General features: G+C 42.8%; 1 protein-coding gene across 2 annotated transcripts; it reads left to right on the plus strand.

The window, feature by feature from the left end:
* Nucleotides 1-1735: 1735 nt before the first annotated feature.
* On the plus strand, nt 1736-37911 carry LOC115119908 (EH domain-containing protein 2-like). Of its 2 annotated transcripts, XM_065015391.1 has the most exons (9): nt 1736-1932; nt 8750-8872; nt 9123-9344; nt 12792-12968; nt 24835-24968; nt 26054-26277; nt 33031-33219; nt 33445-33606; nt 35504-37911. In XM_065015391.1, exons 3-9 carry the CDS (start codon nt 9124-9126, stop codon nt 36053-36055), a joined length of 1659 nt encoding a protein of 552 aa, XP_064871463.1. In that variant the 5' UTR covers nt 1736-1932; nt 8750-8872; nt 9123; the 3' UTR covers nt 36056-37911. The 2 variants fall into 2 exon arrangements, with proteins under 2 accessions (XP_064871463.1, XP_064871464.1); XM_065015392.1 differs by lacking the exon at nt 9123-9344 and having other exon boundaries at nt 1738-1932.
* The last annotated feature ends 12667 nt before the right edge of the window (nt 37912-50578 follow it).

Here is a 50578-nt window from a genome sequence, read left to right on the forward strand (position 1 = left end):
ATGACAGACGAGCTAGATCTACTGTCCCTATTAAAATATGACAGACCAGCTAGATCTACTGTCTATATTATATTATGTCAGACCAGCTAGATCTACTGTCTCTATTATAATATGACAGACCAGTTAGATGTACTGTCTCTATTATAATATGACAGACCAGCTAGATCTACTTTCTCTAAGAGAGAGAGAGAGAGCGTGAGTGATTGTGAGTGAGAGAGAGAGAGATAGAGAGAGAGAGAGAGCGTGTGAGAGAGAGAGGGAGAGAGAGAGAGAGAGAGAGAGAGAGAGAGAGAGAGAGAGAGAGAGAGAGAGAGAGAGTGATTGTGAGTGAGAGAGGGAGAGAGAGAGAGAGGGAGAGAGAGAGAGAGAGAGAGACTGGGGAGAGAGCGAGAGCGAGAGAGAGAGAGTGATTGTGAGTGAGAGAGGGAGAGAGAGAGAGAGAGAGATGGGGGAGAGAGCGAGGGAGAGAGCGAGAGTGATTGTGAGTGAGAGAGGGAGAGAGAGAGGGAGAGAGATGGAGAGAGATAGGAGTGATTGTGAGTGAGAGAGAGAGAGAAGACCCCTTCAACTAATGCACTCAACTAGGGTCATACTGTTCCTACTGTTATAGTGAACTCAAACCGACGTTTCCCTTTCTTTAAACTATCACACTCTGTCTTTCTAAACTTTCCCACTGCGCCCTCTCTGACTTCAGATCCACTGTGCTACCAGAAACACTTTTGTATAGATTCTATTTGGCTCTGACACTAATTTAGAATGTTAACTTTAGATTCTATTTGGCTCTGACACTACTTTAGAATGTTAATGTTAGATTCTATTTGGCTCTGACACTACATTAGAATGTTAACTTTAGATTCTATTTGCCTCTGACACTACATTAGAATGTTAACTTTAGATTCTATTTGGCTCTGACACTACTTTAGAGTGTTAACTTTAGATTCTATTTGGCTCTGACACTACTTTAGAGTGTTAACTTTAGATTCTATTTGGCTGTGACACTACTTTAGAATGTTAAGTTTAGATTCTGTTTGGCTGTGACACTACTTTAGAATGTTAATGTTAGATTCTATTTGGCTCTGACACTACTTTAGAATGTTAACTTCAGATTCTATTTGGCTCTGACACTACTTTAGAATGTTAACTTCAGATTCTATTTGGCTCTGACACTACATTAGAATGTTAACTTTAGATTCTATTTGGCTCTGACACTACTTTAGAATGTCTATGTCATATTATAACAGACCAGCTAGATCTACTGTCTCTATTATATTATGACAGACCAGCGAGATCTACTGCCTCTATGTCTCTATTATATTATGACAAACCAGCTCGATCTACTGTCTCGATTATACTATGACAGACCAGCTAGATCTACTGTCTCCATTATATTATGACAGACCAGCTAGATCTACTTTCTCTAAGAGAGAGAGAGAGAGAGAGCGAGAGTGATTGTGAGTGAGAGAAGGAGAGAGAGAGAGGGAGAGAGAAAGAGAGAGAGTGTGAGAGAGAGAGAGAGAGAGAGAGAGAGCGTGTGAGAGAGAGAGGGAGAGAGAGATAGAGAGAGAGAGCGAGAGTGATTGTGAGTGAGAGAGAGAGGGAGAGAGAGAGAGAGAGAGAGAGATAGAGGGAGAGAGAGAGAGAGAGAGAGAGAGAGAGAGACGGGGGAGAGGGAGAGGGAGAGGGAGAGAGAGAGAGAGAGAGACGGGGGAGAGGGAGAAGGAGAGAGAGAGAGAGAGAGTGAATGTGAGTGAGAGAGAGAGAGGACCCCTTCAACTGAAACATATTAAACTCTGGAGACGTACTATCCCTCAGACTGACAGGCTTCTGGCTGCTTCTGGTTGCCACACCCACACATGAGCTGCAGCAACTCTATAAAGTCAGACTATTCTGCAACTTACTTAAGGGAAGAGACTCTACTCCCATCTTCACCAGGTATGGGTTTCTTTTCTTTTGCTAGAACTTAATGTAATGGTCTATTTCTGTCTGACTTTAAACTGTGTGTTTCCAAGTTCTTATCAAACAGCCTTTGTGAGCACTGGCTGGATATGTTTTGTTTTGAGTGTTTGATCAGTGAAATTGAATGGGTTTGGTGAGGGTCCGCTCTAATGCACTCAACTAGGGTCATACTGTTCCTACTGTTATAGTGAACTCAAACCGACGTTTCCCTTTCTTTAAACTATCACACTCTGTCTTTCTAAACTTTCCCACTGCGCCATCTCTGACTTCAGATCCACTGTGCTACCAGAAACACTTTTGTATAGATTCTATTTGGCTCTGACACTAATTTAGAATGTTAACTTTAGATTCTATTTGGCTCTGACACTACTTTAGAATGTTAATGTTAGATTCTATTTGCCTCTGACACTACATTAGAATGTTAACTTTAGATTCTATTTGGCTCTGACACTACTTTAGAATGTTAACTTTAGATTCTATTTGGCTCTGACACTACTTTAGAATGTTAACTTTAGATTCTATTTGGCTCTGACACTACTTTAGAATGTTAACTTTAGATTCTATTTGGCTCTGACACTACTTTAGAATGTTAACTTCAGATTCTATTTGGCTGTGACACTACTTTAGAATGTTAACTTTAGATTCTATTTGGCTCTGACACTACTTTAGAGTGTTAACTTTAGATTCTATTTGGCTCTGACACTACATTAGAATGTTAACTTTAGATTCTATTTGGCTCTGACACTACTTTAGAATGTTAACTTCAGATTCTATTTGGCTGTGACACTACTTTAGAATGTTAACTTTAGATTCTATTTGGCTCTGACACTACTTTAGAGTGTTAACTTTAGATTCTATTTGGCTCTGACACTACATTAGAATGTTAACTTTAGATTCTATTTGGCTCTGACACTACTTTAGAATGTTAACTTTAGATTCTATTTGGCTCTGACACTACATTAGAATGTTAACTTTAGATTCTATTTGGCTCTGACACTACATTAGAATGTTAACTTCAGATTCTATTTGGCTCTGACACTACTTTAGAATGTTAACTTTAGATTCTATTTGGCTCTGACACTACTTTAGAGTGTTAACTTTAGATTCTATTTGGCATACAATGTAGAATGGTATTGTGTGACTGGTACTGTATATATGTATATAGTGAGTGTGTATACATAGTTTAGTGAGGGTTTATATAGTGTGTAGTTTGACGTCCCTCCCACTCCGCTGGGATCTCCTGTTTGGTAGTCTGATTGCTGCAGCAGGCTAGTGGACAGAGCTGGAAGGTCTTTCAGCTGATGTGGCGCACCTGGGCTGAATTTGCCTGGAGGCTATGAAGGGTGGCCACATCAGCCAACACACTCTCTCTTACCTGACTGGCAGGCTGGCTTCCTCCACCTATTGGTTGTTGGTCTAACACTCTCTCCACTCAAACACTACTATAGACATCCACAGATTGTTACATTTTGGTATTATTTAGTATTCATTTTGACATTTAAGTCATGTGTGGTACCTTTGTGAAAAACTCGGAGACAAAGCAATAACAATATATATAGTCTGAGTGTGGGTATATACATATATTGTCTGAGTGTGTATTATGTGTGTATATATATATATATATATTGTCTGAGTGTGTATTATGTGTGTATATATATATATATAGTCTGAGTGTGGTTATATACATATATTGTCTGAGTGTGTATTATGTGTGTATATATATATATATAGTCTGAGTGTGGGTATATACATATATTGTCTGAGTGTGTATTATGTGTGTATATATATATATATAGTCTGAGTGTGTATATAGTGTATATATGTATATAGTCTGAGTGTGTATATAGTTTGTGTATATATAGTCTAAGTGTGTGTATATATAGTCTGAGTGTGTATATTGTGTGTGTGTGTGTGTATATATATATATATACAGTGGGGCAAAAAAGTATTTAGTCAGCCACCAACTTAAAAAGATGAGAGAGGCCTGTAATTTTCATCATAGGTACACTTCAACTATGACAGACAAAATGAGAAGAAAAAAATCCAGAAAATCACAATGTAGGATTTTTAATGAATTTATTTGCAAATCATGGTGGAAAATAAGTATTTGGTCAATAACAAAAGTTTATCTCAATACTTTGTTATATACCCTTTGTTGGCAATGACAGAGGTCAGACATTTTCTGTAAGTCTTCACAAGGTTTTCACACACTGTTGCTGGTATTTTGGCCCATTCCTCCATGCAGATCTCCTCTAGAGCAGTGATGTTTTGGGGCTGTTGCTGGGCAACACGGACTTTCAACTCCCTCCAAAGATTTTCTATGGGGTTGAGATCTGGAGACAAGCTAGGCCACTCCAGGACCTTGAATTGCTTCTTACGAAGCCACTCCTTCGTTGCCCGGGCGTTGTGTTTGGGATCATTGTCATGCTGAAAGACCCAGCCATGTTTCATCTTCAATGCCCTTGCTAATGGAAGGAGGTTTTCACTCAAAATCTCACGATACATGGTCCCATTCATTCTTTCCTTTACACGGATCAGTCGTCCTGGTCCCTTTGCAGAAAAACAGCCCCAAAGCATGATGTTTCCACCCCCATGCTTCACAGTAGGTATGGTGTTCTTTGGATGCAACTCAGCAATCTTTGTCCTCCAAACACGTAGAGTTTTTACCAAAAAGTTATATTTTGGTTTCATCTGACCATATGGCATTCTCCCAATCTTCTTCTGGATCATCCAAATGCTCTCTAGCAAACTTCAGACGGGCCTGGACATGTACTGGCTTAAAACTTGTTAAGGATAGGGGGCAGTATTTCCCCTTTGGATGAATTGCGTGCCCATAGTGAACTGCATCAAAATCTGTCCTAAATTGCTAATATATGCATATTATTATTATTGGATAGAAAACATTCTGAAGCTTCTAAACCCGTTTGAATTATGTCTGAGTATAACAGAACTCACAGGGCAGGCAATCTTCCAAACTAGTTTTGGAATCCTGAAAGTTGGGGCAACTTTGACGTCATCGCCCCCTCCCTTCCCAACAAGTTATGGATCTGGAAACACTTCCTATGTCTTCCACTAGATGTCCTCATTCAGTAGAAAGTGCAATGGAGCATTTGCTGTGAACTTTGACCTAATGGGAAGGAAATTACTACAGTGTCACAAAAGATTAATGTGCTTGAAAGGGCGTATGCGTTTGGAGTGCTTTGTGTGTTCCAATCAGCCCGAGATGAACTAGGATTGCCCGGTTGGAATGCCATTTGTTTTGTACGTTTATAACATCCTGAAGATTGATTCTGCACTTACTTTGACCAGTTTCGTCGACCTGTAATATGTAATTTGGAAGTTTTGATGCAAAATTATCCTGGACCAGAAGTCATTTTTTGGGCATTTGAGCTGAAAGTGGTAGCAGATGCTGCTACATGGACACTAGAATTGAACATTATGAAACAAAACGATTTATTGTTGAAGTAGGACTCCTTGCACTACATTCTGATCGAAGACCATCAAAGGTAAGGGAATATTTACGTTGTCATTTTGTATTTCTGTTGACTCCAACATAGCAGAGAAATATTGTTACATCTGAGCGCCGTCTCAGATTATTGCATGGTAGGCTTTTTCCGTAACGTAAAAAAAAGTGACACAGCGGTTGCATTAACCTCATAGTCCGCCCAAACCCGTATGCGGTAGCGTAACTACAGCCTCAAGCTCATTACCATAACGCAACGTTAGCGATTTCTAAAAATCGCAAATTAAATGAAATAAATATGCCTGTTCTCAAGCTTATCCTTTTCTTAACAATCCTGTCGTCTCAGATTTTCAAAATATGCTTTAGAACCAGAGAAAATCACTAATTTGTGTAAGAGTGGTGATAGCTAGCTTAGCATTAGCGTTAGCATTTAGCACGCAACATATTCACAAAAACCAGCCAAGGAATCAAATAAAATAATTTACCTTTGAAGAACTTCAGATGTTTCAATGAGGATACTCTCAGTTACATAGCAGATGTCCAGTTTTTCCTGAAAGATTCTTGTGTAGGACACATCGTTCCTTTTTGTTACTATGCATTTGGCTACCGAAACTAACCGAAAATTCAGTCACCTACATGTCGAACTTTTTTCCGAATTAACTCCATAATATCGACTGAAACATGGAAAACGTTGTTTGAATCAATCCTGAAGGTGGTTTGTCATATTTCTCTCCATTGAAAGCACCGTCCTTGTAGCCTGGTTTGTTCTGAGATTTGAATGGAAAAATAATGGGACTTGATTTTTGCGCACCGAATGCCACGCAGACACCAAGAGGGACACTTGGCAATTGTAGTCTCTTATGGTCAATCTTCCAATGATATGCCTACAAATACGTCACAATGCTGCAGAGACCTTGGGGAAACAAGAGAAAGAGTCCGTTCATTCCTGTCGCATTCACAGCCATATAAGGCGATCATGGAAAACGTAGCCTCAGAAATCCTGTGCATTTCCTGGTCGGTCATACATCTTGGTTTTGCCCGAAGCATTTGTTCTAAGGGACTCACAGTGAAAATCTTTGCATTTCTGGAAACGTAAGACTGTCTTCTTTCCAAAACTATCAATTCCAAGCATATTCGAGCATCTTTTCGTGACAAAATATTGCGCTTAAAACGGGCACGTCTTTTTATCCAAAAATGAAATACTGCCCCTAGAGTACTAACAGGTTAAGAACCAGTGTATCTTTTTAATTATATGTAGAACATGTATCTTTAGTCAAAGTTTATGATAAGCTTTCTATAATTCCTCCAGACATTTTGGAGAATTTTCTGAACATGGCGTCAATGTAAACCGAGATTTATGGATATAAAATGCATGTTATCGAACAAAACATAAATGTACTGTGTAACATGTCATATGACTGTCATCTGATGAAGATTTTCAAGAGGTTAGTGAAATATATATTTTTTAATCCTGCTTTTTGTCATTTTATCTTTTGTGGTACAAAATGGCTGCCTTTTGTCTTTGTTTTGGTGGTGGCCGTAAAACATTTTAAAAATCTGACACGCTGGCTAGATGAACAAGGTGTTTATCTTTCATTTGAGGTATTGGACTTGTTAATGTGTGGAGGTTAAATATTTCTAAGAATATTTTTTGCATTCCCTGCGCCACCGTTTCAGCTGAACGGGGGACGGTGGAGTTCCCTGAAGGGAACGCCTCGCCGCAACAGGTTGCAGGGGGACACATCTGGCACTGCAGGATTTGAGTCCCTGTCGGCGTAGTGTGTTACTGATGGTAGGCTTTGTTACTTTGGTCCCAGCTCTCTGCAGGTCATTCACTAGGTCCCCCCGTGTGGTTCTGGGATTTTTGCTCACCGCTCTTGTGATCATTTTGACCCCACGGGGTGAGATCTTGCGTGGAGCCCCAGATCCAGGGAGATTATCAGTGGTCTTGTATGTCTTCCATTTCCTAATAATTGCTCCCACAGTTGATTTCTTCAAACCAAGCTGCTTACCTATTGCAGATTCAGTCTTCCCAGCCTGGTGCAGGTCTACAATTTTGTTTCTGGTGTCCTTTGACAGCTCTTTGGTCATGGCCATAGTGGAGTTTGGAGTGTGACTGTTTGAGGTTGTGGACAGGTGTCTTTTATACTGATACAGGTAACGAGTGGAGGACAGAGGAGCCTCTTAAAGAAGAAGTTACAGGTCTGTGAGAGCCAGAAATCTTGCTTGTTTGTAGGTGACCAAATACTTATTTTCCACCATAATTTGCAAATAAATTCATTAAAAATCCTAAAATGTTTTTTTTCTCATTGTCTGTCAGAGTTGAAGTGTACCTATGATGAACATTACAGGCCTCTCTCATCTTTTTAAGTGGGAGAACTTGCAAAATTGGTGGCTGACTAAATACTTTTTTGCCCCACTGTATATATATATATATATATATATATATATACACACTATATACACACTCAGACACGGGTCTCGTGTCCATCTCCCCTAGACTGCAGGGCCAAAGGGGTTCGTAACAGTGTGTATATAGATCATTTTAATGACAGATTTCTAATGTCTAGAGGGGTAATATTCACAACGTAGCAGACAGAATTCTAATGTCTAGAGGGGTAATATTCACAACGTAGCAGACAGAATTCTAATGTCTAGAGGGGTAATATTCACAACGTAGCAGACAGAATTCTAATGACTAGAGGGGTAATATTCACAACGTAGCAGACAGAATTCTAATGACTAGAGGGGTAATATTCACAACGTAGCAGACAGAATTCTAATGACCAGAGGGGTAATATTCACAACGTAGCAGACATAATTCTAATGTCTAGAGGGGTAATATTCACAACGTAGCAGACAGAATTCTAATGTCTAGAGGGGTAATATTCACAACGTAGCAGACAGAATTCTAATGACTAGAGGGGTAATATTCACAACGTAGCAGACAGAATTCTAATGACTAGAGGGGTAATATTCACAACGTAGCAGACAGAATTCTAATGACTAGAGGGGTAATATTCACAACGTAGCAGACAGAATTCTAATGTCTAGAGGGGTAATATTCACAACGTAGCAGACAGAATTCTAATGTCTAGAGGGGTAATATTCACAACGTAGCAGACAGATTTCTAATGTCTAGAGATGAAATCCTTCTGACCTGTTCTTGAGTATCATAGCCTTTGTATTCTAGGCCCCTATACAGCTCTACCTGTGTGTTCTGTATGTTTAATGTGTTCTGAACATACTCTTCTTTAGGTTGTTTAACAGTTGTCTCCTCTCACTGGAGAATGGCACTGGAACATGTTTCATTCATTCATTATTTTTCAGGTCGTTCAGGAGTCCGAGTGGTGTGTATAGGAGAGGAAAGGCCCAGACCAGAGCTCTAACATACTACAGAAGTCACAGCCCTACAGTAACATACAGGACCATCTCCTGAGAGGAGGCCCAGAGGTAAAGAGCAACATTCACAAAAACACAGGAAACACCTGAAGATAGGTTCACCCTCAGAAAACACAGATGTACACCGACAGACGCTACATGCACACTTCCACACACACACTTCCACACACACACTTCCACACACAGACAGATAACTCAAGGAACTCCCAAGCTCACTCATTCATCTAGTCAGATAATTTCCTCTTGAAGGACAACAATCAATCAATCAACTGACAAATCAATCAACCTATCATCCAATCAGGATGTCTCGTTGGGGCCGTAAAGACGTGAAGAAGACTCCTGAGGTGATCAGGACGGTGACAGAGGGGTTAAAGTCTCTGTACCATCAGAAGCTCCTCCCCCTGGAGCAGCACTACGGTTTCCATGACTTCCACTCCCCCTCTCTGGAGGACGCAGACTTTGACAACAAACCCATGGTGCTGGTGGTGGGGCAGTACTCCACTGGCAAGACTAGCTTCATCAAGTAAGAGTTTAAACAGACAGCTTGGTGCAATCAACATGTAAATACTTCTTACAAAAAACAAGTAGTGATGAAGTCAATCTCTTCTCTACTTTGAGCCAGGAGAGATTGACATGCATATTAGCACTCGGTATACAATTACAGCTATGCTGCCCTGTTCTCGCCAATTTAATTTTTCCTAAGTCCCTCTTTGTGGCACCTAACTACACGACTGGACAGGAGTCCAGGTGCAACAAAACTAGAAACCTGTAGGACCTGCCTTGTTGATTGTCACTGATCTAATCTTCATTGCTCGTGTTTCTTTGCTCAAGCAAGTCTCTTCTAATTGGTGTCCTTTGTTAGTGGTTTCTTTGCAGCAATTTGACCATGAAGGCCTGATTCATGCAGTCTCCTCTGTCTGTAGCTTGTGAGGTGTGGAAACACGGTTGCTTTTGTGCATTTTGTTTTGTTGCTTTTTGTGTTGTTGTTCTGTCTGCATGCTACGTGTTGCTTGTTCTATGTTGTTCTGTCTGCGTGCTATGTGTTGCTTGTTCTATGTTGTTCTGTCTGCGTGCTATGTGTTGCTTGTTCTATGTTGTTCTGTCTGCGTGCTATGTGTTGCTTGTTCTATGTTGTTCTGTCTGTGTGCTATGTGTTGCTTGTTCTATGTTGTTCTGTCTGCGTGCTATGTGTTGCTTGTTCTATGTTGTTCTGTCTGCGTGCTACGTGTTGCTTGATCTATGTTGTTCTGTCTGCGTGCTATGTGTTGCTTGTTCTATGTTGTTCTGCATGTGCCCACTGCTCATTGTTTGTCTGTATGGTTATTGTCATAGTTTTTAATAACTTGCCCAGGGACTGGGGTCGAAAATTAGCCGGCTGGCTAAAACCGGCACTTTTACTGAAACGTTGATTAATGTGCACTGTCCCTGTAAAAATAAATTCAAACTCAATTCCTCATAAACCCACAGGGATTTAACAGATTCATGTCATTTTCTTAATGTGTGCTTATTAGTAACTGGAATAAGTTGTTTCATAAGTGTCAAGTGCAGCGTCTGGTTGCTCCTCATTACACACCACAGACCAGCAGCGTCTGGTTGCTCCTCATTACACACCACAGACCAGCAGCGTCTGGTTGCTCCTCATTACACACCACAGACCAGCAGCGTTTGGTTGCTCCTCATTACACACCACAGACCAGCAGCGTCTGGTTGCTCCTCATTACACACCACAGACCAGCAGCGTCTGGTTACACCTCATTACACACCACAGACCAGCAGCGTCTGGTTGCTCCTCATTACACACCACAGACCAGCAGCGTCTGGTTGCTCCTCATTACACACCACAGACCAGCAGCGTCTGGTTGCTCCTCATTACACACCACAGACCAGCAGCGTCTGGTTGCTCCTCATTACACACCACAGACCAGCAGCGTCTGGTTGCTCCTCATTACACACCACAGACCAGCAGCGTCTGGTTGCTCCTCATTACACACCACAGACCAACAGCGTCTGGTTGCTCCTCATTACACACCACAGACCAGCAGCGTCTGGTTGCTCCTCATTACACACCACAGACCAGCAGCGTCTGGTTGCTCCTCATTACACACCACAGACCAGCAGCGTCTGGTTGCTCCTCATTACACACCACAGACCAGCAGCGTCTGGTTGCTCCTCATTACACACCACAGACCAGCAGCGTCTGGTTGCTCCTCATTACACACCACAGACCAGCAGCGTCTGGTTGCTCCTCATTACACACCACAGACCAGCAGCGTTTGGTTGCTCCTCATTACACACCACAGACCAGCAGCGTCTGGTTGCTCCTCATTACACACCACAGACCAGCAGCGTCTGGTTGCTCCTCATTACACACCACAGACCAGCAGCGTCTGGTTGCTCCTCATTACACACCACAGACCAGCAGCGTCTGGTTGCTCCTCATTACACACCACAGACCAGCAGCGTCTGGTTGCTCCTCATTACACACCACAGACCAGCAGCGTCTGGTTGCTCCTCATTACACACCACAGACCAGCAGCGTCTGGTTGCTCCTCATTACACACCACAGACCAGCAGCGTTTGGTTGCTCCTCATTACACACCACAGACCAGCAGCGTCTGGTTGCTCCTCATTACACACCACAGACCAGCAGCGTTTGGTTGCTCCTCATTACACACCACAGACCAGCAGCGTCTGGTTGCTCCTCATTACACACCACAGACCAGCAGCGTCTGGTTGCTCCTCATTACACACCACAGACCAGCAGCGTCTGTTTGCTCCTCATTACACACCACAGACCAGCAGCGTCTGTTTGCTCCTCATTACACAACACAGACCAGCAGCGTCTGGTTGCTCCTCATTACACACCACAGACCAGCAGCGTCTGTTTGCTCCTCATTACACACCACAGACCAGCAGCGTCTGGTTGCTCCTCATTACACACCACAGACCAGCAGCGTCTGGTTGCTCCTCATTACACACCACAGACCAGCAGCGTTTGGTTGCTCCTCATTACACACCACAGACCAGCAGCGTCTGGTTGCTCCTCATTACACACCACAGACCAGCAGCGTCTGGTTGCTCCTCATTACACACCACAGACCAGCAGCGTCTGGTTGCTCCTCATTACACACCACAGACCAGCAGCGTCTGGTTGCTCCTCATTACACACCACAGACCAGCAGCGTCTGGTTGCTCCTCATTACACACCACAGACCAGCAGCGTCTGGTTGCTCCTCATTACTCACCACAGACCAGCAGCGTCTGGTTGCTCCTCATTACACACCACAGACCAGCAGCGTCTGGTTGCTCCTCATTACACACCACAGACCAGCAGCGTCTGGTTGCTCCTCATTACACACCACAGACCAGCAGCGTCTAGTTGCTCCTCATTACACACCACAGACCAGCAGCGTCTGTTTGCTCCTCATTACACACCACAGACCAGCAGCGTCTGGTTGCTCCTCATTACACACCACAGACCAGCAGCGTCTGGTTGCTCCTCATTACACACCACAGACCAGCAGCGTCTGGTTGCTCCTCATTACACACCACAGAGCAGCAAATATGATTTATCATCAACATAGGAATCACGACAAAACTCCTATGGCTTTGGATAAAGCAGATTTCTCAAGCAGTTTCATCAAGTAGCCATTCAGATATACAGTAGCTGTCAAGTTCGTTACAGGGACAGATATTCTTCCTGAATGTTTAAAAATTTTTTTTTTATCTGTCTTATACTGCAAAACAAACATGGCTTTGATGTAATGTTTTGATAAGCACCTGCTCCAATGTGTGCGTCTGGCTAACGTGGTGGCGTTTGTTTGTCTGTGTGCGTCTGGCTAACGTGGTGGCGTTTGTTTGTCTGTGTGAGTCTGGCTCAGATAAAAACACTGATTAAGGCTACACGCTGAAACGCATTGGTTTTAACAACACAGTTTAATGTGAATATGTTCCTCTCTCTCTGCGTCAGGTATGTGTTGGAGCAGGATATCCCAGGAAGCAGGATAGGACCAGAGCCCACCACTGACTGTTTCACAGCCATCATGCACGGCGAGGTGGAGGGAGTTATCCCAGGCAACGCTCTCATCGTCGACCCCAACAAACCCTTCCGCAATCTCAACCCCTTTGGAAACACCTTCCTGAACAGGTGAGTACAGGATGAAATCCATAATGAAGGTTTTTAAATATTCTAGAATGGTCCTTCTTTTGGAAGGGGGAGATGAGGATGAAAAACGTGAGAAACTAAGCCAATGAGATCCACCCCCTGCCCTCACCACCTCCTCCAATGAAAGAAGAGCCAGGAAGGGAGAGAACAGAAAATCTGTTTTTTGCTCTGTGGAATTTCAAGTGTCCGTCCCAAATTTCAGAGTGGGGAGGGACTTGAGAAAGGGAGCGATATCTGGCGTTACGGGGCTGAATCCCCCTGAGGTACTATCCTCTGCTCTAGTGTGTTTATCCTGTAGTCTGTGATGCCCTCTTTCAGAGGGAGACCTTCTGTTGAGGCAAGCTGTGGAAGCTATGTTTGTTATACTGAAGCCATATCAACTGTAGGACTCAAACACTAGAATTACTGAAGCCATGTCAACTATAGGAGTCGAACACTAGAATTACTGAAGCCATGTCAACTGTAGGAGTCGAACACTAGAATTACTGAAGCCATATAAACTATAGGAGTCGAACACTAGAATTACTGAAGCCATATCAACTATAGGAGTCGAACACTAGAATTACTGAAGCCATATCAACTATAGGAGTCGAACACTAGAATTACTGAAGCCATATCAACTATAGGAGTCGAACACTAGAATTACTGAAGCCATGTCAACTGTAGGAGTCGAACACTAGAATTACTGAAGCCATATCAACTATAGGAGTCGAACACTAGAATTACTGAAGCCATATCAATCAATCAAATGTATTTATGAAGCACTTTATACATCAGCCGATGTCACAAAGTGCTATACAGAAACTCAGCCTAAACCCCAAACAGCAAGCAATGCAGACGTAGAATCACGGTGGCTAGGAAAAACTCCCTAGAAAGGCAGGAACCTAGGAAGAACCTAGAGAGGAACCAGGCTCTGAGGGGTGGTCAGTCCTCTTCTGGCTGTGCCAGGTGGAGATTATAACAGCACATGGCCAAGATGTTCAAATGTTCATAGATGACCAGCAGGGTAAAATAATAGTAATCACAGTGGTTGTAGAGGGTGCAACAGGTCAGCACTCAGGAGTAAATGTCAGTTGGCTTTTCATAGGCTTAACCATGTTTCGTCAAAATGTACAGCTGTGTATCGTCCGCATAGCAGTGAAAGTTAACATTGTTTCCGAATTACATCACCAAGAGGTAAAATATACAGTGAAAATAATAGAGGTCCATCAACGGAACCTTGAAGAACACCAACATTTACTGTTGATTTTTCAGAGGACAAACCATCCACAGAGACAAACTGATATCTTCCCGATACAAGATCTAAACCAGGCCAGAACTTGTCCGTGTAGACCAATTTGTGTTTCCAATCTCTCCAATAGAATGTGGTGATCGACGGTATAAAAAGCAGCATGAGGACAGATGCAGAGCCTTGATCTGACACCATTAACTTCTTGACGCTATCCATCCCTTTAGCGGGATAATTGTCATCAATAACCGCTGAATTGCAGAGCGCCACATTCAAATAATATTACTAAAAATCACAGCTTAGCATTTTGTTAATCCACCAGATTTTGAAAATATCCTTTACAGCGAAATCAATCCAAGCATTTGTGTAAGTTTATCGATCACTAGACCAAACATTATGAACACCTAGCATCAAAGTAGCTTGGTCACGAAAATCAGAAAGCAGTAAAATGAATCGCTTACCTTTGATCTTTGGATGTTTTCACTCACGAGACTCCCAGTTACACAAATGTTCCTTTTGTTCCATAAAGATTATTTTTATACCCAAAATACCTCAGTTTGTTTGGCGCGTTATGTTCAGAAATCCAAAGGCTCGAGTGGTCACGACAACGCAGATGAAAATTCCAAATACTATCCGTAATGTCCACAGAAACATATAACATTTTTTTTTTTTTACCAATCCTCAGGTTGTTTTTAAAATATATATTATAGATTATATCAACCGGCACTGTCTTTTTCAGTAGGAGAGGGAGAGACGATGGCTGCCCAAGCTCTGTTGCGCAAACAAAACTCGCTCATTTTTCAAAATAAAATGGGAGATTTTGAAACTGTCTAAAGACTGACACCTTGAGGAAGCCGTAGGACAAGGAATCTGGCTGATATCTCTTTAAATGGAGCGAAGGCAGGCTATGGAACATGGAGCTTTCAAAATAGAAGCCACTTCCTGGTTTGATTTTCCTCAGGTTTTTGCCTGCAATATCAGTTCTGTTATACTCACAGACAATATTGACAGTTTTGGAAACTTTAGAGTGTTTCCTATCCTAATCTGTGAATTATATGCATATTCTAGCATCTGTGCATGAGAAATAGGCCGTTTACTTTGGGAACGTTATTTTTCCAAACATAAAAATAGTGCCCCCTAGCTGAAAGAGGTTAATAGGTTGTTTACCACCTTCACAAGAGCAGTCTCAGTGCTATGATGGGGTCTAAAACCAGACTGAAGCCATTTGTATACATTGTGTTTCTTCAGGAAGGCAGTGAGTTGCTGCGCAACAGATTTTTCAAATGTTTTTGAGAGGAATGGGAGATTCGATATAGGCCGATTATTTTTTTTATTCTGGGTTTGACTTTTTCAAGAGAGGCTTTATTACTATACACATCCGGTGGACAGGGAGCCGTTTATTATGTTCAATAAAAGAAGGCCAAGCACGGGAAGTGCTTGGAATAGGGTATTTTTTGGAATAGGGTCCAGTTTGAAGCTTGACGGTTTAGAGGCCATGACTATTTTCATCAATGTGTCAAGAGATATAGTATTAAACAACGTGAGTGTCTCCCTTGACCCTAGGTCCTGGCATTGTTGTGCAGACTCAGGCCAACTGAGCTTTGGAGGAATACGCAGATTTAAAGAGGAGTCCGTAATTTGATTTCTGATGATCAAGATCTTTTCCTCAAAGAAGTTCATGAATTTATCACTGCTGAAGTGCAAGCCATCCTCTCTTGGGGAATGCTGCTTTTCAGTTAGCTTTGCGACGGTATCAAAAATGTATTCAGGATTGTTCTTATTCTCCTCAATTTAGTTGGAAAAATAGGATGATTGAGGAACAGTGAGGGCTCTTCGATGCTACATGGTACTGTCTTTCCAAACTAATAGGGAAGACTTCCAGTTTGGTGTAGCGCCATTTCCGTTCCAACTTCAGGACTCGAGTATTTTCTGTACACCAGGGAGCTAGTTTCTTATGATAAATGTTTTTTGTTTTAGGGGTGCGACTGCATCTAGGCTATTACGCAAGGTTACATTTAGTTCCTCAGTTAGGTGGTTAACCGATTTTTGTACTCTTGATGTCCTTGGGTAGGTGGAGGGAGTCTGGAAGGGCATCTAGGAATCTTTGGGTTGTCTGATAATTTTTGCACAGCTTTTGATGCTTCTTGGTTGGGGTCTGAGCAGATTATTTGTTGGAATTGCAAACGTAATAAAATGGTGGTCCGATAATCTAGGATTATGAGTAAAACATTAAGATCCACAACATTTATTCCATGGGACAAAACTAGCAGTGAGTAGGTCTGGAGACATGTTGGACAACACCCACTGGGTCGATGATGGCTCCGAAAGCCTTTTGGAGTGGGCCTGTGGACTTTTCCATGTGAATATTAAAGTCACCAAAAATTTGAATATTATCTGCCATGACTACAAGATCCAATCGGAATTACGTGAGGAACGCTGCATATGGCCCAGCAGGCCGGTAAACAGTAGCTATAAAAAGTAATACTCACCGGAGTGGAAAGCAGTGGATGGCCTCGTCCACTGATCGTCGCCCGCTGTGGAAGTGGATGAGTGCTATGGTCCCATGGTTTCTCTCGACTCACCTGGCTCCAGGATAGATTTAGACTCTTCAAACATACCCACGTCGCTATATGCGATCCCTGACTCTGCTTCTGGTGGGCAAGCTGTTTTAGTTGGTTCCCCGCATCCAGTGCAGGTGGGAGGGATTGTCAATGAATCAAAACGAAACAAAACGGCCTAAACCCAGCCGTCAGAAAACACAGAAAATCTAACTTTTTTTAATGTATCAATCACTCTCTAGTCATCTGGGACCCACGAGCTAAGCCCAAGGGACTACTAGGGGGGCACTACTTGAACATTCGTAGTGTCATTCCAAAAAGTGATCAAATTCAACATCTACATAGACTCCAACCTTGACTTCCTCTGTCTCAAAGAGACATGGCTCCATAAAAACTCTCCAAATGCTGCTGTGATTGTGATTGGCTACAATGTCTTCAGGAGAGACAGGATTGGAGGATGAGGAGGGGGTGTGATGATTTACATTAAAGAACATATCCGATGTAAACAAATTGAGTGGTCATGTGATAATGAACTAGAATGTATTGGCCTGAACGTTACACTGTCGACCCAAATGTCTTTTATCCTCATTAGAATGGGTAAAAAGTGTGTTTTTTGATCAGTTTAATAAAATGCTTAGGGAATGTGATTTTGGGAAAGAGGTCATCTTTTTTTTTTACCCCTTTTTCTCCCCAATTTTGTGGTATCCAATTGTTTTAGTAGCTACTATCTTGTCTCATCGCTACAACTCCCGTACGGGCTCGGGAGAGACGATGGTTGAAAGTCATGCGTACTCCGATACACAACCAAGCTGCACTGCTTCTGCACCTGGCAACCTTGGTTAGCGTGCACTGTGCCCGGCCCGCCACAGGAGTCGCTGGTGCGCGATTTCCATGTTGAAGATTAAAACATAATTTGGTGTATTTTACCCCATATTCCATCTAGTTTGCTTTATTTTTATAATATTACAGTTGATCTTTCTTGAATAAGTTCCTCCATTTCTTTTTGTTTTCCCTCTAACTAACTTATTCTGTGCCTCTCTTTGGAAATTGTTCCCAAGGATGAACCAGACTTGTGGACTTTTGATTTTCCCATTTTCCCACTTTTGATTTCCCCATGATGCCAAGCAAAGAGCCACTGAGTTTGAGGGTAGGCCTTGAAATACATCCTCAGGTACACCTTTAATTGACTCAAATGGTTTCAATTAGCCTTTCCGAAGCTTCTGAAGCCATGACATCATTTTCTGGAATTTTCCAAGCTGTTTAAAGGTACAGTCAACTTAGTGTATGTAAACTGGAATTTTGATACAGTGAAATAATCTGTCTGTAAACAATTGTTGGAAAAAGTACTTGTCATGCACAAAGTAGATGTCCTAACCAACTTGCCAAAACTATAGTTTGTTAATTAACAAGAAATTTGTGGAGTGGTTGAAAAACGTGTTTGAATGACTCCAAGCTAGTGTATGTAAACTTCTGACTTCAACTGTATATCTCACTAGATCAGGATTTTAAAGTCTCCATATATCCACTGGTTCAAATATATTTGTGATTTTCTAAAGAGCATGGGAGTGATTGTGTGTAGTGTGATTTCCTTTATGGTCCATTGAGGTATTTAAAACGGTATTATAATCTCCCACCATAATAATAGAGTCCAGTGTTGCTTGTAGGGTTGATACATTAAGAAGCCATGATCATAATTATTTGGACTGTATAGATTAAGGAGACAAATCTGTTTATGGTCCAATAACATATTTAAAATAATCTTCTGGATCTGTATGGATAATTTGCACATTTGGATCAAAATTACTGTTAATTAACCTGTTGCCTCTACTTGGGACGCTTGCGTCCCAACTAGAGCTCTGGAAATGCAAATGCGCTACGCTAAATGCTAATAGTATTAGTTAAAACTCAAAAGTTCATTAAAATACACATGCAGGGTATCAAATTAAAGCTACACTCGTTGTGAATCCAGGCAACAAGTCCGATTTTTAAAATGCTTTTCGGCGACAGCATGAGAAGCTATTATCTGATAGCATGCACCAATACACTACAACAGAAAAGCACAGCAGGGGACGTAAACAAAATAATTAGCATTTTGGCGTTACACAAACCGCACAATAAAATAGAAAACAGTCATTACCTTTCACCATCTTCTTTGTTGGCACTCCTAGATGTCCCATAAACACTATTGGGTCTTTATTTCGATTAAATCGGGCCATATAAAGCCAAGATATCGTTATATGTAGACTGTGTGATAAACGAAAAAAACAGCGATTTCACAACGTAACGTCATTTTTAAAATTCAAAAAGTAGACGATAAACTTTCACAAAACACTTCGAAATACGTTTGTAATGCTACTTTAGGTATTAGTAAACGTTAATAAGCGATAAAAATCATCCGTAGGCGATGTAAATATCATTAGCTGTCGTCTTGGAAAAAATTTCAGGAGAGAGCTCTTCCGGAATGATCTGGGCGGAGACCGGAGGTAAGCGGTGCCCCTCTTTCGGTTCAACCAAGAATCAAAGATGATTAAATTCACAAGATACTCGACAACATGGGGATGCTGTGGGAGTTGAATGCTCGGTCTTATCTAATTCGGCTCACTGTTAACAATTGCTGGAAGTGGCGCAAGGATATTTATTTCCATTTTCTGTGATCAGGTTTTCCTGCGCTTTCCGATGTAACGCACGTTATGTAATAGCCACAGTCGTGATTTAACCAGTTTTAAAAACGTCCGAGGGTTTCCTATCCACACATTCTAACCATATGAACGTACTATATTCCTGGCATGAGTAGCAGGGCGCTGAAATGTTGCGCGATTTTTAACAAAATGTTCAAAAAAGTAGAGGGTCGACTGAAGAGGTTAATATCGTTACCATTTTGAATTTCTTTGCACATGGGAGAAATATATTTTGATCCCCCCCCATTCCTTTTTTCCACACAACTTCATCTAAAATTGTTGAATGAGTTTCCTGTAAACAATAGATATTATATTCCTTCTCTTTTAGCTCGGTAAATACTGATCGTCTTTTCTTATTATCTGCTAAGCCAACTGGCTTTACTTATTTCACCACTTACCATAATGAGACACAACTTTCAATTCTATTTATCAAAATATTTGTTTGTAAACTCACCATTTAAAAAGTACCATAGTGATTGTGTCCATATAGCTGTACCATTATATTGGCATTGCTACGAACTCATTTCCAAGATGGCGCCGACAGAAAGGGCTGCCTATATTCTAGTCCTTAGGAAACTTTTCAGTACTTTGTTTTTACATTGTTAGCCCAGAAAATCTTGTGGCATTACAAACAGCCGGGAAGAACTATTAGATATCAGACCGACATCAACTTACCAGGAATACGACTTCCCCGAATCGGATACTTTGTCCGAACCACCCAGTGCATTTGAACTGAATCCAGAGGCCGACCCAAAACAACGCCGCCAGAGAAGAGGAAGACGGAGCGGTCTTCTGGTCAGACTTCGGAGGAGTACACACCACCCACCACTTCTGAGTATATTACTTGCGAATATCCAGTCTCTAGATAACAAGGTCAACGAAATCAGGGCTTTCCAGAGAGACATCAGGGATTGTAACATACTCAGTTTCATGGAAACATTGTTCTTTTGGGATATGCTGTCGGAATCGATACAGGCACCTGGATTCTTTGTGTGTTGCGCCGACAGGAATAAACATCACTTCAGGAAGATGGGCGGGGGTGTATTCTTCATGATTAATGACTCATGGTGTAATTGTAACAACAAACAGGAACTCAAGTCCTTTTGTTCCTTATCTCCCAAGGGAACTACCATCCGGTTATTGTCACAGCCGTGCATATCCCTCCTCAAGCCAATACCACGATGGCCCTCAAGGAACTTTACTGGACTTTATGCAAACTGGAAACCAAATATCCTGAGGCTGCATTTATTGTAGCTGGGGATTTTAACAAAGCACATTTGAGAACAAGACTACCTAAATTCTATCAGCATATTGACTGTAGCACTCGCCCTGGAAAAACACTGGATCACTGCTACTCTTTGGTGTTTGTCCCATTTTGTGAATTCTTGTTTGTTGAGTGGACCCCAGACCTCACAACCATGAAGGGCAATGGGTTCTATAACTGATTCAAGTATTTGTTGCTAGATCCTAATTGTATGTCAAATTTGATATTCCATTTGATGGCGTAGAAGGCCCTTCTTACCTGGTCTCTCGGATCATTCACAGCTTTGTGAAAGTTACCTGTGGAGCTGATGTTTAGGCTGAGGTATGTGTCGTTTTTTTGTGTGCTCTAGGGCAACGGCATCTAGATGGAATTTGTATTTGTGCAACTGGACCTTTTTTGGAACACCAGTATTTTTGTCTTACTGAGATTTACTGTCAGGGCCCAGGTCTGACAGAATATGTGCAGAAGATATATGTGATGCTGTAGGCCCTCCTTGGTTGGGGACAGAAGCCCCAGATCATCAGTAAACAATAGACATTTGACCTAAGATTCTATTTGGGTGAGGCCGGGTGCTGCAGACTGTTCTAGTGTCCTTGTCAATTTGTTTGTATAGCAGACTCTCATGCCAAATTGAGTCAAGCTTTTTTGAAAACAACAAATCATGAGAAGGCTTTGCCTTTGTTTTGGTTAGTTTGTCAATTAGGGTGAATAAGTAAGGGAGCCTGTCGTTAGGTAATTTGGTGAAACCAATTTGACATTTGCGCAGCACATTGTTTTCACTGAGGAAATGTACGAGTCTGCTGTTAATGATAATGTAGAGGATTTCCCCAAGGTTGTTGTTGACGCATATCCCACGGTAGTTATTGGGGTCGAATTTGTCTCCACTTTGTGGATTAGGGTGATCAGTCCTTGGTTTCAAACATTGGGGAAGATGACAGAGCTAAGGATGATGTTAGAGTTTAAGTATAGCCAATTGGAATTTGTGGTCTGTATATTTTATCATTTCATTTAGGGTAACATCAACACCACAGGCCTTTTTGGGTAGGAGGGTTATATTTTGTCCTGTAGTTCATTCAATTTAGTTGGAGAATTTAGTGGGTTCTGGTAGTCTTTAATAATTGATTCTAACATTTGTAATTGGTTCTGTATGTTTTTGCTATTTATTATTTGTTATAAAGACAAGCAGATTGGATAAGTGGTTTATCCATACATCTCCATTTTGGATAGATAACTCTTCGTATTGTTTGTTTAGTGTGTTCCAATTTTCCCAGAAGTGGTTAGATTCTCTATGGATTCTTCACTTACACTGAGCTGATTTCTGATGTGCCGTTCCTTCTTTTTCTGTAGTGTATTTCTGTATTGTTTTTGTGATTCACCATAGTGAAGGTGTAGGCTCAGGTGTAGGCTCAGGTGTAGGCTCAGGTGTAGGCTCAGGTGTAGGCTCAGGTGTAGGCTCAGGTTTTCTGGGTCTTTATGTTTTTGGTTGGATAGGTTTCTCAATTTCTTTCTGCTTGACATTTTTAGATTTGATAGGGAAGCTGAAAGGTAAAATATACTATTTAGGCCTTCTACTGGTAAGTTTACACCATCATTATTACAGTGAAACGTTTTATTTAATTTCTCGTTGCCTGATTGTTTTTCGGTAGGTTTCGACACTACTTTCCTTCCATCTATAGTATTTCTTAATAATATTCAGTTCCTTTTGTCTTTGATGCCTCATGACTGAGCATTGCTCTGTTCAGGTAGACTGTGATTTTACTGTGATCTGATAGGGGTGTCAGTGTGCTGACTGTGAACGCTCTGAAAGACTCTGGGTTGAGGTCAGTGATAAAGTAATCTACAGTACTACTGCCAAGAGATGAGCTATAGGTGTACCTACCATAGGAGTCCCCTCTAAGCCTACCATTGACTATGTACAGACCCAGGATGCGACAGAGCTGCAGGAGTTTTGACCAACTTTTTTGTAGGTTGTTTTGTCATAGTTGTGTCAAGGGGGGCATATTTGGGAGGGAATACTGTCACCTCCAGGTAGGTGTTTGTCCCCCTGTGTGCTGAGAGTGTCAGGTTCTTGTCCAGTTCTGGCATTTAGGTCGCCACAGACCTAGTGTTTAGCTGTTACATGTCTCTGAGCCTGGAAATGGTTGATCTACCCCTCTAGGATGGAGAAGCTGTCATCGTTAAAGTATGGAGATTCTATTGGGGGGATATAGGTAGCACACTTGAGGACATTTTTCTCTGAGATCATTTCCTTTTTGAATTTCTAGCCAAATGTACAATGTTCCTGTTTTGACTAATTTAATAGTCTAACCCTATATCAAATTAGCATACCCCCTGAGTGTCTTTCCTGTTTTATTCCAGGTAGTGGATGGGAATACCAGCTCCCTTTAACCTAGGGGGCAACCAGTGCGTACATCTCCTCTATACCATGTCTCTTGTAGGATGACAATGTCTGTATTTCTAATTTTTCTGGTGAAGTCCAGGTTCCTGCTCTATAGGCTAAAGGAAGATGACCTCAGGCCTGGGATATTCCAGGATGAGATAGTGAAGGCTTTGTGTTCCATAAAGTGTCCAACGTTGTTTTCGTATGGTTTCGGCTCGGACAATGACAGTAGGTGTTTCTCTCTCTGTTTGCGGCGTCCTTCCTGTCCGGTGAAGTGCTGGTCTAGTTAAAGCCATCTTAATCAGGAAGTAGCGGTGTTGTTGTTAGTGGTCGCTCATTAGCAGATCCTATTGTTGTGGCTCTGACACAGGAGACCGTTTTCCTTCAGGAAGCCCAGAGCATTGAGAGCCCTGTTGGAACACAATGGGTCCTGGGCAGGGAGGGCTCCAGTACAGCAGCAATACCACAGTGTAGTCTGCATACCAAATGGCACCCTATTCATTAGTTTACTACCTTTCAAAAGTAGTGCACTACAGTATATAGAATAGGGTGCCATTTGGGACGTAGCCTTGGTCTGGTTCTTAGATCACGTTTAGCTGTTACCGTGATGATGGCTAATAACCGTGTTCCTACATTATCCACATTCTTTCCATTGATGCTAACTGATGGACGGGATGGGGGCTGGACGGGATGGAGGCAGGACTGGATGGGGTCTGGATGGGAGGGGGTTGGGGGCCGTTTAGTGGAATGTTGGAAAGCTGCCCTGGCTTGAATAATCTGAAAGCAACCTGTGGGTAAACTATAGATGTTCATTACTCTAACTTATTCATGTTGTGCTATTTGTGTAGTGTTATTGTCTTGTGTCATTGTATTATGTTATTGTCTTGTGTTGTGATGTTGGTGTTTTTTTGTGTAGTGTTATTGTCTTGTTGTGGTGTTCTGTTATTGTGTTGTGTTATCGTGCCCTGGTGTGTTGTGTTATTGTGTTGTTGGGGTGTTTTTTTTGTGTTATTGTGTGGCGTGTTACTGTGTTGTGTTACTGTGCCCTGGTGTGTTGTGTTATCGTGCCCTGGTGTGTTGTGTTATCGTGCCCTGGTGTGTTGTGTTATCGTGCCCTGGTGTGTTGTGTTATCGTGCCCTGGTGTGTTGTGTTATCGTGCCCTGGTGTGTTGTGTTATCGTGCCCTGGTGTGTTGTGTTATCGTGCCCTGGTGTGTTGTGTTACTGTGTTGTGTTACTGTGTTGTGTTATCGTGCCCTGGTGTGTTGTGTTACTGTGTTGTGTTATCGTGCCCTGGTGTGTTGTGTTACTGTGTTGTGTTACTGTGTTGTGGTGTTGTGTTACTGTGTTGTGGTGTTGTGTTACTGTGTTGTGTTGTTGTGTTACTGTGTTGTGTTACTGTGTTGTGGTGTTGTGTTACTGTGTTGTGGTGTTGTGTTACTGTGTTGTTGGGGTGTTTTTTTGTGTTATTGTGTTGTGGTGTTGTGTTACTGTGTTGTGGTGTTGTGTTACTGTGTTGTGGTGGTTTTTTATTGTGTTGTGCTATTGTGTGTTATCGTGTTATTGTTCTGCGTTAGTGTTTTTGTGGTGTGTAATTGTGTTGTGGTTTTTATTGTGTGGTATCGTGCAACTGTTTTGTGTTATTGTGTTATAGTGTTGTTGTGTTACTGTATTTTTTTATTGTGGTGTGGTGTTTTGATTGTTGTGCATGTCTGCTCCCTTTTCTACTGTCATGTGATAGGTTACAGTGTGCCCAGCTGCCAAATCAGGTCCTGGAGAGCATCAGCATTATCGACACGCCGGGGATCCTGTCAGGAGCAAAACAGAGGGTGAGCCGAGGTGAGAAGAGCAAGGCTCAGGAGTGGACGGGACAAGGTGAGGAGAGATGTGCACAGATAAATATAGATAGATTATCTCACACACACACACACACACACACACACACACACACACACACACACACACACACAGATTGATTGAAAGACAAACACACAGATAAAGACACACACACATACACAGATAAAGACACACACACACACACACACACACACAGAGATAAAGACACAGATACACACCCAGATAGACCACACACACACAGATTGATTGAAAGACACACACACACAGATTGATTGAAAGACACACACACACAGATTGATTGAAAGACACACAGGGGAGAGGAGGATAGATTACACACACAGATTGATTGAAAGACACACACACACACACACACACAGATTGATTGAAAGACACACACACAGATAGATAGATAATGACACACACACAGATAGATAGATAATGACACACACACAGATAAAGACACAGATCGATAAATACACCCTCCCCTTCCTTTCCCATCTCTTCCTCCACCCTAATCCTCCTCCCTTTTCCCATCCTTCTCCTCCCTTCTTCCACCCTTCTCCTCCTCCCTTCTTCCACCCTTCTCCTCCTCCCTTCTTCCTCCCTTCTTCCTTCTTCCACCCTTCTCCTCCTCCCTTCTTCCACCCTTCTCCTCCACCCTTCTTCCACCCTTCTCCTCCTCCCTTCTCCTCCTCCTCCCTTCTCATCCTCCCTTCCTCCTCCACCCTTCTCCTCCTCCCTTCTTCCACCCTTCTCCTCCTCCCTTCTTCCACCCTTCTCCTCCTCCCTTCTTCCACCCTTCTCCTCCTCCCTTCTTCCACCCTTCTCTTCCACCCTTCTCCCCCTCCATTCTTCCAACCTTCTCCTCCTCCCTTCTTCCACCCTTCTCCTCCTCCCTTCTTCCACCCTTCTCCACCCTTTGTGCTACTTCATTGTGTATTACAGTTCATTGTGTATTACAAAAACATTCATTATTTCTTTCAGCATAATTTTTGTTCTCACCATGTTGCAAATCTAAAAATGTAAGACTCATCTATTTTTCACTATAATCTTTGAATCATCTGAGAAACCCTCTGTGTTCCCTGACCCCTAACTCTCTTCAGGCTATGACTTCCCAGCGGTGCTGCGATGGTTTGCAGAGCGCGTTGACCGTATCATCCTCCTGTTCGACGCCCACAAGTTGGAGATCAGTGATGAGTTCTCCGAGGCCATCGGAGCGCTGCGTGGTAATGAGGAGAAACTGCGCGTTGTCCTGAACAAGGCTGACATGGTGGGAACACAACAGTTGATGAGAATCTACGGAGCTCTAATGTGGTCTCTGGGCAAGGTGAGAGGAGATCTTTATTCAGCCCCAAGGGAAATTACTTTCCTACAGTCATAGTAAAAATGATACAGACCTATACACAGCAGTGACCCTCAGGGCAGGTCAACCGTAGCTTTGATTGGACTGATCATGTCAACATCATACTTTCTAAAATCTTAGCTAGCAAGCTAGCTGTCATCATGAATCAAGTCGACAATCTACTGGCAAAATCTTTTCAATCCTTGTCATATGAAGAGAAATTATGAAGAGATATTATAGATAAAACGTGCCGGTGCTCATTGGCCATTCGACAAACATTACAAAACAAGTTGGAAATTGCAAATTCAACAATAAGTGGTTCGGAAGGAATCAGTGGCTAACTGCAAGTGTTGCAAAGTAATCACTAGCCTGCTATTCAGTGGAGAGGATGTGTGGTCCAAGTCTGGGTTTAAGGGTCTCTTTTCCAAGCTTAAAATTATGAACATTCAACACCATGGGCCAGAAAAGGTTGAATACATTGGCCATCCAGTCAATCCAGCATGACTTCTGCCAAGTTCAAAACAACTGGTAACTCTGAACTGGGAAATCTCAGACTTCAGTGAGTTTAAGAAAACAATTAGCTCCGACTGGGAACAGTCATCCAACTCGGTATTCCAAGTCGTGAACACTGGCCTCTTTCTAGAGCTCTGATCTGAAGATCACTGATGTCATGATTCAACCTTGTTTTCTTCAGAGTTTCCAGTTGTCTTGAAAGCACCATAAATCCAGAGAATGCCAGACTTTGACAAAGTTTGTTGATAAAATTTGCCCACAAAAGACCGCCACACCACCTTCTTGTTCAAGTGAGCACAGCACAACAAGGTGAGTCCAAAAATGTATTTTATGCTGCTGCATAAATTATGTAATATGTCAGGGAGATATGAAGGGGGATATCTAGTCAGTTGTACAACTGAATGCATTCAACTGAAATGTGTCTTCCTCATTCAACCTAACAAACTCCCAGACTAGTCCCAACAAACTAGTCAAAACAATCACTGAACAATAAATATTCAACCAGTTCCTTGAGAAAGTGTACAAACCCCTTGACGTTTTCCACATGTTGTGTCACTGGCCTAAACACAATACCCCATAATGCCAAAGTGGAAATATGTTTTTAGATATTTGTACAAATTAATAAAAAATGAAAAGCTGAAAAGTCTTGAGTCAATAAGTATTCAACCCCGTTGTTATGGCAACCCTAAATACGTTCAGGAGGAAAATTGTGCTTAACAAGTCACATAATAAGTTGCATGGACTCACTCTGTGTGCAATAATACTGTTTAACATGATTTTTTAATGACTACCTCATCTCCGTATCCCACACATAGAATTATCTGTAAGGTCCCTCAGTCGAGCAGTGAATTTCAAACAGATTCAACCACAAAGACCAGGAAGGTTTTTTCGCCTCACAAAGAAGGGTAGATAGGTAAAAATTAAAACAGCAGATATTGAATATCCCTTTGAGCATGGTGAAGTTATTAATTACACTTTGTATAAGGGGGGTTATACTAAGTTAACCTGTTGCGACGAGCAATCCCGTATCCGGGAGCGTAATTATAGCCTCAAGCTCATTACCATAACGCAACGTTAACTAATCATGAAAATCGCAAATGAAATGAAATAAATATATTTATTTATTTATTTATTTTTATTTCACCTTTATTTAACCAGGTAGGCAAGTTGAGAACAAGTTCTCATTTACAATTGCGACCTGGCCAAGATAAAGCAAAGCAGTTCGACACATACAACGACACAGAGTTACACATGGAGTAAAACAAACATACAGTCAATAATACAGTATAAACAAGTCTATATACAATGTGAGCAAATTAGGTGAGAAGGGAGGTAAAGGCAAAAAAGGCCATGGTGGCAAAGTAAATACAATATAGCAAGTAAAACACTGGAATGGTAGTTTTGCAATGGAAGAATGTGCAAAGTAGAAATAAAAATAATGGGGTGCAAAGGAGCAAAATAAATAAATAAATAAATTAAATACAGTTGGGAAAGAGGTAGTTGTTTGGGCTAAATTATAGGTGGGCTATGTACAGGTGCAGTAATCTGTAAGATGCTCTGACAGTTGGTGCTTAAAGCTAGTTGGCTCACAAGCTTCGCCTTTTGTTAACAATACTGTCATCTCAGATTTTCAAAAAATGCTTTTCAACCATAGCTACACAAGTATTTGTGTAAGAGTATTGATAGCTAGCACAGTATTAAGCCTAGCATTCAGCAGGCAACATTTTCACAAAAACAAGAAAAGCATTAAAATAAAATAATTTACCTTTGAAGAACTTCGGATCTTTTCAATGAGGAGACTCTCAGTTAGATAGCAAATGTTCAGTTTTTCCAAAAAGATTATTTGTGTAGGAGAAATTGCTCCGTTTTGTTCATCACGTTTGGCTAAGAAAAAACCCTGAAAATTCAGTCATTACAACGCAAACTTTTTTCCAAATTAACTCCATAATATCGACAGAAACATGGCAAACATTGTTTAGAATCAATCCTCAAGGTGTTTTTCACATATCTATTCGATGATAAATCACTCGTGGCAGTTTGGTTTCTCCTCTGTTCAAAATGGAAAAATGCACACACCTGGAGATTACGCAATAGTTTCGACGGAGGACACCGAGCGGACACCTGGTAAATGTAGTCTCTTATGGTCAATTTTCCAATGATATGCCTATAAATACGTCACAATGCTGCAAACACCTTGGGGAAACGACAGAAAGTGTAGGCTCATTCCTTGCGCATACACAGCCATATAAGGAGACATTGGAACACAGCGCCTCCAAAATCTGTCTCACTTCCTGTATGAAATTTCATCTTGGTTTCGCCTGTAGCATTAGTTCTTCCGGCGCCGACAGAGATGGCCGCCTCGCTTCGCGTTCCTAGGAAACTATGCAGTTTTTTTTTTTTTTTTACGTGTTATTTCTTACATTAGTACCCCAGGTCATCTTAGGTTTCATTACATACAGTCGAGAAGAACTACTGAATATAAGATCAGCGTCAACTCACCATCAGTACGACCAAGAATATGTTTTCCGTGACGCGGATCCTGTGTTCTGCCTTACAAACAGGACAACAGAATGGATCGCATGCAGCGACCCAAGGAAACGACTCCGAAAAAGAGGGAAACGTAGCGGTCTTCTGGTCAGACTCAGGACAAGGGCACATCACGCACCACTCCCCAGCATTCTTCTTGCCAATGTCCAGTCTCTTGACAACAAGGTTGATGAAATCCGAGCAAGGGTAGCATTCCAGAGGGACATCAGAGACTGCAACGTTCTCTGCTTCACGGAAACATGGCTTACTGGGAAGACGCTATCCGATGCGGTGCAGCCAACGGGTTTCTCCACGCATCGCGCCGACAGAAACAAACATCTTTCTGGTAAGAAGAGTGGCGGGGACGTATGCCTCATGACTAACGAGACATGGTGTGATGAAGGAAACATACAGGAACTCAAATCCTTCTGTTCACCTGATTTAGAATTCCTCACAATCAAATGTAGACCGCATTATCTTCCAAGAGAATTCTCTTCGATTATAATCACAGCCGTATATATCCCCCCCCCCAAGCAGACACGTCGATGGCTCTGAACGAACTTTATTTAACTCTTTACAAACTGGAAACCATTTATCCGGAGGCTGCATTCATTGTAGCTGGGGATTTTAACAAAGCTAATCTGAAAACAAGACTCCCTAAATTTTATCAGCATATCGATTGCGCAACCAGGGGTGGTAAAACCCTGGATCACTGTTACTCTAACTTCCGCGACGCATATAAGGCCCTGCCCCGCCCCCCTTTCGGAAAAGCTGACCACGACTCCATTTTGTTGATCCCTGCCTACAGGCAGAAACTGAAACAAGAGGCTGCCACGCTGAGGTCTGTCCAACGCTGGTCAGACCAAGCTGACTCCACACTCCAAGACTGCTTCCATCACGTGGACTGGGACATGTTTCGTATTGCGTCAGATAAAAATATTGACGAATACGCTGATTCGGTGTGCGAGTTCATTAGATCGTGCGTTGAAGATGTCGTTCCCATAGCAACGATAAAAACATTCCCTAACCAGAAACCGTGGATTGATGGCAGCATTCGCGTGAAACTGAAAGCGCGAACCACTGCTTTTAATCAGGGCAAGGTGTCTGGCAACATGACCGAATACAAACAGTGCAGCTATTCCCTCCGCAAGGCTATTAAACAAGCTAAGCGTCAGTACAGAGACAAAGTAGAATCTCAATTCAACGGCTCAGACACAAGAGGCATGTGGCAGGGTCTACAGTCAATCACGGACTACAAGAAGAAACCCAGCCCAGTCACGGACCAGGATGTTTTGCTCCCAGGCAGACTAAATAACTTTTTTGCCCGCTTTGAGGACAATACAGTGCCACTGACACGGCCTGCAACGAAAACATGCGGTCTCTCCTTCACTGCAGCCGAGGTGAGTAAGACATTTAAACGTGTTAACCCTCGCAAGGCTGCAGGCCCAGACGGCATCCCCAGCCGCGCCCTCAGAGCATGCGCAGACCAGCTGGCCGGTGTGTTTACGGACATATTCAATCAATCCCTATACCAGTCTGCTGTTCCCACATGCTTCAAGAGGGCCACCATTGTTCCTGAAAGCTAAGGTAACTGAGCTAAACGACTACCGCCCCGTAGCACTCACTTCCGTCATCATGAAGTGCTTTGAGAGACTAGTCAAGGACCATATCACCTCCACCCTACCTGACACCCTAGACCCACTCCAATTTGCTTACCGCCCAAATAGGTCCACAGACGATGCAATCTCAACCACACTGCACACTGCCCTAACCCACCTGGACAAGAGGAATACCTATGTGAGAATGCTGTTCATCGACTACAGCTCGGCATTCAACACCATAGTACCCTCCAAGCTCGTCATCAAGCTCGAGACCCTGGGTCTCGACCCCGCCCTGTGCAACTGGGTTCTGGACTTCCTGACGGGCCACCCCCAGGTGGTGAGGGTAGGCAACAACATCTCCCCCCCGCTGATCCTCAACACGGGGGCCCCACAAGGGTGCGTTCTGAGCCCTCTCCTGTACTCCCTGTTCACCCACGACTGCGTGGCCATGCACGCCTCCAACTCAATCATCAAGTTTGCGGACGACACAACAGTGGTAGGCTTGATTACCAACAACGACGAGACGGCCTACAGGGAGGAGGTGAGGGCCCTCGGAGTGTGGTGTCAGGAAAATAACCTCACACTCAACGTCAACAAAACTAAGGAGATGATTGTGGACTTCAGGAAACAGCAGAGGGAACACCCCCCTATCCACATCGATGGATCAGTAGTGGAGAGGGTAGCAAGTTTTAAGTTCCTCGGCATACACATCACAGACAAACTGAATTGGTCCACTCACACTGACAGCGTCGTGAAGAAGGCGCAGCAGCGCCTCTTCAACCTCAGGAGGCTGAAGAAATTTGGCTTGTCACCAAAAGCACTCATAAACTTCTACAGATGCACAATCGAGAGCATCCTGGCGGGCTGTATCACCGCCTGGTACGGCAACTGCTCCGCCCTCAACCGTAAGGCTCTCCAGAGGGTAGTGAGGTCTGCACAACGCATCACCGGGGGCAAACTACCTGCCCTCCAGGACACCTACACCACCCGATGTTACAGGAAGGCCATAAAGATCATCAAGGACATCAACCACCCGAACCACTGCCTGTTCACCCCGCTATCATCCAGAAGGCGAGGTCAGTACAGGTGCATCAAAGCTGGGACCGAGAGACTGAAAAACAGCTTCTATCTCAAGGCCATCAGACTGTTAAACAGCCACCACTAACATTGAGTGGCTGTTGCCAACACACTGTCATTGACACTGACCCAACTCCAGCCACTTTAATAATGGGAATTGATGGGAAATGATGTAAATATATCACTAGCCACTTTAAACAATGCTACCTTATATAATGTTACTTACCCTACATTATTCATCTCATATGCATACGTATATCCTGTACTCTACATCATCGACTGCATCCTTATGTAATACATGTATCACTAGCCACTTTAACTATGCCACTTTGTTTACTTTGTCTACATACTCATCTCATATGTATATACTGTACTCGATACCATCTACTGTATGCTGCTCTGTACCATCACTCATTCATATATCTTTATGTACATATTCTTTATCCCCTTACACTGTGTATAAGACAGTAGTTTTGGAATTGTTAGTTAGATTACTTGTTGGTTATCACTGCATTGTCGGAACTAGAAGCACAAGCATTTCGCTACACTCGCATTAACATCTGCTAACCATGTGTATGTGACAAATAAAATTTGATTTGATTTGACTCACAGACAATATCTTTGCAGTTTTGGAAACGTCAGAGTGTTTTCTTTCCAAAGAAAGAAAAAAAACATACTCGAGCATCTTTTCGTGACAAAATATCTTGTTTAAATCGGGAACGTTTTTCATCCAAAAATGAAATACTGCCGCCAGAGGTTCAAGAGGTTAACACATAGAATTATAGATATTTGATTTTGAATTGAAGGACCCCTTTAGGTATAAAAAAGATATATACTTTTTGGGGGGATGAAACATTGAATTTGGCCTTACTGCTAGAGGGTTGTGTTGAGTGGGTATATCACCTAAAGGGTTGTGTTGAGTGGGTAGTGGGTATATCACCTAAAGGGTGTTGTGTAGTGGGTATAACATTTTGTGATAACTGTTAAAGGGGCTTCATGGATACTTTCGATTGATTGACAGGTGTTCAACACCCCAGAGGTCGTGAGGGTGTATATCGGGTCATTCTGGTCTGAACCACTGCTGGTCCCTGATAACCGTCGTCTGTTTGAGCTGGAGGAGGAGGATCTGTTTAGTGACATCCAGAACCTTCCCCATAATGCAGCCCTCAGGAAACTCAACGACCTGGTGAAGAGGGCACGACTGGTCAGGGTAGGTTCTCTCTCTCTCTCTGGATCTCCCTCCCTCTATCTCTCATTCATCTACTAGATATAATATATAGATATATATATATATATAATCTGCAACCACACCTTTCTGACTAGGTACTAAAGAATAAGGTGACTCAGTTTGAAACATTGAGGAGAAAGTGGCTTTGCTGAAGTTACTAGCCCCCCCTCTTTCTCTCTCTACCTCCCCCCTCTCTCCACCCTCCAGGTGCATGCCCACATCATAAGTTACCTGAAGAAGGAGATGCCAACCTTCAGGAAGGACAACAGGAAGAAGAACCTGATCTACCAACTTCCTGTCATATTCTCCAAGATCCAGCTGCAACACCACATCTCTGCTGGGGACTTCCCTGACTGCGCCAAGATGCAGGTCTATCTGGTTGTCTGTCTGCATGCCTGTCTTTTTTTTCATCAATTTGAAAACACTCAACATGATAAAAAAATAAATAAAAAAATTAGATAAGTAGTATAAAACATTTGTTGATTTAAAACGTATTTTTTTATTTTGATATAAACATTCAAAATATTGTTTATATTTAGTCTATTTGGGTTTCAGTGTCCGTGACACATATATATATATGACCCCTCTATGAAAAGGTGAGACTTCTCAATGTCCATAGCAAAAGTCCAGCATCCCTCAGTAATCCATCTTTAAGTCATACAGTGCCTTGCGAAAGTATTCATCACCCTTGGCGGTTTTCCTATTTTGTTGCATTTTATTTGGACTTCATGTAATGGACATACACAAAATAGTCCAAATTGGTGAAGTGAAATGAAAAAAATTACTTATTTAAAAAAAAATTAAACGGAAAATTGGTGCATGCATATGTATTCACCCCCTTTGCTATGAAACCCCTAAATAAGATCTGGTGCAACCAATTACCTTCAGAAGTCACATAATTACACAGGTGGACTTTATTTAAGTGTCACATGATCTGTCACATGATCTCAGTATATATACACCTGTTCTGAAAGACCCCAGAATCTGCAACACCACTAAGCAAGGGGCACCATCAAGCAAGCGGCACCATGAAGACCAAGGAGCTCTCCAAACAGGTCAGGTACAAAGTTATGGAGAAGGACATATCAGGGTTGGGTTCTAAAAAATAAATCTGAAACTTTGAACATCCCACAGAGCACTATTAAATCCATTAATAAAAAATTGAAAGAATATGGCACCACAACAAACCTGACAAGAGAGGACCGCCCACCAAAACTCATAGACCAGGCAAGGAGGACATTAATCGGAGAGGAAACAAAGAGACCAAAGATAACCCTGAAGGGGCTGCAAAGCTCCACAGTGGAGATTGGAGTATCTGTCCATAGGACCACTTTAAGCCGTACACTCCACAGAGCTGGGCTTTACGGAAGAGTGGCCAGAAAAAAATAAGCATACATGTTTGATGTTTGCCAAAAGGCATGTGGGAGACTTCCTAAACATATGGAAGAAGGTACTCTGGTCAGATGAGACTAAAATTGAGCTTTTTGGCCATCAAGGAAAATGCTATGTTTTGCGCAAACCCAACGCCTCATCACCCCGAGAACACCATCCTGTGGGGATGTTTTTCATCGGCAAGGACTGGAAAACTGGTCAGAATTGAAGGAATGATGGATGGTGCTAAATACAGGGATACTCTGAAGAGAATCCTGTTTCAGTCTTCCAGAGATTTGAGACTGGGACAGAGGTTCACCTTCCAGCAGGACAATGACCCTAAGCATACTGCTAAAGCAACACGCGAGTGGTTTAAGGGGAAACATTTAAATGTCTTGGAATGGTCTAGTCAAAGCCCTGACCCCTATCCAATTAAAAACATGTGGTATGACTTAAAGATTGTTGTACACCAGTGGAAACCATCCAACTTGTAGGAGCTGGAGCAGTTTTGCCTTGAAGTATGGGCAAAACTCCCAGTGGCTAGATGTGCCAAGCTTATAGAGACATACCCCAAGAGACTTGCAGCTGTAATTGCTGCAAAAGGTGGCTCTACAAAGTATTGACCTTGGGGATGAATAGTTATGCATGCTCAGGTTTTCTGTTTTTTGTCTAATTTCTTGTTTGTCTCACAAGAAAAAAATGTTTTGCTTCTTCAAAGTGGTAGGCATGTTGTGTAAATCAAATGATACAAACTCCCAAAATCCATTTTATTTCCAGGTTTGTAAGACAAAGAAAAATAGGAAAAATGTCAAGGGGGTGAATACTTTCGCAAGCCATTTAATTTCCCAGATGGACTGATTGGCTGACTTGTTTGCTCTGTTCTGTTCCCATCCAGGAGCAGCTGTTGACCCATGACTTCAGTAAGTTCAAGCCCCTGAAACCGTCCCTGATGGCTGCTCTGGACGAGCTGCTGGCATCCGACATCGCCAAGCTGATGCCCCTGCTGCGCCAGGAGGAGGTCAACCTGGGGGAGCAGCCAGGGGTACAGGGGGGGGCCTTCCTGGGAACCCGCGCCGGGCCCTTCGTTGTGAACGACCCATTCGGAGACGTGGAGAAGGAGGGCGAGGATGGGGGCGAGATGGCCTGGGTGGTGACCAAGGACAAGCCCAAATATGACGAGATCTTCTACAACCTGGTGCCCAACGAGGGCAAGCTGAGTGGCACCAAGGCCAGGGACTGGATGGTGAGCACCCGGCTGCCAAACTCCGTCCTGGGGAGGATCTGGAAGCTGTCGGATGTGGACCGAGATGGCATGCTGGATGATGAGGAGTTTGCCCTGGCCAGCCACCTGATTGAGGTGAAGTTAGAGGGGCATGGTCTGCCACCCGAGCTGCCAGCACGCCTGGTGCCCCCCTCCAAGCGCAGGCAGAAAGGATCTGATATATAGAGAGACTACATTAACCTACCCTTTGGAGCTGAGAGTATAACACTCTGACAGCTGACACACACACTACTGCCCCCCCTATGTTGTCCCCTACATTGTCCCCTACCTTGTCCCCTAGTCCCCTACTTTGTCACCTGCGTTGTCCCCTACATTGTCCCCTAGTCCCCTACATTGTCCCCCTACTTTGTCCCCTGTGTTGTCCCCTACATTGTCCCCTAGTCCCCTACGTTGTCCCCTACATTGTCACCTAGTCCCCTACGTTGTCCCCTACGTTGTCCCCTGCGTTGTCCCAGTCCCCTAGAATATCCCCAGTCCCCTACGTTGTCTCCTACATTGTCTTCTAGTCCCCTACATTGTCCCCTACGTCATCCCCCAGTCCTCTACATTGTCCCCTACATTGTCTTCTAGTCCCCTACATTGTCCCCTACGTCATCCCCAGTCCTCTACATTGTCCCCTACCTTGTCCCCTAGTCCCCTACATTGTCCCCTAGTCCCCTACATTGTCCCCCTACTTTGTCCCCTGCGTTGTCCCCCTACATTGTCACCTAGTCCCCTACGTTGTCCCCTGCGTTGTCCCAGTCCCCTACAATGTCCCCAGTCCCCTACGTTGTCTCCTACATTGTCTTCTAGTCCCCTACATTGTCCCCTACGTCATCCCCCAGTCCTCTACATTGTCCCCTACGTTGTCCCCTACATTGTCCTCAGTCCCCTACGTTGTCCCAAGTCCCCTACATTGTCCCCTACATTGTCTTCTAGTCCCCTACATTGTCCCCTACGTCATCCCCCAGTCCTCTACATTGTCCCCTACGTTGTCCCCTACGTTGTCCCATACATTGTCCCCTACATTGTCTTCTAGTCCCCTACATTGTACCCTACATTGTCCCCAGTCCTCTACATTGTCCCCTAGTCCCCCACATTTTCCCCTTGTGCCCTACATTGTCTCCTTGTCTCATTATCTTTCCTTACTTCGTGTCTGTAAGCCCCTGGCTGCATCTCAATAGTCTTCGGTAGCTTTTTCTTCTCCTCTCCTGTAAAGTCACATTTTCTTGTGTTTTATTCCTAAAGGATAACAGAGGTCCGATGCCTTTTCATGTTTTGTATTAATGAACAGGACAAAAGGACAGAAGGAGAGTAGAGAGGGAGATCGTAAGTAGACAGAGTAGTGGAGATGGGACTTGAACCACCGCGTCCAATGTGTCTCCACTCTAATTCCTTTCCCATAGTGCAGATGAAGGAAAGGAAAAGAAAGGAGGAGGAGAAGATACTTCATATTATTGAGATGCACCACAACTTTTTCCAATTGGATCTAAATGTGTTTTGCTGAGTGATGTCAAATACAAGCTAGTGGCCTGCTCTACTCTGCTCTACTCTACTCTACTAATTACACACTGATCTGATTATACATGGCTCTGAAAGCTGCCTTACTATATTTGACTTGCTTTTACATGGAGCTATTTTGCAGGGGTTTAACAAATCAAGACAGACATACATGTTGAATATGTTCAAGTACACTAATCTATGTTCATGTATTTGACAGCTGTTGCCATTAGGTACAGTATAAAGCTTGTTTAGTCATCTCTCTGTCTGTCTGCAGGGGACTGGTCCAACCAATAACATTGCAGTACTTGTATAGTTTTCCTCACACACTATGTCACTGTCTTCTATTCAGCTTTTGGGGGATTGTTTAGTGAGTAGTGCTGTTGATTTTCTATTAACTAGACAAATAACGGCATTTGTTTCAAATTAATGTCATATGCTGTGAGAACAATGTTGTTATGTAAAACAGTGACTGCTGTGCACAGCTAACTCAACAGCTACATGTTATTATTATCATTACCTAATAAACTGTATGGACTGTGTTCTGATGACCTCCACTGACCTTTTGTTCAGATTGAAGAGGAGAAGAAGTTGAATTCATAAGTGTTTAGAGAAAGGAAAGGTAATGGCGGAGGATTAGGTAATGGCGGAGGATTAGGTAATGGCGGAGGATTAGGTAATGGCGGAGGATTAGGTAATGGCGGAGGATTAGGTAATGGCGGAGGATTAGGTAATGGCGATGATGACTTGATCTGATTCTAATCGACAACAGACAAACATCATTTGAATCTGTGGATTAAAGTGATGCTCCAGGGGCCTCATGAATTATGCGTAGGCACAAATCTGAACTTGTTTATCAAAACAGATTGGACAAGAATTCAGCCTGGTTGGGCATTTTTTAAATGTATTTTTAATTTAACGTTTGTTTAAGGTTAAGAATGTCAGTTAGGAACAAACTGTTATTTACAATGACGGCCTACCCCGGCCAAACCCTCCCCTAACCCGGAAGACGCTGTGCCAATTGTGCGCCGCCCTTTGGTACTCCCGATCACAGCCGGTTGTGATACAGCCCGTGACTGAACCAGGGTCTGTAGTGACACCTCTAGCACTGAGATGCAGTGTCTTAGACCCCTGCTCCACTCTGGAACCCCTCCCACATAGTACTGAGATGCAGTGTCTTAGACCCCTGCTCCACTCTGGAGCCCCCCACATAGTGCTGAGATGCAATGTCTTAGACCCCTGCTCCACTCTGGAGCCCCCCACATAGTACTGAGATGCAATGTCTTAGACCCCTGCTCCACTCTGGAGCCCCCCACATAGTACTGAGATACAATGTCTTAGACCCCTGCTCCACTCTGGAACCCCTCCCACATAGTACTGAGATGCAGTGTCTTAGACCCCTGCTCCACTCTGGAACCCCTCCCACATAGTACTGAGATGCAGTGTCTTAGACCCCTGCTCCACTCTGGAGCCCCCCACATAGTACTGAGATGCAATGTCTTAGACCCCTGCTCCACTCGGGAACCCACCACATAGTACTGAGATGCAGTGTCTTAGACCCCTGCTCCACTCTGGAGCCCCCCATATAGTACTGAGATGCAGTGTCTTTAGACCCTGCTCCACTCTGGAGCCCCCCATATAGTACTGAGATGCAGTGTCTTTAGACCCTGCTCCACTCAGGAGCCCCCACATAGTACTGAGATGCAATGTCTTAGACCCCTGCTCCACTCGGGAACCCCCACATAGTACTGAGATGCAGTGTCTTAGACCCTGCTCCACGCTGGAGCCCCCCATATAGTACTGAGATGCAGTGTCTTAGACCCCTGCTCCACTCTGGAGCCCCCCATATAGTACTGAGATGCAGTGTCTTTAGACCCCTGCTCCACTCAGGAGCCCACTGTCCTAAAGATAAGGAGACAGTAATACATCACTCCTTTGTGCTGTGAGTGAAGAGCAGCTGTGTAAAATTACCAATGATATAGTACATAGAGCACTATTCAACTCAAACATTTAGATGGCATTAGACTTTACGTGTGGAATTGTGAGCAATTAAATAATTTATCGATTTCATTGTATTTCCATTGTGAATTAATGCCACATATCTTGACAAGCTGTATCATATAATTTGACCACATCTCAGAGCCAAATCTCTTTTTTTGTCCAATTTCATATTCAGGATCCACCTGCCTTGCGAATAATTCCTGATTATTTGCACATTCAGATCAACATTTTTGTTAATTAATATCATCACCCCCTTTGAGTTCCTTTTGTCCATAACAGAAAATGATTTCACCACCCCATTCCTTTTTCCACGCAACTTCATCTAAGGTTGTAGAGTGAGTTTCCTGTAAACAGTATATGTTATATTCCGTTTCTTTTAGCCATGTAAAGACTGATCTTTTTTTATAATCTGCCAAACCGTGGCTCCTTGGGAGTGGCGACCCTCGGACTCAGGATCCTTGCCGCTGGTCCCGAATGGACAGGAGATTCCGGCAGCACCGGACAGGCGGGAGACTCCGCTGCCGGAGTGAAGGGCGATTCCGGCAGCGCCGGCGTGAAGGGCGGCTCCTGACTGACTGGCGGCTCTGGCGGCTCCTGACTGACTGGCGGCTCTGGCGGCTCCTGACTGATGGGCGGCTCTGGCGGCTCCTGACTGACTGGCGGCTCTAGCAGCTCCTGACAGCTAGGCGGTTCTGGCGGATCCTGACAGACGGGCGGCTCAGGACAGACGGGCGGCTCTGGCGGCTCAGAACAGACGGGCGAACCTGAAGGGAGGAGACTGAGAGACAGCCTGGTGCGTGGGGCTGCCACAGGACCCACCAGGCTGGGGAGACCTTCAGGATGCCTGGTGCGTGGAGGAGGTACCGGATGGACCGGGCTGTGGAGGAGCACTGGAGCCCTGGTGCGCAGCCTTGGCACCACTCCTCTAGGCTGGATGACCCCTTTAGCCCAGACCCTCCAGAGTGCAGGCACAGGTTGAACCGGGCTGTGGGTGAGCACTGGAGATCTGGTGCAGACCACTCGCACTTCTCCTTTAAGCTCAATATCCACATTCGCCCGGCACGGGCGGAGCGCAGGCATAGGATGCACTGCACCCTCCCAGCGCCCCAGAGACACAGCACGCAGAGCCGGCGCAGGATACCCTGGGCCGAAACGACGTACTGGAGACCAAAAACGCTGGGCACTTCGCACTGCCGTGCCTGCTCCTCATATCGCCGCCGCCGCTCAGCTTTTGCTGCCTCCAGGTCTGCCTTAGGGTGGCGATATTCCCCAGCCTGTGCCCAGGGTTCCGTTCCGACCAAAATCTCCTCCCATGTCCAGGTGTCCAGAACCCTCTGCTCCTGGTTACCACACTGCTTGGTCTGGTTGTGGTGGGTGATACTGTAATGGCTGACTATGTGCGCGAGGGAAGAATCAGGCGCAGAGAGCAGAGAGTTCCACAGGGAGAAGTACACTTTAATATGGCACCAAAAGCAATGCCCAAAACACAGGGCGAAAAAAATATGGACCAACCCAAAACACAGGGTACCAGGTCCGGAGCACGAACACACCTAACACAAACACGTAACACAAGAATAGAAAAAAGAACATAGACTACCCACCACAACTCACGCCCTGACCAAACTGACACGAAGACATAAATAAAGGAACTAAGATCAGAACGTGACAGTTGCATCATAATTACCTTTAATTGAAAAACACATCCCAGCATTTCCATAGCAATTGACATTTCACATTATCATGAAAGAGACTTTTCTCTAGAGATGGCTTCACTACAGTACAAATGTTTTCCGTACACTATGTTATTATTCCCCAATGCCCCTATTCTGATATATTCCCCTTGCTTGTTGTAAACATATAGAAACTTGTAGACAAATACATAAAAAAATTAAGCATTAAATTATAAAACCGGTCTCGACAATAGAGAGGGAGAGAAAGTGAGAGAAGAGAGCGGGATCAGGTGTGTGTGTGTGTGTCCGTATGTGTAAGCAAGCATGTAGGTGAGTACATGTGTGTTCATTTCCACTTCATAATGTTCAGATATTTTAAACAGTTCCCATACCTTTTTTATTTTTTATTTTTTACCTGAAGTCCCTGTATAATTTAGTACAGCCACGGTGTTATGGAGCTGTCTCAGAATAGCTGTCCATCTATAAAGAGTTTGTCCACATTGATAAAGCCACGCCTACCATCCTTCCTTTGTTGTCTTTGTACCGGATACAACGTTCATTTATCTCCTTTGGAAGTTGGTCATTGAGACTGAATTTGGTCCCTTGAAGCTCCCTTCCTCTGCTTTTGATCAGCTCCTTTTGTTGGTATTGTTCAAATTTTGCGATGATCGGTCGGGGATCCTTGGTCTTGTCGCTCTGAGCGCCAAGTCTATGTTCTCGGTGGAAAGCCACCTTGTTTACAGCCTCTCTAGGAAGTTTCAAGGCGGATTGCATGAATTCTCTGATCGCGCCCTCTGGATTATTGGATGTGTCCTCAGGAATACCATTAAAAAAATAGATTTTCACACACGTTACGACTTTGTATGTCAAGTAACGTCTCCTTCATCACCCTGTTTTCCCTGAGTAGACAATCCATGTTGGAATCGTGTATTTTTACCTTGGCTGTGAGAGTCTTGTTTTCTCTTTGGAGGTTGAGAGTTTCACTCTGGCTGGATTTGTTTTCAAATTCTTTGTGGTTCTGTATAATCTAATCTCAGGGAAATATGTGTCTCTATGGTTTTACATTTGGCAGGAGGTTAGGAAGTGCAGCTCAGTTTCCACCTTATTTTGTGGGCAGTGTGCACATCTTCTCGAGAGGCAGGTCTGCCTACGGCGACCTTTCTCAATGTCTGTACATAGGTTTCCCCCCCCTCCCAGTGTACAGTGTGACTCACATGCCAGGAATGTGGTGGGCTGGCCTGAGAACTATTAATATCAGCTTTCCTTGGTCCGCTAAGTTTCCTTCGGCTGCAGCTCAGCCTCTAGACACTACATTTATGATAAAACATTCAAAAACAACATTCCCCTATTTGGACATTTCCTTTCCCCCAGATGTTTAGGCCACACCCCAAAATCTGTTATTTGTGTGTGTGGACGCGAGACAGAGAGAGATTTCCTAATCAGATCAACAGGCAGTGTTGCTGACTGCACAGTGTGGCTTTCCAACATTACAGTAATGTGGAGTAGATGTCTTGACATTTCTCATGAGATATTTCAGTGACAGAGGAATTTTGATTAGCTTCCAATGTGGATATTAAAACAAGTCGTTGGCATGTATAACACTGCTAGAGCGAATTCAATCCCCACTTTGACAAGACGATAGTTATTTGGTTATGCACATTACAGACAGTTAAAAACACTTATCAAAAGTATTTAGTTGCTTTAAAGTAGTTAATGTTACGATGATGGAAAATGTATTTTCACAACAACAGCAAAAAACATGCTACGTGACATTCCCACTGAACCCTAAAAGGCACTGGTTAACACTGGCACACTGCTGTCAAGACTACAGCAGGACCAGGATGGACCCAAACAGCCCACTAAACAGGGGTCTCCAGCTACTTCACGTGATGCATACATGGGGAATTCCTCACTAGGACGCCCCGTGAAGGATGAAACATATGGAAACTACCTAGGATAGACACTATTTCACATTTTCCTTTCTCAGAAACACAACGGTTTTATGTGTCTGCCTGTAGGAGGCTCGAATGCACAGTTTGTCCCAGTTTGTACTAGGTAGAGCTGGGTAGTTTGGCCGAGCGGTCTAAGGTGCTGGATTAAGGGTCCAGTCTCTATGGAGGGTTCATATCCCACTGCTGCCATCTTTATCAAGCATTTTGCTACACTCGCATTAACATCTGCTAACCATGTGTATGTGACAAATACAATTGGGTTGATTTGAATTAGAACGAAGAAGTTTAATTTAGCAACAGCGCTGTTTTACGACAGTTGCTTAACGTATTCCAGGCGGTAAGTGTCGTACATTTAGCAGAATCCCCATGGTGTCTGTATTGAAAGAGACCGTGGGGCTATATGCAAACAAGAAAAATCCAAACAAATTTTGAACAAGCTCAATCTTATTTGGTATCCCAGGAGGTCTACCCCGGGGGATGGTAATAGAGGGGAGGTATGTGAGGCAACGTTGGCTCCCTCTGCTGGGGATACGGGAGCTGGACACCCCGACACGGACAGCTCTAAGTGGAGGTAATTAGAGGAAAGGGGCAACTAGCCGTGGAGGCCAAATAAAAGGAGCACGGTGGCACACTTCGAGAGGAAACTGGGAGAGAGACGGACACCAGTCAAGAGAGAGAAGGAAGACAGAGCAAAACCTAAGTTATTTCTTTGATATATATATTTATATATATTCTAAGTAAAGTTGTTTTTATGGACTAAAGCCTCCCTGTCTCTGTGTCAATCTCAACCCAACACCCCACGTTTTTTTTATTTTTTTTTTATTTCACCTTTATTTAACCAGGTAGGCTAGTTGAGAACACCTTTATTTAATCAGGTAGGCTAGTTGAGAACACCTTTATTTAACCAGGTAGGCTAGTTGAGGAACACCTTTATTTAACCAGGTAGGCTAGTTGAGAACACCTTTATTTAATCAGGTAGACTAGTTGAGAACACCTTTATTTAACCAGGTAGGCCAGTTGAGGAACACCTTTATTTAACCAGGTAGGCTAGTTGAGAACACCTTTATTTAACCAGGTAGGCCAGTTGAGGAACACCTTTATTTAACCAGGTAGGCTAGTTGAGAACACCTTTATTTAACCAGGTAGGCCAGTTGAGGAACACCTTTATTTAATCAGGTAGGCTAGTTGAGAACACCTTTATTTAACCAGGTAGGCTAGTTGAGAACACCTTTATTTAACCAGGTAGGCTAGTTGAGAACACCTTTATTTAACCAGGTAGGCTAGTTGAGAACACCTTTATTTAATCAGGTAGGCTAGTTGAGAACACCTTTATTTAATCAGGTAGGCTAGTTGAGAACACCTTTATTTAACCAGGTAGGCTAGTTGAGAACACCTTTATTTAATCAGGTAGGCTAGTTGAGAACACCTTTATTTAACCAGGTAGGCTAGTTGAGAACACCTTTATTTAACCAGGTAGGCTAGTTGAGGAACACCTTTATTTAACCAGGTAGGCTAGTTGAGAACACCTTTATTTAACCAGGTAGGCTAGTTGAGAACACCTTTATTTAACCAGGTAGGCTAGTTGAGAACACCTTTATTTAACCAGGTAGGCTAGTTGAGAACACCTTTATTTAACCAGGTAGGCTAGTTGAGAACACCTTTATTTAACCAGGTAGGCTAGTTGAGAACACCTTTATTTAACCAGGTAGGCTAGTTGAGGAACACCTTTATTTAACCAGGTAGGCTAGTTGAGAACACCTTTATTTAACCAGGTAGGCTAGTTGAGAACACCTTTATTTAACCAGGTAGGCTAGTTGAGAACACCTTTATTTAACCAGGTAGGCTAGTTGAGAACACCTTTATTTAACCAGGTAGGCTAGTTGAGAACACCTTTATTTAACCAGGTAGGCTAGTTGAGAACACCTTTATTTAACCAGGTAGGCTAGTTGAGAACACCTTTATTTAACCAGGTAGGCTAGTTGAGAACACCTTTATTTAACCAGGTAGGCTAGTTGAGAACACCTTTATTTAACCAGGTAGGCTAGTTGAGAACACCTTTATTTAACCAGGTAGTTGAGCTTTATTTAATCAGTTAGTGAGAACACCTTTATTTAACCAGGTAGGCTAGTTGAGAACACCTTTATTTAATCAGGTAGGCTAGTTGAGAACACCTTTATTTAACCAGGTAGGCCAGTTGAGAACACCTTTATTTAATCAGGTAGGCTAGTTGAGAACACCTTTATTTAATCAGGTAGGCTAGTTGAGAACACCTTTATTTAACCAGGTAGGCCAGTTGAGAACACCTTTATTTAATCAGGTAGGCTAGTTGAGAACACCTTTATTTAACCAGGTAGGCTAGTTGAGAACACCTTTATTTAATCAGGTAGGCTAGTTGAGAACACCTTTATTTAACCAGGTAGGCTAGTTGAGAACACCTTTATTTAATCAGGTAGGCTAGTTGAGAACACCTTTATTTAATCAGGTAGGCTAGTTGAGAACACCTTTATTTAACCAGGTAGACTAGTTGAGAACACCTTTATTTAACCAGGTAGACTAGTTGAGAACACCTTTATTTAACCAGGTAGGCCAGTTGAGAACACCTTTATTTAATCAGGTAGGCTAGTTGAGAACACCTTTATTTAATCAGGTAGGCTAGTTGAGAACACCTTTATTTAACCAGGTAGGCCAGTTGAGAACACCTTTATTTAACCAGGTAGGCTAGTTGAGAACACCTTTATTTAACCAGGTAGGCTAGTTGAGAACACCTTTATTTAACCAGGTAGGCTAGTTGAGAACACCTTTATTTAACCAGGTAGGCTAGTTGAGAACACCTTTATTTAACCAGGTAGGCTAGTTGAGAACACCTTTATTTAATCAGGTAGGCTAGTTGAGAACACCTTTATTTAACCAGGTAGGCTAGTTGAGAACACCTTTATTTAACCAGGTAGGCTAGTTGAGAACACCTTTATTTAACCAGGTAGGCTAGTTGAGAACACCTTTATTTAACCAGGTAGGCTAGTTGAGAACACCTTTATTTAACCAGGTAGGCTAGTTGAGAACACCTTTATTTAACCAGGTAGGCTAGTTGAGAACACCTTTATTTAATCAGGTAGGCTAGTTGAGAACACCTTTATTTAACCAGGTAGGCTAGTTGAGAACACCTTTATTTAATCAGGTAGGCTAGTTGAGAACACCTTTATTTAACCAGGTAGGCTAGTTGAGAACACCTTTATTTAACCAGGTAGGCTAGTTGAGAACACCTTTATTTAACCAGGTAGGCTAGTTGAGAACACCTTTATTTAACCAGGTAGGCTAGTTGAGAACACCTTTATTTAACCAGGTAGGCTAGTTGAGAACACCTTTATTTAATCAGGTAGGCTAGTTGAGAACACCTTTATTTAACCAGGTAGGCTAGTTGAGGAACACCTTTATTTAACCAGGTAGGCTAGTTGAGAACACCTTTATTTAACCAGGTAGGCTAGTTGAGGAACACCTTTATTTAATCAGGTAGGCTAGTTGAGAACACCTTTATTTAACCAGGTAGGCTAGTTGAGAACACCTTTATTTAACCAGGTAGGCTAGTTGAGAACACCTTTATTTAACCAGGTAGGCTAGTTGAGAACACCTTTATTTAACCAGGTAGGCTAGTTGAGAACACCTTTATTTAATCAGGTAGGCTAGTTGAGAACACCTTTATTTAACCAGGTAGGCTAGTTGAGAACACCTTTATTTAACCAGGTAGGCTAGTTGAGAACACCTTTATTTAATCAGGTAGGCTAGTTGAGAACACCTTTATTTAACCAGGTAGGCTAGTTGAGAACACCTTTATTTAACCAGGTAGGCTAGTTGAGAACACCTTTATTTAACCAGGTAGGCTAGTTGAGAACACCTTTATTTAACCAGGTAGGCTAGTTGAGAACACCTTTATTTAACCAGGTAGGCTAGTTGAGAACACCTTTATTTAACCAGGTAGGCTAGTTGAGAACACCTTTATTTAATCAGGTAGGCTAGTTGAGAACACCTTTATTTAACCAGGTAGGCTAGTTGAGAACACCTTTATTTAACCAGGTAGGCTAGTTGAGAACACCTTTATTTAACCAGGTAGGCTAGTTGAGAACACCTTTATTTAACCAGGTAGGCTAGTTGAGAACACCTTTATTTAACCAGGTAGGCTAGTTGAGAACACCTTTATTTAACCAGGTAGGCTAGTTGAGAACACCTTTATTTAACCAGGTAGGCTAGTTGAGAACACCTTTATTTAACCAGGTAGGCTAGTTGAGAACACCTTTATTTAACCAGGTAGGCTAGTTGAGAACACCTTTATTTAACCAGGTAGGCTAGTTGAGAACACCTTTATTTAATCAGGTAGGCTAGTTGAGAACACCTTTATTTAACCAGGTAGGCTAGTTGAGGAACACCTTTATTTAACCAGGTAGACTAGTTGAGAACACCTTTATTTAACCAGGTAGGCCAGTTGAGAACACCTTTATTTAATCAGGTAGGCTAGTTGAGAACACCTTTATTTAACCAGGTAGGCTAGTTGAGAACACCTTTATTTAACCAGGTAGGCTAGTTGAGAACACCTTTATTTAACCAGGTAGGCTAGTTGAGAACACCTTTATTTAACCAGGTAGGCTAGTTGAGAACACCTTTATTTAACCAGGTAGGCTAGTTGAGAACACCTTTATTTAACCAGGTAGGCTAGTTGAGAACACCTTTATTTAACCAGGTAGGCTAGTTGAGAACACCTTTATTTAATCAGGTAGGCTAGTTGAGAACACCTTTATTTAACCAGGTAGGCTAGTTGAGAACACCTTTATTTAACCAGGTAGGCTAGTTGAGAACACCTTTATTTAACCAGGTAGGCTAGTTGAGAACACCTTTATTTAACCAGGTAGGCTAGTTGAGAACACCTTTATTTAACCAGGTAGGCTAGTTGAGAACACCTTTATTTAACCAGGTAGGCTAGTTGAGAACACCTTTATTTAATCAGGTAGGCTAGTTGAGAACACCTTTATTTAACCAGGTAGGCTAGTTGAGAACACCTTTATTTAATCAGGTAGGCTAGTTGAGAACACCTTTATTTAACCAGGTAGGCTAGTTGAGAACACCTTTATTTAACCAGGTAGGCTAGTTGAGAACACCTTTATTTAATCAGGTAGGCTAGTTGAGAACACCTTTATTTAACCAGGTAGGCTAGTTGAGAACACCTTTATTTAACCAGGTAGGCTAGTTGAGAACACCTTTATTTAACCAGGTAGGCTAGTTGAGAACACCTTTATTTAATCAGGTAGGCTAGTTGAGAACACCTTTATTTAACCAGGTAGGCTAGTTGAGAACACCTTTATTTAACCAGGTAGGCTAGTTGAGAACACCTTTATTTAACCAGGTAGGCTAGTTGAGAACACCTTTATTTAACCAGGTAGGCTAGTTGAGAACACCTTTATTTAACCAGGTAGGCTAGTTGAGAACACCTTTATTTAACCAGGTAGGCTAGTTGAGAACACCTTTATTTAACCAGGTAGGCTAGTTGAGAACACCTTTATTTAACCAGGTAGGCTAGTTGAGAACACCTTTATTTAACCAGGTAGGCTAGTTGAGAACACCTTTATTTAACCAGGTAGGCTAGTTGAGAACACCTTTATTTAACCAGGTAGGCTAGTTGAGAACACCTTTATTTAACCAGGTAGGCTAGTTGAGAACACCTTTATTTAACCAGGTAGGCTAGTTGAGAACACCTTTATTTAACCAGGTAGGCTAGTTGAGAACACCTTTATTTAATCAGGTAGGCTAGTTGAGAACACCTTTATTTAACCAGGTAGGCTAGTTGAGAACACCTTTATTTAACCAGGTAGGCTAGTTGAGAACACCTTTATTTAACCAGGTAGGCTAGTTGAGAACACCTTTATTTAACCAGGTAGGCTAGTTGAGAACACCTTTATTTAACCAGGTAGGCTAGTTGAGAACACCTTTATTTAACCAGGTAGGCTAGTTGAGAACACCTTTATTTAACCAGGTAGGCTAGTTGAGAACACCTTTATTTAACCAGGTAGGCTAGTTGAGAACACCTTTATTTAACCAGGTAGGCTAGTTGAGGGAACACCTTTATTTAACCAGGTAGGCTAGTTGAGAACACCTTTATTTAACCAGGTAGGCTAGTTGAGAACACCTTTATTTAACCAGGTAGGCTAGTTGAGAACACCTTTATTTAATCAGGTAGGCTAGTTGAGAACACCTTTATTTAACCAGGTAGGCTAGTTGAGAACACCTTTATTTAACCAGGTAGGCTAGTTGAGAACACCTTTATTTAACCAGGTAGGCTAGTTGAGAACACCTTTATTTAACCAGGTAGGCTAGTTGAGAACACCTTTATTTAACCAGGTAGGCTAGTTGAGAACACCTTTATTTAACCAGGTAGGCTAGTTGAGAACACCTTTATTTAACCAGGTAGGCTAGTTGAGAACACCTTTATTTAACCAGGTAGGCTAGTTGAGAACACCTTTATTTAATCAGGTAGGCTAGTTGAGAACACCTTTATTTAACCAGGTAGGCTAGTTGAGAACACCTTTATTTAACCAGGTAGGCTAGTTGAGAACACCTTTATTTAACCAGGTAGGCTATTTGAGAACACCTTTATTTAACCAGGTAGGCTAGTTGAGAACACCTTTATTTAACCAGGTAGGCTAGTTGAGAACACCTTTATTTAACCAGGTAGGCTAGTTGAGAACACCTTTATTTAACCAGGTAGGCTAGTTGAGAACACCTTTATTTAACCAGGTAGGCTAGTTGAGAACACCTTTATTTAACCAGGTAGGCTAGTTGAGAACACCTTTATTTAACCAGGTAGGCTAGTTGAGAACACCTTTATTTAACCAGGTAGGCTAGTTGAGAACACCTTTATTTAACCAGGTAGGCTAGTTGAGAACACCTTTATTTAACCAGGTAGGCTAGTTGAGAACACCTTTATTTAACCAGGTAGGCTAGTTGAGAACACCTTTATTTAACCAGGTAGGCTAGTTGAGAACACCTTTATTTAACCAGGTAGGCTAGTTGAGAACACCTTTATTTAACCAGGTAGGCTGAGTTGAGAACACCTTTATTTAACCAGGTAGGCTAGTTGAGAACACCTTTATTTAACCAGGTAGGCTAGTTGAGAACACCTTTATTTAACCAGGTAGGCTAGTTGAGAACACCTTTATTTAACCAGGTAGGCTAGTTGAGAACACCTTTATTTAACCAGGTAGGCTAGTTGAGAACACCTTTATTTAATCAGGTAGGCTAGTTGAGAACACCTTTATTTAACCAGGTAGGCTAGTTGAGAACACCTTTATTTAACCAGGTAGGCTAGTTGAGAACACCTTTATTTAACCAGGTAGGCTAGTTGAGAACACCTTTATTTAACCAGGTAGGCTAGTTGAGAACACCTTTATTTAACCAGGTAGGCTAGTTGAGAACACCTTTATTTAACCAGGTAGGCTAGTTGAGAACACCTTTATTTAACCAGGTAGGCTAGTTGTTGAGAACACCTTTATTTAACCAGGTAGGCTAGTTGAGAACACCTTTATTTAATCAGGTAGGCTAGTTGA

Source organism: Oncorhynchus nerka, unplaced genomic scaffold (assembly GCF_034236695.1).
Source record: "Oncorhynchus nerka isolate Pitt River unplaced genomic scaffold, Oner_Uvic_2.0 unplaced_scaffold_1466, whole genome shotgun sequence".
NCBI classification, from domain to species: Eukaryota; Metazoa; Chordata; class Actinopteri; order Salmoniformes; family Salmonidae; genus Oncorhynchus; species Oncorhynchus nerka.

Bases quoted from the DNA above. Each gene is read 5' to 3' on its own strand.
- LOC115119908 (XM_065015391.1), top strand. From the start codon at position 9,124: ATGTCTCGTTGGGGCCGTAAAGACGTGAAGAAGACTCCTGAGGTGATC. The intron at 9,345-12,791 runs GTAAGAGTTTAA...TCTCTGCGTCAG, and splicing joins GGCAAGACTAGCTTCATCAA to GTATGTGTTGGAGCAGGATA. The intron at 12,969-24,834 runs GTGAGTACAGGA...GTCATGTGATAG, and splicing joins GGAAACACCTTCCTGAACAG to GTTACAGTGTGCCCAGCTGC.